The following is a 72,089-nucleotide window of genomic DNA, read 5'->3' as shown; positions in this document are numbered from 1 at the left end:
GCTTCGCCTAACCATTGCCCTCTCCATGCAACAATTAATGTGACCTAAGATCATAAAAGTAAGGTAATCTACATCTACTGTCCCATTTAACACAGATTTATCAATATATAGGTCCCAGTTAGTAAACTCCAAATTATCTTGCAGACCCTCCATAGCTTTCTCTGGCCAAACCTGAATACTTTTTTTAGTAGGTTTAATAAGCCTAACAATGGGTACACAAGTAGGAATCATAAATAGCGAAACATGATCTGATTTTCCTACATGGGCACTTACAACAGTCTCTAATCCTGATTTAAAGTTTGTATACACTTGGGCCAAAACATTTCTTCTTCGAGTTTTTATAAAATGTTGTTAGGACCAATTTTAAATACACCCTACTAAAATCACCAGTCACAACATATTGCCCCTTCCACATAGACAGATTGTAGCTTAACCAGGCCGTCATATAATAAATCCAGGGCACAACCCCCATTTGCCTGCAGGGGAATATAGACGCATTATTATCACTGCCGTAAATTCTCTAGACAGGTAAAAAGGTCTACACTTAATCAATAAATATTCCACCACCTCCGAGCAGAATAACTCAATAACAACGGTGTCAGAGCACCACATATTATTCATGTAAATACAAAGGCCACCGTAGGGGCATATTTATAATGGATGCAAGGTGTGCGGAGCACATGGGCCCCTGGATCTAGGGGGGCCCACACCGCACACCTTACACCAGTGGCGGAACTAGTGGTGGTGCAGCCGGTGCCTAGCACCGGGGCCCGCTGTGGTGCAGGGGCCCATAGCCGCCTGCATCCAACAGCGCCGCTGCACCTGCCACCAGTGTCCCCTGGGCCCCACAATATTTAAGTGTAGTGCGGACCGTAGTGAGAGCGGTCCGCACTACACAGTAAGAAACACACCGTCGCCAGCACCTGGGCCCACCACTCTCTAGTTCCACCACTGCCCTGCACCCATATTAGCTAAAACTTACCTCTCCAAGGTTCCACAATGGGTGTCTCAGGGCTGCTCAAAATGCTGGAAAATGGCAGCCATGGCTATGTTTCCGGTGTTTTGCGCATGCGCAGTGAGGAAATCGCTGGGAAAATGGTGGCCGCACCATTACCCTGGTGATCTGCGCATGCGCAGTAGACTCTGGGCACACTCTAGCAAGACTACTGCTGCTGCGGTGGCCTGGCAGCTTCAGCAGTCAGCTGCCAGCCACCGGGGAGAGAGGAGGGGGCCCAAGATGGGGAATGCACATTGGCCCCCTCCTCTCTTAAGACACCCCTGGGCCACGCCTCTAAGTTTGCCTGAGGCTGACGACCTATCTGCCCTACATAAAGTCATATCATCAAAGCCAACTGCAGTGTCTGGTACAACACTATGCAGCCAAGACTCTGTAAATACAAAAATAGAGCACTTTCTCAGGTAATATTTATTTGCTACCTCCACATGTATGGCATCCAGTGTTTTCAGAAGGGACTGCACATTAGCAATGAACAAGCTTGGCAGAGGGGGGTTCACAGGGCACAGTCTTAGTCTCACCCCCACACCAGCTGTCTTCTCCCTTGCAATACTGCCTTAGCATCCGCGGGTGACGCTTCCAATGGCAACTACTTGTCAGGCCATGCTCCCAGTGGCATTTCCACACCTGGCCATTGCTCTCTTCCCATAGCCATGGCCATGTCTGTAATTATGCCCATTCCCCTCCACACCACAGAAGGCAGCACATTACTTACCTTTGAGCACAAGTTCATTTATTTTAACTACTACACTATTAGCCGCATGTCTTTATTATCTTTCAGCACCCTGTTATTATCAGGAGTGGGGTTTTTTGTGACGCATCATCACTCTCTACAACCTCACATGACTTAATCTACATAAGGAACTTAAAATTTGAGCGCTAGTATTCACCTATCTATCTATCTATTTATATATATATATATATATATATATATATATATATATAGTCAAAGTTAAGTTAATCGTTCATCTACCTCTATAGCAAAAACTGAGAAATGTATAAAATAAAGTTGTTGCGCTTGCATATTTGTCTATTTCACTATAACATCTAAATACATCAAGCTAAAAATGCAGCTTTTATGGGACAGTCCCACCACCCTAATAGTGAATACGTTTGTCCTAGCTGCTGGGAGCTATGCCATGCTGCTGTGAGTGGGTGCTTCTCACATGCTAGACACCCCCCCAAAGAGGTGTAGCCATGCCCAACTTGCTGTGAACACACCCCCAACAGAGGAGGCTCCCGGGAAGTTGCTGTACCAGGGCCCAGGATTTCTCTTGGCAGCCCAGGAGCTGACAAGCAGAGACAGGAGGGAGTGGGGCTTAGTTGTGGGGTAGCAAGGCCATGGGAGGTGCTTGAGAATGGATGAACAGGAAAAGTGGGGGAGAGAAGCAGAGGGTTGGAAGGGAGAAAGGGGGAACATAGAGTGGAGGAGACTACAAGGGAAGGATAGGGGTGGAAAAAGTAAAGGATTATGTAGACACTGAATAAGGGGGGGTGGTTTAAGTACAGTGTTCATGGTGTGGATGAGGGAATAAGGGGGATGAAAACGGAATGGCGGTAGTGTGATATAGAGGCAGTATAGTTAAATGTTCAAAAATATAGGTAAAAGAACAGTTCTGCTAAATGTATGAGCACAGCTAAAACAATTGGACACAGTTCCTGATAACATCTTGTCATAGACATTAGATGTCAGTAGTAGGTATACTTTTATACCACCTGTCATGTGCCTATTTGCAGTAAGCAAATTCCTGATTAACAATCTCAATCTTACTTATCCTTTGGACTGCCAACCAAAAGTCATTCTACACTACGATTGAGGAAATATACCTGAGTCACTACTGCAAGAGACGCAGACACAGATGCAGCTGCGCTCCACTAAGAATCACGCCGTATTTCTGCAGTCTGGACAGAATAGAAGGTTCCCTGCTGGGGCTAATGTATCAGTTGAGGGTGTGTGTGAAATTAATAATCATTCCTATTCTAATGTAATTAACTGAATTTGGAGTCTGATGGCATAATAGCGGCATGTGGAGGTGCCTGATGGCATAATAGCGGCATGTGGAGGTGCCTGATGGCATAATAGCGGCATGTGGAGGAGTCTGATAGCATAATAGTGTCAGGTGGAGAAGTCTGATAGAATAATAGTGACACGTGGCTGTGTCTGATGGCATAATAGTGGCAAATGTGGGTGTCTGATGGCATAATAGTGGCATGTGGAGGAGTCTGATGGCATACAATAAACATGTGGAGGTGCCTGATGGCATAATAGTACCTTGTGAAGGTGCCTGATAGCAAAAGAGTGGCATGTGAAAGTGTCAGTGGCATGTGGAGGTGTCTCACAACATAAGAGTGGCATGTGAAGGTATCTGATGGCATAATAGTGGCATGTGGAGGAGTCTGATGGCATAATAGTGTCACAAACTGCACTATCTGATGCAGCCACTGGGTCACTTACCTGGTTACTCGCTCTATGATCCGACTCCGTGACAGACTCCATCCAGCTGCAGCTTCTTCTCACCTCCTGCAGTCTCACCAACTTCCATGTGCAGCATTACCTCCAGTGCTGGCTGCTGGGCGCAGCCATGACAGGCTTAATCAGGTGACTGTTCATCCACCAACAGGAGACCAGTTTGCTGTCATCTGACATCTACAGCCAATCCCTGCTCTCCCAGGGTTATATAAGGACTCTCTGAGCACTGAGCACTTGCCAGTGCAATGTTGTCCTCAGCCTAGCTGTTTGATTTCATCTGAGTTCCTGCGGTTATGCCTGCAATTGATCTTAAGTGCAGATTATCATCTCACTGCACCGCTGGCTCCAATATCCGGTTCCATCCCGGTGATCCTGCACCATTAGTTCCAGTACTGTTCAGTTTACTTCAGCCTTAGACTACATATCATTAGCCGTAACTATACAACACCATCCCATTTTCAGATCTGTGCTTCAGAACCCATTCCAACCAGTGACTCCAGTTCGGCTCCACAAACAAACACAAGCGTGACAAATAGTGGCATGTGGAGGAATCTTATGGCATTATAGTGGCTTGTGGTGGTGTCTGATGGCATAATAGTGGCATGCAGAGGACTCTGATGGCATAATAGCTGCATGTAAAAGTGTCTGATGGCATAATAGTGGCATGTGGATGTGTCTGATGGCATAATAGTGGCATGTGGATGTATCTGATGGCATAACAGTGGCATGTGGATGTGTCTTGTGGCATAATAGCGACATGTGGATGTGTCTTGTGGCATAAGAGTCTGATGGCATAATAGTGGCATGTGGGGGTGTGCTGTCCTTGCCGGGGTTCAGACTGCTGTTCTTTATGCCATTTATTTTATAACGGTTTCCTTGCTTACAACCTTGGGGATTTATTTATTTTGTGCCCTTTCCTGACTTTTGTCTCTGTTTCTTTCTATCTTGTGGTGTGTTAATCTATTATGCTCTGTCACAATTTATATTAAATATATCTTGTATTTAAATAATGTACTTGCTTAAAAAAAAGTATCTTTTGTAGACTCATCAACTCCATGTCTGATCCCTACATTTGATTAATCATAGTAAAGCACATTCAAGCTAAATATAGTGATCCTAAAATAACACCTATTCAAAAGGGGATTAATACATTGTCTCAGTAGTTAAATACTCTTTTCAGTAGTTCAATATATATCATCATCATAAAGTTACAAGCTGTATTGCATGTCTATACCCACATTATATTTTAATGCCAGTCTATGGGGTTTACTTATTAATCAGGACATCCCCTTTCTTCAGATGTTTTGCTGTCTACTGCTAGTTAACTACTCCTTCACATATTTGCACATATTATTGCCACACCTCTCTGTTCACTTGACACACTCACTTTAGCAGATGGTCATGCCCCTTCAACGGGCCCCCACTATTGCATTTTCCTGGTGGGCCCTTCATGCCTCAGTCCAACATCTCCTGCAAGAATAGCAAAATTGCTACCTCAGTCCAACCAAAATAAAGGAACACTCTGCTTAGCATCCATCCCCCTGCTTTAAAGGTGGGTACACACCTGACAGATATATCTGCAGATGATGGTCGTTCATACACACTGAATGACCATCATCTGCTTGTGCCCTCGGGTCCCGGCGGCTGGGGGGCATGTCGGGGGCGTGTCCCGCCCCCTCCTCGCGGCTGCCACTGTGTGTGTATGGGCGGTCTGCAGACATATCTGTCAATCGGCTGTGCAGCACAGCCAATGCGATATGTCGGTGAACGGCGACGTTCACCGACATATCGCGGGTACACACTGGCCGACGGGCAGCAGATACATTGGCAGATCAATTGATCAGCCAATATATCTGTCAGTGTGTACCCAGCATAAAAGCTTGTCTACCCTATTCACAGATGCTAAAGATAGCCAGAATAAACAGCAATAGGGAACACCTTAATGACCAAGTCATTAATACTTTTTTACTGTGCTGTGCTGATACTACGATGTAACCCTACAACAACATAAAAATAAGTTTCTTAATATCCCTAGTGAAAAATGATTGGTCACTATTAATATGAAGTAGACCACAGACAGTAACATACTCTGGGCAAGCAATTTCACTACCACCAGCCCAATAGTAAAAGCTGTCAGGTACAACCTGAATTATTTTAAAGTACAAAATGATTGATGATAATCTTCGTGAACAATGCCTTAGAGGTGACAGAGAAAAATAATTATTGAAGATAAAAGCTAGGTGGAGACTCCGCTTGGATACAGTGGCACCAAGGGGCCTTAATGATAAACTGACTTGGGACAGTTTTTTTTTTTTACCATGGATTGTTTAGATATTGTATATTTTCTATACATTCTTTTCATTGACTGTTTAATATTTTATTTATACTATATTGTATGTAGGACACATTCTCCTGATGTTCTATTTTTTTTTCCACTCCAAGGTGACTCAATTTTTCTTGATGTTTGTCATTTGTATGGCTATTTGATTACAGGGATATAACTTTTATTTGTTTGCCCTTATTCATTGATTTGATTTCTCTGGTACTTTTACAGCTCATCTTTGCCCATTCTTTTCATCTTTAGCACCATAACATTTAATTAATTTCTGTTATGCAACTTCCGAAACCCAGCAGTTTGATCCAGCGTACCATGGGTGATGGTCTACATACAGTATACTGGTATGTTTTTCTCCATGCTTGATTGTTATATATCCTTCTTTCTGACCTTGTATTGCCCTGAAGAAAGTGCACTAGACACACTGAAACATCATTCGACAATATATTTCTGGTTATTTTTTCAATATAGATTTGTTTTTTTCCAAAGATTTGGGATACTGTCTATTGTTTGTTTGTTGTATATACAGTATGTGCATTATATTTCCATGTACGACAAGACAATAGGGCACATTTATATATTTGAGTGCCAGGCTCTCTCTCTCTCTATATATATATTCACACATCATACATAACATTAAAACTACCTGCCTAATATTGTGTAGGTCCCCCTCCGTACACCAAAACAGGTCTGACCAGTTGAAGCATGAACTCCCCAAGACCTCTGAAGGTGTCCTGTGGTATCTGGCATCAAGATGTTAGCAGCAGATACTTTAAGTCCTGTAAGTGGTGAAGTGGGGCCTCCATGGCTCAGACTTAGCACATCCCACAGATGCTCATTTGGATTGAGATCTTTGGAATTTGTAGGCCAAGTCAACACCTTGAACTCTTTGTCATGTTCCTTAAACCATTCCTGAACACTGTTTGCAGTGTGGCAGAGCACATTATCCTGCTGAAAGAGGACACTGCCATCAGGGAATAACATTGTCATAAAAGGGTGTACTTGGTCTGCAACAATATTTAGAGTGGTGCGTGTAAAAGAAACATCCACATCAATAAAAGGACCCCAGATTTCCCTTCAAAACATGGCGCAGAGCATCACACTGCCTCTGCTGGCTTGTCTTCTTCCCATAGTGCATCATGGTACCATCTCTTCAGCAGTGGACACACAACTGACTGTCCACATGAAGTTAAAAAAAGTGACACATCAGACCATGCCATCTTCTTCCATTGCTCCATGGTCCAATTCTGATGTTCACGTGCCCATTGTAGGTACTTTCATCGGTGGACAGGGGTCAGCATGGGACCTGATGAATCTACGCAGCAAACTACGTTGCACTGTGTGCTCTGACATCTTTCTATCATAACCAGCCTTCACCTTTTTCAGCAATTTGTGCTACAGTAGCTCGCTTGTGGGATAGATGATCCAGATCTGACACATGCCCATTGAAGGCACTTTCGATGATGGTTAGGGGTCAGCATGGGCACTCTGATCAGTTTGCGGATATGCAGCCCCATATGCATCAAGCTACGATGCACGGCCCCGGGTACTGTAGCAGGCATAGCCTAATTGTGGAGGCGTGGACACGCCCCCTACAAAAATATGAAGGAAAAACAATATGCATGCCAATAGTGGTCATGTGACTAAAAGCGTTATGCAGGGGGGCACCGTGCACCATTGTCTACTTTAATGTTCAATTTCTGCACCTATTAAATCTCCACTTTTTCCACTCAATAATAAACTTTTATTGTTGCGCAGATACCTTTTCCTACACGCTACTTTTACTTGCATTTCTGCAAATCTCCTGCACTTTCTCTCACATTTATACTCTATTCCTACTTCCAGTTTTCCACCCCCCTATTTACCTCGGCTACACTATGACCATGTTTTTCTTCAACTCCCCCCCTTCACTCAGTGTCTACCTAATCCTCTGTTATGCCCCTTGCTTTGACCTTTATTATTCCCCCCTGGTCTCCTCTACCTCCTCCTACCTTTATCTCCCCTTTTCTGTCTGCCTTCCTCCCCCTCTTCTCCCATTACTCCATTTTCATTCTATTCTACCCCACAATGGTCCTATTACCCCACTGCTAATCTCTCCTCCCACCCTCCTCTCCCTGTCACTTCACCCCACGTCTATCCACATCTTATTAAACGCCCTCCCTGCCCACCTCCTACAGGTTCCCATCCTAGCACTGGAGCCTGTGCAGGCACTACACTGTAATTATCTCAGTCCCCCAAATTAATCTCACCTCCTCGCTACAGAAACTCTGATAATCTCATTCACATCTCTCCCACAAACGCTGTCCATCTATCCTGTGCCCTCTGGAATGCCAGATCAGTCTGTGAAAAACTGATCCCCACCCGTGACCTTTTCATCTTCTACTCCCTGAATCTCCTAGCCATTACTGAAACCTAGATTTCACCCACGACACCACTTCTACTGCAGCTCTTTTCTCTGGGGGCCTCACCATCTCCCACACCCCCTGGGCTGGGGGTCGCCATGGTGGTGGTGCTGGGGACCTTCTATCCCCTGGTTACTCCTGCTAACTCATACCATCAGAACCATACCTTACATTCTCTACATTTGAGGTCATGCTATACGTCTCTTCCAGCCAGTATACCTTTGAGTAGCTGTCATTTACCATTCCCCTGGCCCTCTCTCCAAATTCCTTGACAACTTCGGGCTCCCTCACTGTCTCTCTTCAGCTCTTCCCTCCATTATCCTAGGTGATTTTAATATTCCAAGTGGTATTCCCACAGAATCCTCTGCAGCTAAACTCCTTACCCTCACATCTTCATTTGGTCTCTCCCAAAGGACCTCCTCACCCTCCCATGTGAGTGGGCACTCATTTGATCTGGTCTTCACTCACCGTTGTGATATTTTTTATTACTCCAATTCCCCATTTCCCCTCCCTGACCATCACCATCTCTCTTTTAACTTATCCTTCTATCCCTGCCCACCTCTACCTCCTAAGGCCACCATCACTAAGTGTAACATTGAGGCTATCAACACTTTCTTTTTCCTCTCTGCTTGACTCACTTCTCTCCCCAATCCTCTCTCTCTCCTGCCCTTAACAAGCCACTTCACTATACAATGCCTCCCATACTGCAGCACTTGACTCTGTTGCTCCGGCGATCACTACTCACCCCCGCAGATCCACACCTATACCCTGGCATTCCAAATGATACCTGCAAAAGTGTTCACGAATTGTCGAGCAACAGTGGAGAAAATCATACTCTGAATTCCTCCATTTCAAATGTATGCTCTCATCCTACGATGCTGCCCTTTCCCTCTCTAAACAGTCAGATTTAAAAAAAACCTCATCTCCCAGAATTCAAAACCTCAGCGTCTTTTCACCACTTTCAACTCCCTCCTCTGCCCACCCCCACCTTGCCTTCCCTCCTCAGTCTCTGCCCTCGACTTTGCCACCTACTTTACGTCTAAAATTGACTCCATACATCAGGACATCATATCCCACCAGACCCCCAGCCCTCCTCCTCCTCCTCCTCCTCCTCCCCCTCCTTTCCCTGACCACCCCTCCCCATCCATCTTACCAACTCTGACATCCTTTTCCCCTGTATCTGGAGAGGAAGTCATGGTCCTCATCCGATCCTCCCCCCTTTCACCTCCCCCTTTGACCCTCTCCCTTCCTGCCTCCTCCAGTACCTTTATCCCTCTGTTTGTTCCCATCTTGCCCACCTACTCAATCTCTCCCTCTAATCTGGCACTGTCCCTTCTGCATTCAAACATGTCCTTATCTCCCGATATTCTTAAAAAAAATACATTTGATCCTAACAGTCTATCCAACTACTGACCCATCTCTCTCCTCCCTATTGTTTCCAAACTCCTTGAGCATATTGTTTACAACTGCCTTACCTCCTTTTTTTCCTCCCACTCCCTCCTTGAACCTTTTCAGTCTGGCTTCCGTTCTCTCCACTCCACTGACACTATCCTCATAAAAGTCAGCAATGACCTTCTTGCTGCCAAATCCAAGGGCCACTACTCTCTACTCATTCTCCTTGACCTCACTGCTGCTTTTGGCACTGTGGACCACAATCTGCTCCTGCAAATCCTTCACTCCCTTGGTCTACGTGACACTGCCCTCTCCTGGCTGTCCTCCTACCTCTAGGAGTATTCTGTCTCCTCTCATGATTCCTCTTCCCCCACTACTTCCACTTTCAGTAAATGTTTCCCAAGGTTCTGTTCTTGGACCTCTCCTATTCCCCCTCTATTTGTCCTCTCTAGGTGGACTCAATAGCTCCTTTGACCTCCAATATCATCTCTACTGTATGCTGACGATACTCAGATCTACCTTTCCTCACTCGTATCTCCTACTGTCTCTCTGGAATCTCTTCCTTTATGTCCCAGCGCATTCTTAAACTTAATATGTCTAAGACTGAGTTGATCATCTTCCCACCCTCCCACATAACCTCACTTGCCACAATTTCATTATCAATTGATGGCACAACTATCTCCTCTAGCCCCAAAGTGCGTTGTTTTAGAGTTATCCTGGACTCTTCCCTCTCCTTCAAACCACACATTCAGCATCTCTCACAGTCCTGCCATTTCCATCTCAAAGATCCAGTCTCAACCAGGATGTTACTAATACCCTTATCCACTTACTGATCATTTCCAATTGGACTACTGTAACCTACTCCTATTTGGCCTGACTTCCACCTCTCTCCAATTCAATCTGTTCGCAATGCTGCTGCTCTGCTCCTCTTCCTCTCCAAAAGTTCTATATCTGCCTCCCCTATCCTACAAGCCCTACACTGGCTCCCTTCCCCCTTCACAGCCCAATTTAAGGTTCTTACACTCACTTACAAAGCTCTCACCCATTCCACTTCAATTTACTTCACTGATCGCATCTCCCTTCACACTCCCGTCCGCCTTTTTTGCTCTACAAATGCATGTTGCCTCTACTGCCAACATATTACTTCCTCCCATTTCCGCCTCCAAGATTTTGCCCATGCTGCTCCCTACTTCTGGAACTCTCTCCCTCTTCCCAACAGACTCTCCATCGCTCTACAAATCTTCAAACGGGCTCTCAAGACCCACTGCTTCATCAAAGCCTTCCATCTCTCATCCTAACCCGCTGCCACTTGTTCCTTCCTTTCTGTCTACCCCATCTGTGTCACACTTGTTTGTCTTCCCCTCCCCTTTAGAATGTATGCTCTCACAAGCAGGGCCCTCTACCCTCTTGTTCTTCTCCTTACTTATACTGTCATTTACTCCTCACTTGGGCACCTAACACCTGGTTGCTTATTTGAGTATTATGATCACTAATGCAGCAATGTATATAAACCTTGTCCTTGTCAGTGACTTACAGTACATTGTACTGTACTGTAAGTCACTTGTTCACTTATATGTCTATGAACTTTGTAAGGAGCTGCGGAACACTTGTGGTGAAATATAAATAATCTAAAATAATAATAATTTTGGGTTGAGTATTCTGGGGCTGTGGAACCTGATTTGAGGCTATTTTTTAAATTAAGTGAAATGTGTGTCCTTTTTTAAGGTTGGAAGGCCACACATGTAGCCCTTATAGTTGCACCTACATTATTTATTATTATTAATAATAATAGATCTATTTAAAGTACTTCTGTACAGGCATGTTTCCCATAGCAGACCAAGTAGTGCCTCCTTAGAGACACTCTGTAAAGGCACACATCCACTAGACAATTAAATTGAGTGATTGAACATTATCGTTCATTAATCGTTTGCAAATCTTTTGCAAATTGTTTAGAAAAATGTCTAAAACGACCAGCGATGCGCGCTCCCGCTGGTCGTTTAGAAATCCATCATTGGGCAAACATGCTGCACAACCTGACGATAACGTCAGGTTCAGCATATTAGGAGGTGATTGATGTGCCTATACTGAACGACTGCACATTCAGTGTAGGCACAGCACAGACTGACAAACGACTGCACGATTACAATGTCGTAATCGTGCAGTCATTTTCATGTCTTTTAGTGGATGTGTGCCTTTAGATGTAATCTGTTCCCTCTATCTTATTTGCTCATGATCAAAGCACAAATCAGGTTCAGCAGCCCGTCAACAACATTAAAGGCAGTGAAAATTATTGGGATCCATAAATGGTATCTTAATTAGTATAAGGGATATAAAACTAATAATGGAATTGCTTGTTAATATTGAGGAGCAGTTCACCTCACAGAATCGCAAGGGAAATAATTAGCTCCACCTGTGGATCTTTTAAAATATGTCAGTGAGTAATGAGTACACCTGTGCTCCTGCTGGGTGACCTGGAAAACGTGAACTGTGTGGGGTCCTGAGGATCGAGTTAGAGAACCACTGGCCTAAGCTATTCTGCCCTTTTGAAATTGACCATTAATGCCCAATAAAAGTGACATCTATAGGCATGCGGGAGATGCAGACCTAATCACCAGTAATCCAGAAGTGGAAATAGGATTAAAAAAAATTGCAATAGTTTATTATTTTTAAAATACAGTCAACTAGACAAGATCTCATCTGATATTCTAAAACCACCTATGTTTGTATCTAACAGTCCCACATGCTGCATGACACTAACAATTTGTAACTTGAATTAATATATGAAAATGTTTGGTACATCATGCCATAGGAAAATATTAAAGGAGTTTTAAACTTTTGGATAATTTAAATTTATTAGTTTGCGTATCCCACTCTGTAATGTTTAGTAAATACATTCTTTATTGCTTATATACAAGAATGTATAACCAGACCAGCTGTAGATGACAATGTTTGAATGGGAGTTATTGTGTACTAAAAGCAGAGATGCCAGATATGGTTTTATTTGAAAATAATTCCAAAGTAAGGTAAATGATATAGACTTGACCTCATTTTCTGCTCCTGTCCCATTATAATTTTGTTTTGGCATATTAACAAGGCTAATTATAGTCCATAAGAAAGTAGCCTTATATTTGTGTGGTTTCCATCCAGAGTGCAAAAACATGCGGATAGGTGCTGACAAAAAGGACCCTAGTGTGTATGTGTGGGAGAGTATTTAGACCAACCTAGCAGTCATCTGCGGCCCTCAGCTCCTTCCTGCTTTGTGACAGTCAGCCTGTTTGTCATAGATTGTAACACTTCTTTAAAATGCCTGCTGATATGATATTACAGATAAGTCTCTTTTTTCTTAATTAAATGTATTGTTTTAAGTTATTACTGAGAGTAAAGATAATACTGTATGTAGTCCTTTTGATGGTTAGAGGGCCGCCCATGCAGCTCCTGAAGTGTATCACGTTACCTATGGCTGGTTTAAACTTTTAAGCTGCCCATCCACTAGGCGATTAAATTGAGCGATTGAATGATGATATCATTCAATCGTTCATTAATCGTTTGCAAATCATTCACTAAAATGTCTAAAACAGGGTTCTCTCATTTTTTGTTTAATTATATGTAATATATTGTTAATCACGTTATGTTCAGTTTGTGCTCTCTGATTGTTCAGAGTTGTAGATCATGTTGGCGCTATATAAATAAAGCATGTTAATAAAATAATAAAAGATTGTATTAACCTAGCTGCTGGTTTGGATCAAGACCTTTAGAAGCACTTAAAAGATTTTGGTGCCCCCATATATATTTTGCTCCCCAAAATAAACTCAAAGTAAAGTTAAGTTATCTCCCAACATTCTCGCAGGGCCTTTAAAACTTCCACATTTGGAGGAACCCCCTCCCCAATCTGGCAACACTGTACTGAGCGCTGCTGCACTCACTCTAAGTGGACGACAAAACAGAACAGCCGACATGACTAAAACAACAACGATCACATGAGCCTCGGTGGACCGTGTGGCAGTTTACCAGTTACCGGATTCTAATTTGGTTGTGTTCCCAAGATTAATGTATATCATTAACCTCTATTATTACTATTTATTATTTGTATTATTGTATATAGCCCCTTTTTGTGGTTCAAGTGCACCATTTGCAGTTTTGCACCAAAAATTTTAGTGGTGCCCTAAGCATGTGTTTATTTGGCTTAATGGTTAATCCAGCCCTGCCTTGCTGTACATTTTATAAAAAAGCAGACATTGTGCTTCTTTTATACTATGATGCCAACAACATCACATCTGTCTTATGAGAGATAAATATGCTATGCTTAAATTAAAAATGTAACAAGATGTCACACAAGTGAATTAAACTATATTCTTTTTGGATTATTTAAGTGAAAAAAGTAACATAGAGGCCAGTAATTGTAAACAGAGAACATGTGAGGCTAACCATAGAAGGGTAGTAAAGTATTTGGCCATGAACCTTAGAGCTACTTTAAAACTGGAAACTATAAGTAAACCATAAACAAAATATATGTAATAATAATAAAAACAGTACTACTTTCAGAAAAATCATGTTTTGCATTATCGATGTTACATAAAACATGTTTCACCTATTATCCTTTCCTAAACATTACTTTGCTGTTTTACAAATTACTGTTACCCCACAAGGTACTTTGCTATTTAATTTGATACTACATGTTAGTATTACTAAAATATATTTTCTACAGCTCTTCCAGATGATGATACAAATATTTTTGTGGAAGCAAAAACAAGAACATTTACACACTGGCCCATTAAAGTCAATTTAAAATGTGTGGTCATATTTTGTAGATTCTCTGCATAAAGCTTTGAAAGTACAATACATTCGTAGAGAGACTACAGTACAGGTCTGTATATGTTTTCACTATCTTTATACATGACATAAGGTGCTTATTGTTTTAAGTGACATACCGTAAGAGATATTGTAGCATTATTGTATGTCAGTAAGCAGGATTCTTGGTCTGAACAACACTGTCTAACCAATAAAACACATTTGTTCTGTTTGTTAAAACAATAAAAATTCTACAAAAATATAATGTTATATTTACATATACACTCTGAATTTCTAGTCATCAACAATATATATATATATATATAATATATACACTCACAACTATAATGTGTTTTGTGTGTTTCATAAGGAAGCCATTTGTGCCAAAGAAAGTTTGAAAAGCTGTGCATGATTAGACAGTTCCGTTACCCGGTCCACCATTTCCTGCAACGATGCAGAGCTTGGATAGTTCAAGGCGGCCATTTTAGTGGCCATTACAATATTTTTAAGTAGTTCACACAATTGGTTACTAGAATTCATCAGTCTGTGGCAGATTTCCTTTGTAGAAACTTGTCTTGACAGTGTATCTCCGATGAACACCAGTTTGTGGGCACTTAAAATGACAAATTTACTGTGAGCAACAAAAATCCTGGGAGGCTGGGCAGTGCTCATGCAGCTGAAGAAAGCGTCAATTGAGTTTAAAAGGGAGATGAAGAGTGTCTCACACTGGTCAGAGTAGAAAGAGAGTAGCTGCTTATCTTGTGGAGTCAGGGTACTGTTTTGGGCAGGAACACTATGAGGTGACTTCCACTTTGAGATATCATTTTCCATTGGTGTGGTAATCTCCTGCTCCAGCTGCTGGAACTGACTCAGCTGCAATATAGATAATGAAAAACATGATCTCTTTAGGCAACTCTAAAAATAGATGTAGATGAAAAAAGTATAATAAAAAAAAAAAAAAATACCTGGTGTTGTTCCAGTTGTGGCTTTCCATGCTTGATGATGTTTTCCTTTTCTAAAAGTTCTCTCTGGTGACGTTCAAATTCTTCTTTCCCCTGAAAATTCCACAGATTTAAACATCTCAGTGATTATGTAGTGGAAATACCAAATCATATTACAAACAATAGTGATGTCATCCTTGTATACAGAATCTGCAAAACTGGCCAAACATAAAGCAGAAACGGACAGGAGCGTCTCACTTCTTAACCTGCTTGTGTATAAATGTGCATAAATGGTCGATTCAGACACACAGCAATTTATAATGAATACAAGTATGTTAGTTTTTGCTATGTTACATACCATTATGTCTAAATAACTACCCATCTAGGAAATAGTCCTTTTCCCCTAGCTAGAGCACTAGTGGCTGCAGTTGTTCTTCCTGAGGCCACTCCATTCTCTCACAGCTCCAGACAAATACCGTCAGATACGCCAATCGCAAGCTGCAATCAAGAGATTGCGGCTTGTATGTGATCCTTCCATATGCATGCCTATCGGCAGCCATTAGTCACTGGTTCTAATAATTAATTTTCCATTTCATTATAAAAGAATCAGCAGTGCCTGGGGAAAAATGGCTGCATGTAGAAGACTCAAGGGCTCATGTTAGTGGTATGAGGGGCTACAAATGTTTCCTAGATGGTGGTGCAGCTCTAAAAACAGTACATAATCAAAAAGTAATAAGCATTCATTAATACAATGCATTCACACAGTTTAAGAGCCAGGTTAGTTTGTAAATGTATTGGTTACCTTTCATAACTCAACCTATGATTTCTGAATGTGAACACTTAATATTGCTGCTCTATGCAAATACAGTCTATATGTCACCCTGGTAGGACCAAGGGCCACTTCTGAGGTCTGTGCCCAGATTTAAATTATTTACTACACAAGACATTCCAATAGGTACAGGATGTAATATATTGTTACCTGTAAATGGACATAATCATAGTCATCCATCCAACTTCTCATTGAACCATTCCGACTCTTGTAATTAGGAATATGGTCTTTTACTATTTGTGACGATGGTTGAATTATATTTTGTGCTATAATCTGAGCACTGTTGATAGTATCTGAAAGTGTTTTATTATGGATGTTAGCAGTAGCTTGCTTAAATAAATGTCCTGCATTAACACTGACAGTGGTGGTTAGTTGTTTAGCATCATCTACGATTGTCCTTGCTACCATGACAAACCGTTCAAGGCTGTCACACTTGCTGGCAGCTTTATTGTAAGCAAGAACATTGAGTGACCAGTTGCAGTTGCTGAGGTCCTGACTGGTCTGGGCCAAGATCTGATGAGAATCATCCAGTCTATGCAACTCCCTTTTCATTTTATTATAAAGACCAGGCTCCGGCACACAAGAGGCATTGGTTGTTGCCCCTTTAGAAAACTGGAGAAACTCAAACAGAGATTGCTGTACTTTATCTACAGCAGAATGAATTTCATTAACATGTCTCTCCATGTATATATGTGAGCGCCATTCGACATTGACAAAAGTCAATAATTTGGAAACTGATACTTCCACCATATGCTGAAGTCTCAACAGTAATTCTAAGGCAGAGTCTGGGTCCATTTGGAGTTTTTTCTCCTGAGAGGGTGAGGATGCCACAGATGATTCCTTGGAAGTTGTGGATGATGTAGACATGTTGCTTCTAGTGCTTCCAGTGCTAGAAAATGACAATCTATTTACACCTTCAGTTACATCCTGCATTCCTTTACAGTCCTGTTGTACCTGTGGTGGGAAATCATAAATCCCTTCCTGGTCTTCTGATACAAAGCCCTCGGTCTCCCCAGAGACATGAACTCCTCGCGGAAAGTCATAATCATCCGATGATGGATGACTCTGCTGGTTACGAGGAAAATCATATAAGCTGAGTTTTCTTGATGTAATTTCAGAATGAGACTGGTTAACACCATTCATTTTCCTGCACTGTTCTTGACAAGCTTTTGAACTTGGTGGCAGAGTGTCATAAGTTGCCTCAGGACGCTGTTTTGTGGATTGCGGGAAGTCATATGCTTTATCCTTAGTAGATGGTAAGATGTTGTAGATCTAGAAATACAAGTGTGACACATGTATGTAATTTACTGAAGTGTTTGTATTATATTAGTATCCAATATCTCAAGCATAAATTGAGGACTTACATAATTTAAACTAGGTATAATATTATTAATATTACTCTTGCCTTATATTATGCAGAGCTGTCCAGTTATTATTTATTCACTCACATCAGTCACTGCCCAAGTAGAGCTTACAATCTATTTTTTTTTTTACCACAGCTGCAGAATTGCACGCATACACAATGTACATTTTTGAACTGTGGAAGGAAATCAGGAATCTAAGCAGGCTTGGACTGGGACACTGTGGTTTCGGTAGAATCAGTGGGCCCCAGTGATTTGTAGCCATGCCCTCTATCGTGGAAGGGCGCCGTTCGGTATGGCAGTTTGCAGTGAAGCTGCTTGCCAGGCAATCATAAAGGCTGTGACTGACCCAGCCGGCAGCTACACACAGAGGACAGGACCACAGTGCAGTCAGCAGTGCACTACTGAGTAGTAAATCCTAGTAGTCTCTGCAGAGGGGTCAGAGAAGCATGTGCTGAGCTCTGATCGGAGGGTGCACTGGGAACTACAGTGTTGTATGATGTGTGTGGGCACTACAGTATGATATAATGTGTGTGGGCACTACAGTATGATATAATGTGTGTGGGCACTACAGTATGATAATCAATTTTCCCAGTATAGTTGACCACACCCCCTCTAATGTCTGGTCACAACCCTTTGTGGGCCTTTATTACTTTGTTCCCCTGTGCCTTTCATGCTCCAGTCCGCCACTGAATCCAAGCATATAAGGGGAAAAGATACAAACATAATAGAACGCCTGTTGGATTTTAGCCCAAGGCCCCAGACTTATACTTTAAAAAAATAATAATATAATATACAAAAAGAAAAGAAAAGAAAACACATTTATTCAGGCAGTGATAATTACCCCTTGTGAAGGAGGAACATCATAAATTCCTTGTTCCCTGGATGGACTGAAATACATGCTGTTTTTTGCAACTGGTGGGACATCATACACCTAGAATGAACATGAGATAGAATAGGTTTTATTTTATCATTCTATATGTTGCATAGTATGCAAATGTAACAAAATATCACGTTGGTCAATTCATGCTTGTTTACTTCTGCTGGAGTCAGTAGAATTTATCATAAATACACTGGCCCCTAACTGCCTCTCTATTTTAGTGTCATTCTAGCAAGCAAAGGAGAATTGTCTTACAGTACATGTAAATCTCATAGATAGGCATACACGTTGTTCATTCTGGAGCCGAATCAGAGTTGGATGCAAATCAGCCACAATTTCATCCACACTGCATGTACACAACATCTATGCTACTGCCCGACCCCACCTATATGCTGGCGTAAATAGCCATCATCATCACCAGGCCACACTTGCACCAGTCCTATCCTTGGTGCAAGAGATGAATCTGAATTCAGAAGGATCTGTGTAAGCACAACATGTGCTGCAGTGTGGACCTCTGCATCAGCCTCCCTGTGAGCTCTACGCTGACACTTGCTCCAAGACACCGATGTCTTCTGTATCTATTACTAGAGTGGTCATAAGCAGGTTGTCGTGATTTATTGTGTACTTACCCCCTGAGGTCGAGCAGGAGGGATATCATAGACATTTGTCTGCCACTTGGGAGAAGATTCATAACTGTATCCTTGACCCATCCTAATTGGGGTTATGACCTACAAAAAATAAAATAAAACAGATATTTCACATGAAATGGAACAAATCTGTCTGTATAAGGGGCCTGATTCAGACCCGTTCGCAAGGATGCGTTTCGCAAGTAGCCTGCCAATGATTGCAATCTGCGCATGTGTATAAGTCGCAGTGCTCATGCGCGAACCAGTCCATGCGATCGTGAAGCACTCGCACCCTGTACACAGATGCACCGCTAGAATGAGTGACAGGTCGTGCAGTTTGTGGGTGGTGACAGGGAGTGGTCTATGGAAACGGGTGGGTGTTGGTGCGTCTGAACGCCGTTGCAGGGGGGTGCAGCATCAGCATACATGTCACATGGCTGAATTACACATTACTGCATTCGCAGTGCTTGCGGTAGGGTATGGTCAGCCACAAGTACTGCGTATGGGTCCGATGTTACAGATTGTTTCATACACTTCCTGGAGATGATGTATGTTACTAAGGGAAAGTGGGCATCTTGTGACAGGCTGGTGGGCGTCTAAATACATACCGCGATTGCGCGGCAAGACATAGTGGACGTACCAATGTCTTGCTAGCGATCGCAGAATTTGCATACTTTGGCAGCTGACGGCTGCGTACGAACGCATCCTAGCGAGTGGGTCTGAATCAGGCCCAAGGCTCAAACAAGGTGATCACCTTTTAAACATTTCAAATATACTTACTATACAATAAAGCAAGCACATTAAAATATATGATTATCACGTGTATGCCTCACTTTGTACCCTGTATACGAGATGTTCCCACACAGATATTGGGGGACATATGGAATATACTGACTAAGCCCTACAGATTTTATTGAATATTTTTGCCATAGCTGCTACTTTGTAGCTGACAAACATATACAGTATGTTATTTAATGGAGGATGTCATATGAGTTGTTGTGTGCTCTTATACTGTATAGGAAATAATTATACTCGTTTACGGCCAAGAGAAGTATATTTGATACCACTTTGCCCTGAAATGTATGTCTGTGAAGAAATAATCTTGGCATAGTAAGTAAAGCTTCTGTTAGCCAATGATAACACTAAAGTCATGGTCCCCCCACCTAACTGCAGAGGGTAAGAATTGGGATCCTTAACGGACCTGGGTTCTAGCCAACTATATCCTCATTATACTGTAATTTGATAGTGTGGATGGATTCACTAAAACCATTAGTCGAATAAATGAATATTGAGTCACACCAAGGTTATGGAACCGTACTTTTATAAAACAACAAAAACAACAACTAACAGACAATAACACTGCTGAAATCCCCATGTGTTTTAAATAAAATAACAGCAAGTTCATTATTTTTTCATTAAAAGATCATAAAATCAGTTCAGTGTTAACATAGCAAAATGACAGTTTAATTGCACGTGTTTTGGACAGCAGACTTAGGTTATACCCATTGTGAGTAAAATACTAATTATAACTTATTCCCCCAAGGGTTTTCCAATTAGATGTTCTTTCTGTAGTCCAGTAATTCACAGCAGCAGTGATAGTCTGTGCTGCGCCGATGTCACTAGTTCCTAGGGCTGCATTCGGATACAATTTAGTTCAGCCCATAAATCGCTGCCAGCAATGTGTGCAGGTACACGTCAGTATAAAGCAGCAACACTATGCATATTAGACAAGTAGACAATTCAGATGGCACTAAGCAACACATTTCTTCCATATTGTGCCAAACAACTGAGATCAGTGTTTTTGGTTTTTTTTTTTTCCAATAAACCGCAGCACAGAAACTCCCAAGCATTATAATTAAAAACTGGGTTTTACTTTTTAATGAATCTAGTGCAGTTATATTCACTAGTTGTATGTGGGATGACAATCATTTCTAAGGAATGGAGAATATTTTATTGGTAACTCCTCCTCATTCAGTATAGACAATCCAGGGAAATTCCAGCAAAAGCAGAAATGTCCATTCTCATCCTTGAATGCTGACCCTCACGGAATGTTCTTCCTCACGGAATGTTCTTCCTGACCTACATGCTAATGAACTTCAAGCTATTTTATTTATTTAGTTTTCTACTAAATTCCTTCAATCATTTGGAGGAACACAACAAATGAATTCCAATCTTATAATCCCTCATTTGTTTGTGCAATAAGCTGGAGAACACACTGATAACTGTTGGCTATAACCCAAACATTCAAGCAATGCTTTGCAAGCCTACATTATTCCTCTGTCAGCAAAGGTTAAATTACCTACTGGTTTGCATGGCCTATTTTGGTTTCAGTAAAGCATTATATGATAGACCAAATGTGACATATAATATGTATTCATGGGGGAGATTTATCACATCTTATGGTGCATACACACGGTCAGATTTGTCAAATCATCGATTTCGTTGAACGATAACAATGAACGATTGAGCAATTTCATCAACGATTTGAACGATTTTATGAACGATGAACGATTTCTGAGAGTATTAAAATGAATGAAATCACCCAAATCTTACTGCAAACATAGTCGATGTCAGATATCGTTATCTGACATGCGGGCATGCGGTATCGTTGGTCGATGCATGACCAACATGTGATTGAACGATTTTTACAATCGTTATCGTTCATATCTGACAATAAATCTGATAGTGTGTACGCAGCATTATAGAGATAAAGTAGAGAGAGAGATAAAGTACCAACCAATCAGCTACTAACTGCCATTTTGTCTAGCACAGCCTGTAAAATGACAGCTAGAAGCTGATTGGTTGGTACTTTCTCTCTCTCCAAGGGGGTATATTTACTAAAGTGAGAGTTTTTAGAAGTGGAGGTGTTGCCCATAGCAACCAATCAGATTATTGCTATTATCTTCTAGAAGGTGCTAGTTAAATGTTAAGTAAAATCTGATTGGTTGCTATGGGCAACATCTCAATTTCTAAAAACTCTCACTTTAGTAACCCCAAGATTTGATAAGTCTCCACCTATGGTTGTGATCACAGCTTGTAAGTAAAAAGCAGTTACTATTGAGGCAGCATTTCAACCAAGTGTGAAATGTCTTGTTTGGTACTAAATAATCTAAAACAGTAGCAAGTATGCCTTGTAGTACAGGTATAAAATGGAACCTTTTATCTACAGTGCTTGGGACATTGCTTTTTTTTATTTTTTTTATAACAGTTTTCCCTTTAATGTGCAGCATAATGCCTAAAACCTACCAACATAAAAATGATCTTAACCTTTACCAATGCAACCTAGGCATAACTGTGTATTGCAGTGGTCTCCACAGTGACAGTTATCAGAGGGGGATCTAGGCACTGCAACCAATGCCACTGCAAAGGGCGTAATGCCAAGTGGGTGGCATGGCTACCTGTTACTATCTTTGGACCATTCCCTTGAGCACTGTTTCCCAAAGAGGGTGCCGTGGTTCCCTGGGGTGCCGCAGGGCACTTGCAGGAGTGCCATGGGTTGGTGGTCCAGGATCATATCAAATTATTTATGGTCAATGTGACAGGTAAAACCAGTGCGGTTGGCTACCAATTCATAAAATATGTGGACAAACAGAAGTGCCACCTTGTTCTCCACCACATAACGACATAGCCGATGATGATGATGACGACCGTTGAGCACAATTTACAGTACTTCATTTCATATTTTTTTGTGAATTTCACAACAACAAACTTTTGGCACAGGGGAGCTGTAAAACAATTGCCGATACTCTAGGGAAAGTTTGGGAACCAATGCCCTAGAGCAGGGATGGGGAACCTCAGGCCCGGGGGCCGTATAATGCCCCCGGAATCATTTGGTCTGGCCCTCGGAGCTTTTTCTGCTAGCCTCATCTGGCTGTCAGTGTTCCTAGAATGGCACCCTGCAGCCAGAATCTATGCAGCAGTGCCGCATGGAGCGTCCTTAGGACGCTTCAGGCGGTCACACCGCTGCCCTTACAGCTCCCTGAAGCATCCTCAGGATGCTGTTGGCATTGCTGTAATCACCGGTGATTGTGGCCCCGTCCCCATGGGGCCCTGCACTGGGCCCGCGAATAATGTTATATATATATATATATATATATATATATAAATCTATATATCTCTATATCAAAATGGTCCTCGGCAGAAAAAAAGGTTCCCCGTCCCTGCCCTAGAGTGTGCGTGTGGGAGGGTGGTTGAGGGTAATTAAGGGTAGAACTGCTATAGAGAACAGAAGGGGCAACAGGGGTAGGATAGGTACAGTGCTGACTAGCTGCCCTTCTTGTCTCTGCTGTACTTATGTAAAAAAAAAAATGGGGGGGAATTCAATTCAATGCGATGCGATGTTGAATACCTGCAGGAGGGAACTCCCAAAGCTATTCAATTCAACGCAGTGTTTGGGTGGGCTAAGGATTTCTTCTCGCACCCCTCTGGGTATGCAAGGAGAAATCCGACAAAAGTGTTTTCCTGCTTAGCGCGACACTAACAGCTGCACGCCCGGCACTTTAGTCAGAGAATGCCGGTTCTCGTGTCTAAACACCCATGTTAAGTCGCGAGAACCGACATTCCCTGACATAACAGCGCGCTGAATTGAATAGCTCCGGGAGTACCCTCCCGGCGCTATTCAATTCGCATTGAATTGAATTCCCCCACTTTGGCCATCCCATGTTTTAAATACATTTCAAAATATAATTTTCTGATACCTGTAACTTTATAAAAAGCTGGCACACTATTTGATGAAAGCGCATGATTGCTTTATTTCATAAAATATCTTAATATTTATATTTACTTTTATTGTTTATACATTTCCTTTAAAGGTTGTTACAATTTAAATAACTAGCAATATGTTCCTCTCAGTTCCTTCTACAGTCCCCAGGTTCCAGTTCGACTATAAAACTTAGAATGAAGCACTATGTGCAGCATTTGTGCACTGGATAACTAGTCATTGTCCTCCCACTGTTTCTTTAGAACTCTCTGTGCAAAGCAGGATTTGTACAATGCATCAATAGTGAGGGCACAAAAGGAAAAGTACAAGGTCATAAGCAGTAAAAGAATACAGACATTCAGATCAAAACAACCTATTACAGTAACTGCCTACACTGAAGAAATGAACTGTACTGTGTAATTTCCTCTGTACCATTTACAGTGAGGTTACTTTACTTCCTGTTGCTCACATTTCAGTTCCTGGTTCTTCCATTAAGAGTCTGATTTTCTCAGGGAGAAAGCATGGGGAGAACAATGAGTGAATTTGTGTGAGAAAATAATAGTGAAACAAATCATTTCTTTCCGCTACTGGACATGCTCCAGACATCTGAAAGGCAAGGTGACAGCATGTAAACCGGACTGAGATCAGAGGAAAAAAGGTCTGACCTCTGGACCCGACACTGCTGTCCCTCCTCACAGACAGTGGCAGGTGATCAATGCTAGTTACTGTCTGACATGGCAAGAGCCTTTATCTATTGCTTTAGTTACTGTAAGAGGCCTTTGTTTTACCAACATATTTAGAAGTAAGCCTTTTTGAATATTCCAGAACACATGCACTAAATGCTGGAGTATATGTACTTCGATTCTCTTTTGCAGCTTTCTTACTTACACTTCTCATGGAAATATAGGGGTCAATGTAATTAGGTGCGAGTTGGCTGTGCGAGCCGCTTTCATGGCATACTTGCACTGTGAAGTGCAATTGCAATCCAATTCCAAACTCGCATTTTTATTTTCAGAGGAAGTCCGGGGTTTTTTTTGGTACAAAATTGTGACTTTTTTGGGCTCCAGGATGCACACCCTCCCCACGAGTAGTGCGATTTGGCATTTCTAATTTGACTAAGCGTATCTCGAGAGCTAGCATTCGTGCAAACTGTGCGAGTTTCATGACACAAACTCACATCTCATTGGACTGACCCCATAGCACGAACAGATATGAAGAGACCATGCAGCTAATTGTATATTTAAAGATCCATTACCACCTGGGGAAATATTTTACTGTGTATCCCCTCCCCCTAATCTAGTGGTTATACAAGAACAGTCCTTAAGGCACCCTAACAGTCCAGGTTTAAAGGATATCCATGGCAGAGCATAGATGGTTAAATTAAAATAACTGAGGTACTAATCAATTCACAAGTGCTTAATTATGGATATCCTTAAACCTGGACTGTTAGGGTACCCTGAGGACCGAGTTTGGGAATCATTGCACTAATTCAAACTCTGGTGACCACACTGGTACTTTTTCCTTTCCCTTAGGACCACATTAGGAAAAATGTTTCCTAAATACTAAAGCAGCATCAGTTACAGCAATCTAACTAATCACAGTAGGTTTCCCGAAATTCAGTAGGGGCATTATATTTAATTGGACTGACAGACAAGCCTTTTGGAGGTCCTACTTTACTTTGTGCCATTCTTACAAATAGCAGCTCTTGCAGGATTTCATACATGGGGCCTGATTCAGCTGTACACTGCTCAAGGCAGATACCCAATGTTCGGGAATCTGCGCAGGCACCTGATCCATACTTGAAATGTGTAGTATGGGTCCTGCTTGTTCGCACGCAGAGCGGCAGCACACTGTCAATGATTGACATTCTGCTGCCATTTGTGGGAGAGAGGGGGCGGTGACAGCCTACATTTCTTGAAACACTGAAACGAAGGCGCGACGCCGCCATTGGAGGGGGGGGAGAGGCCAGGTCTCTGTCGGCCGACGGAGATTTCCTAGCCTCTTTCTCTCATCTGTGGCAGCCGGCTTGCGGCTCGGATGAGTAAGTAATGCATGCAGGAGGCGTGATACCTCCTGCTGCAATACCATAATAGCGAGGACGGAATTGTAAAGCTGCTTGCCATTCTGTCCTAAGCTAAATCAGGCCCATAGACTACAGTAATAATCTATACATTTTGAACTACAACAATATACTTAGAAGTGTTTTAATAGTAACAAAAGTTTTACAATCTGCACCTATAACAGCCAGGGCTGCCCCAGGTAAAGACAAAGAGAACACATGGGCCTGGACAAACAGCAGGTGTTCTTTCTGTGCAAACACTCAAGACAGAACAGGACTTAGGACCCATCTATGTTAGGCACGCCATAAATGTAACCCTTTAAGTGCAGCACTCGTCTCAAAGCAGAATCAGTGTCCAGACATTGTCCACACATTAACCCCAAATTTAAAAATGTATATAAATACTAATATTTTTGACCTGTCATTTGCAGGGTAGCTAGCTATTATGGTCTCCATATAGCCTCAGCCCCCCTAATGCTGGGTACACATTACACGACATATATAAGCCGTTAAATTAAATGGCCTATATATCATGTGTGCATCAGCCAGTGTGTACCAACCATATGTCTGTGAATGACATATTGCGTCGGCTGTGCTACACAGCCGATGCTCAATAAATCTGCAGATATATTGGGCATCATGTTGTGTGTACGGGAGGTCAAACGGTCGCCCGTACACTTGCTGTACGGGCCGGCGGCGATTGACAGCTCAACTGGGCGGGCGCATGTAAATACCCGCCTGGTTGTGTTGTCAGTCACGACGGATCGGGCAGTCTGTATGCAGAGCATATGTTCTGAACAGACTGTAGATATATCTGGCGATCATTCGATTTGCAGATATATATCGGTGAGGTGTGTACCCACCTTAAGCCTCTGTAGCGCTATCCCTCAACGTTCACACAGCTTTATGCCATGTGTCTTTCCAGCTTTATGCCTCTCCCACTGAGTCCCTTTTATCTCTGTCCTCCCTCCGTGTCTCTGTGATATCACCCTGTCTCTCTAATCTTTGTAACCATATCCCTTTCTGATCACTGCTCCCCAACCCCCATTTGGGGCATGCAGGGGACAGCACCAACATCTCTCTCCCCCTTTCACCTTTGTCCCCCTATTCCCATTTGTCTCTCTCATCTCTGTCCCAGGGGGACCGTGAGTGGGAGGGGGTGCTACTAGTGTGGGCGGTGGTGGTGGGGAACCAGGTCGTCTGCGTGTGTAATATATATATATATATATATATAAAATATTAATACTAGCGGCTCGTCCCGGCTTCACACGGGAGAAATTTTGACTTGCAGACATTTGCCATTTTTTCTCCTGAAGTCAACACGAAAAGATTTAGTTTTGACGTGACACGCAAAAGGGCCGTGTAAAGTTGTCCATGAGAAAAAAAACAGTCTCCAGTCAGGTCATCTCTATCCACGTTACATGTCTGTACCTGTGCTTTATTGTCTTGCCATAGCAGACTCTTACCGTGAATTGGACTCGTTTAAAATTAAAGAATAGTTTTTCCACATAAATTAAAAAGGAATGGTAGTAAAAGGGTAAAACTGGAATTTTGTATCAGTAAACAGGGTTACATCATAATATGTAACAATCTCTACATGGTATACAATAAAGTCCATTATTGTGATAACTGTTTAGGCAGTGTAAGCCAAGAAAGTGCTTGGACGTAAGTTTTTCATGGACTTGCTGCACTAAAATCGTCACTGCTCATCTCCCTTTTGTCATACATTAATGCTTCATACACCTAAACATTCCTTGACCAATGTTCTATAGAATAGTGAAAACTGCTTCGAAATCCGTCCAGTGGTCCTCGAGACTAGCCCGGATTGGCAGACGTATGCCTACTTTATATTATGTATAGATAAAACATCTAACGAGAGTCATTATCGCAGTTTCAGAATGGCAATGGAAAGAAAAAAGCAAGAAGCACAATACTTTCTTCTTAGCTATAACTTGGAGCAGCAGTGCCACATAGAATTTTTTAATCTTTAAATTGCACATTAAGTAACTTTTAAGCATTTATCTGATGTCATTGTAATAGCTATGCTCCTACAAATCTTCATTATGTCCTATTAAATTCTCTCTATAGGAGAAAACAAGTATGGCTATCAGTCACAGGCTCACACAGCTCTCACCATGTCATGTAATAGCAGCTGTGGAAGAAAGGGGAGGATGTCACAATGCAGATAAAGCTCAGAGAGGCAATCCAAGGACTCTCTGCTCACTACATCATATGCACTTAACTAGTGGCGGATGCAGGGGGGAGGGGCAGTCAAGGCGATCATTCCCCTGTAACACTTCCCTGCTGGGCTGGGATAGGAGACTGCGGCTGCTTAGCACAGCAGTCTCTGATTTCTCCCTGCCATGATATGCTGCACATCCTCGCTCTGCTGCTAGAGCGGACAGCTGTAGGCAGGAGGGAAGTGTTACAGGGTCGATCACCCCCCCAACCCTGGATCTGCCATTGCACATGATTGTGGTTGCTATGGTAGTCAATGACACTCCATGAAATTATAAATCATAGATAGCAGCCTAAAACAACAAACCAAGATGAAATGGTAAATATTAAGATTCCCCTTATAGCCTTTCACAGTGATTCATGTTAAAAATACACACCTCATCTTATAATTTGATTTCTGCTAAAGTGGTGGTCAATGTAAGTGCGAGCAGTAACACAGACAGTATCAAGAGAGCACTTTACCACTTCACCCATCACAGACATTTCCAATAAAATGACTTAACATTCATATTACTCATTTAATTATTTAATTATTTTACATTGACAAACGATTATTAATTCCCTTGCACACTAATTGCATTTTAGATTTATTAACAGACATTTACAAATTTATAATAGACACCTTGTAAAAGCTGACAGCTATTTTTGCACCATTATTGAAGTAATGATATAGCTGTTGGACACACAATCCCATATTGTCAGGCACATTTAGATGTAAATATAGCTGTTTGAATTTGCCTATTGCTGGGAATAATGTTTTGTGTTATTACATGAACCATTACGATGTTTATATTGCTGTGGCTAAACTGGTAAAATGTACTTTAAACCCAAATGGTCATGAACATGTGGTGTTTACTTCTGTATTCTGCATGCACCTATGTTTTCTCTGTGGTTGGATATTACTCTTGTGTGGCCAAAAATGTGAATTATGTTAACTAACCCTGTTCCCTGAAACTCCAAAGGCTAAAAAAAGCACAGAGTCTCTGGCTGTAGTAATGACTGAATCTATTTACACACATAGCAACAAGCTGCTGAATAAAACTAGCCTTGGTGGGGCAATGTACAATTAAAATAGGGACAGCTCCTATAATTCATCATTAATTGTTAACCCACATTATATTAGCATGTATTTATTTAAATATATAATACATAGTAAAGATAAAACCAAAATTCAATAAATTTTCTAAGAAATACTGTAGTATGGAATTTGGTGGCAACTCTAATACATTGAGTAGGAATAGCTGTCTAATATGAGCAATTTGGTTCACCACATGCTATGGGGAGAGAGAGAGATGAGAGACCAAGTCGGGCGGCACTCCCATACAAAAATCAACTTCAGCCCGGTGCCCTCCGTAGGTACCCACTGCCGGGTCCAAACATACACTCCAATAACGGCGGCACTTGGTAATATTACGGGTGCGGGTTAGTAATTAACCTGCGCCCATGATATTGTATATTACAGAGTGCCGCCATCGTGTGTGTGTGTGTGTATATATATATATATATATATATATATATATATATGTGTGTATGTATACACACACACACACACACACACACACACAGGTTGAGTCTCCCATATCCAAATATTCCAAAGTTCGGAGTATTCCCAAACAAGGATTTTTTTTTTTTTAGCGTAACAGACAGTGACATATTTACTTTTCGATGGTTCAATGTACTTTGTTTAAGGCACAATGGTTCAAAACTTTGTTTAAGGCACAAAATTATTAAAGATAAAGTATAAAATTACCTTCAGGCTTTGTGTATAAGGTGTATATGAAACAAATGAATTTCATGTATGTACACAAACTTTGTTTGAGCCTCAAAATTATTGAACATATTGTATAAAATGACCTGCAGGCTGTGTGTATAAGGTGTATATAACACATAAATGCATTCAGTGTTTACATTTGGGTCCCATTCCCAAGATATCTCATTATGGTATGCAATTATTCCAAAATACGGAATATTCCAATATCCAAAATACCCCTGGTCCCAAGCATTTTGGATACGGGAGATTCAACCTGTACACATATACACACAAATAGGGCAGGGACTGGTGTAAATGATTAAGGGCCTGATTCAGACCCACTCGCAAGCGGCTGTCCGCTCGCAAGTGGGTCGATGTTGTGCACTGTGCGTGTGCACGACGGCGTGAGCTCCGTCGTGCGCATGCGCCAGACGCGACGAGCGAAGGACTTTCCTTCGCTCGTTGTGTCTGATCAAAGGGGGCGTGCTGTCGATGTTGATTGACAGCACGCCCCCTTTGGTGGGCGTGCCGGGGGCGTGCCTCCCTGGCGGGGGCGTTCCCAAGGGAACGCCTACCATCAGAAGCCGGCCCACTGACATCACTAGTGATGTCAGTGGGAGTGATTTTGGCTCTGATAGAGCCAAAATCACTCCGGGCCTTGCGGTTGTAAACCTCAACCGCAGGCTCCGGCTCGCAGTGGCGATCGTCGCGATGGTCAAGACCATCGCGGCCATCAAACTGCACGCTCGTATAGGCTGTGGGTGGTGACCCACAGCTATACGAGCGTCCAGGAGGACGCTCCATAATTATGGAGGGCGGCCCTCATTCAGAGCGTGCGGCTCTGAATGAGGGCCTAAGTGTTTCCAATTCTCCTGAAGCTTTACTTGGGAATTTGAAGCAATTACCGTTTTGCATGTGCAGTTCAGAAGAAAAAAAAATGACTGCACTGCAACAGGAATGGGTATGATATACCGCCGGCCGCACGGCCGGCGGTACGATTCCCGTCAGCAGCAGCCCGACAGGAGCAGAGTTCGAAGCAGCGGAAGCCCGACAGCACTGGAAATCCTGATTGTGGATAGGTAAGTATCTGCTAACCTAACCTAACCCCCCTAACCCTCCTTAGGGGTGCCTAACCCTAACTTCCCCCCCAAGTGCCTAACCCTAATCCCCCCTCTAAGTGCCTAACCCTAACCACCCCCTTCCCCGCTGCCTAAACCTAAGTCCCCCGAGGGGGGTGCCTAACCCTAAGTCCCCCCCGGGGGTGCCTAACCCTAACCCTCCCTCCCTCCCCCTAGCCTAACCCTAACCCTCCCGGGGGGGTTCCTAACCCTAAGTCCCGCCCGGGAGCCCTAAACCTAACCCTCCCCCCCTGCGGTTGTCCGCTCGCGGCGCCCGGCATCACTACGATCGTGATGCCAGGCGCCGGTCTCCCGGCGTCGGGGAAATGCGGGCGTCTACATTTCACCCATGCCGGGATAAGACAGTCGGGAAGCCGGCTGCCGGTATTTAGGCAGTCGGCTTCCCGATTGCTTCCCCTGTAACATTGGTTACACAATTACATCACAACAATGGACTCCTGCTAGGGCTCTACATGGAGAAGAAAACACAAAACAGCATAGTCATTGTCGCTATCACTCAGACCTTTGGATATTTTGTAACATGGCAATAAGTTAAACACGGTGTCATTTAGATAAAAATTACTGATATCCATTCAATGAAATCACTGCCATGTAGTAACGTCTTATGATATTAAAGTTTCGGTCATTTTTAGTAGTGCTCAAAAGTTCTTTAGCTGGGAATCCAAGCGTCAATTTGCCATTGTTCTGGTGCCAAAAAAAGTGGGTTAACAATAATATGTACTGACACCCTGACAATTAGGGATCCCAAGAACAATTTCTGATCTCCTCTACCACCCTTTTTGTACAGTTAATTTCTTCTTGTTTCTATTGCAGTTAATTGGTTTCCTCATCATCTCTGTTATGAAAGTTCTAATGTTTTTTTTAGGTTGTAATGTGCCAGGCTGTACAGGATTTATTCAAGGTCACAATGTGGCTTGTTGGTGGTTTTCATCAGTACTTTATTGCACTCCAATGTAACAGATGGACATGTATATGTTTGAATTTCTCTGAACTTTAAAGATTACAAAATAAGTTTCAAGGTCTCTAATGCAGAGCCTAATCTCCCCTTATATATACACAGGGATTTATCAGGTATTATCACCATGTAATTGCTTGGTTTCAGATAATGCAGTGAAATAAAGTTCAATTTATTTCTAAAATGTTCAAAGCAGATCTTTAAAAAAAAGTGTCAAATTGTCCCATTACTTTTTATACATTGAAAATGCACTAAAAAATAAAATGCAAAAGCATTTTAGGAATACAAATACATTATAGATTCAGTGGCGGAACTCCCGGAGACAATGGAGTAATTTGCCGCCGGGCTCCAGCCCTTAAGGGGGCACCTGGCTCCATTGTCCCCGGGCCATTCCGGGCACTGCTATGGAGATGGAGCTCAGCTGATCGGCGCTCCACCTCCGGTGGCATCAATACGGGGGGTGCGGTCGCACACCCTATTTGCCGGGTGCCCACTGAGTGTTAACAGCGGGTGCCTGGCTCCCTCTTTCCCCCCGGCGGCAGCCAGAGGAATGGAGCTCACTCCTGAGCTCCGCTTCCGGGTTCCGCAATGCACTATGGGAGTGACGTCACTCCCATAGTTCCGAGGAGCGGGCGCCGGGGACGGAAGGCAGCAGCACTGGAACGGTGTTTTAGGCAAGTATTTTTTTTGTATGTGTGCGCGCTTGTGGGGCGGGGGCTCACTACAGGGGGCATTATTGGTGACTCACTACAAGGGGCATTACTGGGGGCTCACTACAGGGGGCACTACTGGGGGCTTTCTACAGGGGCTTACTACTGGAAGCACTACAGGGGCCCTTACTACTGGGAGCACTACAGGGGCTCTTACTACTGGGGCACTGCAAAGGGGGACCACTACTGGATGTACTGCATAGGGGGACCATTACTGGGGGGCACTACATAGGCGGCACTGCATAGGGTAACCTCTACAGAGGGCTCTGCACAGGGGGACCATTACTGAGGGAACTGCATAGGGGGGCGGCACATTTTAATTTGAGGGGGGGGGGCACCAACATTTATCTTGCCTCCGGGCACCTGGGATGAAGTTACGCCACTGTATAGATTCCTTGTATTAAATCTACAAAGTATTCATTTTAAAGTCAGAAGGAATGATGTGCAGATAAATTGGCATTCTTGTCCAACTCACAATTTCAGCATGAGCTTTATTGATAATAATCTGTCATCAATTCAATATGAAGTTGCCTCATATTTCGTTACACTGATTCTTTGTACACTTGACACAGTTACAAAAGATAGGAGCATGAGGAAAGGATTTGTGTTTAGTTGAAAAGACCAGTAAACAAAGGCCCCATCTCCACAGCTCTCTCTGCGAGTAATGTACACTGGTTTAATAATAATTCTGCACCTGGCTTTGATCAAGAGTGGGAGGAGCTTTCTCAAGTGTTATGAAACAGAAATTCCACATATGAATCTTGGTTTTCCAAATATGCATTAGGGCGACTTACAAAAATGTAGGCTGGAGTACAAGTCCCACAAGAAATATTACAAAGGTCTGTGAGCAGCAGCATTAGGTCTAGAAAGGAAAATGTCTGACCTCTGTGCCAATATAAGCTGGCGTTCAAAGACTAAACTGCTAAAGCAGCCAAGCATTTCCTCTAATGTCCTGTGTGTGTCTACTCTGCAGTCATGAATTGTAAAAACATATTGACAATACGTCTGTAATGTCTGAGGCTGAAAAATATCTCAGTAACTTTATGTAATTTATATTCTTAAGGAAATTTGTTCTCTAATATGCAACAAAGAGAAAAGCTCTCTCAGAGGGAGACTCCCTATACTATGCTCTAATTAGGTTTTGTACTTTTTTTTCCCAAAATACCACAGAAACTGTAAATTAACTACAAAATGAGTTTCAAGTCAGATTAGGTCATTAATGTTAAACTTTAAGTTTAATACACTTTGTTTCCTTACTAAGAAACCTTTTCTTATTGTTTCTATAGAATAGGAGATTAATGTATCCACTGCTTAAATCATATAGCTGGCTTACTTATAGTAAATATGCAGTCAATATGATTGTAATGTAAATTTTGTTTTTGCGTTTCATATACCACACTTCCATAAGACGTTACAATCAAATTTGTGATTTGTTTTTTCTCTGTCTTCTATCTATTGCATCTGAGAGGTAAATGACATTAAGGGGTTTATTTAATGAGTTGTGAGTGTTTGGGATTTTTGCCCTGTGACTTAAGAGGGTGAATTAAATCCTGTGGCAAAAGAGCATGTATCATTAGAAGGTTGTGGGTGTCATGCAACAAACTGTATGTATGCATTAATATAAATAATTTAACACTCAACTGATTTACTAGCTGTATAGCTTAACCAAACCTAACTATTGTAAATTAGTTCGTAAAACAGGCTCCCCTTCAGAACCCAATTTAACTTCACACTTTAAAGCCCTCGCCCATTCATCTCCCATTTATATCTCTGACCTTATCTCCCTTCACACTCCTATCTGCCCACTTCGCTCACAAGTGTATGCTTTCTCTTCTGCAAACTGATTACTTCCTCCCAATTCTGCCTCCAAAATTTTGCATGTGCTGCTCCCTACCTCTGGAATTCTCTCCCTATCAGACTCTTGACCTCTCTACAAAGCTTCAAAGGGGCTCTCAAAACTCACTTCTTCATCAAAGCCATCCAGCTCTCATCCTAACCCACTGCTCCATGTCCCCGCCTCACTGTCTCCCCCATCCGTGTCATCCACGTATGTCTGCCCCTCCCCTTTAGAATGTAAGCTCTCACGAGCAGGGCCATCTTCCCTCATGTGCTTTACCTTCCATTACTTATATGATCATCTACTACTCCATACTCCCTACAATGGCACCTAACCCTTGATTTCTGCCACCGTGCAGCTTTTTTTATTATGACTGCTGATTCAGCAATGTTTATAAACCATGTACTTGTCCTGCATTGTATTGTACTGTAAGTCACTGTTCTCTTGTTCTGCTCATTTCTTTCTGTACTTTGTTCGATTTATAGCATATAAAAACCAAGGAAACATGTACAGTATGCTAAAATCGTGTACTAAGGCTCTTGGTTCAGGTCAAACTCAATTTTCAACCCTTCCTGATAACAAGGACAAGGTTTAAGTAACTTACTTTGCTACCTGGAGAACCCTCCATAGTTTCCAAAAATTGTGGAGTTTGCTTAATATCTTCCAAATCTTGACCCCGGTAGGCCGTAAAGATAGGTGGACTGTGGTGAGATGGTGGCACCTGGTAGACGGCATCCTGTAAAGAACTCTGTGGCACTTGATAGATCTGATGTTGGTAATGGGATTGAGGTGATGCTTCTTGTTTGGGAATGTCTTGTTTGGAAGTATCTGACACAGGGCCGATGAGAAGCTTCAGTCGGTTTCCTGGCGCAATGCCTTGCCGTCCATGTAATGAGCAAAGCCACCATCCTTCTAGACCACCAGTGTTCTGCTCAATAACTGTTAAGATATCACCTTTTCGGAATGATAATTCTTCTGCGCATTCTGGAACGTTATCGTATAAAGCTCTTGCCATGAGATTCTGCAAACAAAACAAGTAAAATTAAATTACAATGAGAATAATCCCAAAACTAAACATTAACTTAGTGCAACAATTACTGGAGAGCTAACAACTCTAAATTATCTACAAAAGAATGATTGTTGCTGGATTGTTTGTATATATGTCCAGTAAAAGAGGGCACACTTATCAAAAGACAATGGGCCTGATTCAGAGCCGTTCGCTATTTGCGGTCGTTCGTTTAAAAACAAGGGGTGGCTATTCAAATGATCCGTACGCACATTGCAGTCTGTTCACACCTCTAAGTCTGAACGAACGAGCAAAACATACGCTCGTTTATTTGTTAAAAACGCCCCCTGGCCGCACGCATCCTACGTCATGTCCGCTATTTATTAGATTAATCGAGTACATCGACCAGCGTATGAACTGCTCGCTATTCTTGTGGTTGGTGTTTGCTACCACAAATTTGCGTGCAGTTCTGGCTATAAAATAACCCAGTGACGTGGTCAATGACGCTGCTGTTTTAAATATACACACCCATAAAACGCCCGTTTTGACCTTTAAGCACGCCTGCGTTCGGATCTCCACTCCCCATTTTCAAGCACCTTCCCCTGTTACCACCCACATACGCCTCATTCTGTCACTCAAAATAGCAGGCACTCGCTATATAGCATACAAACGATTTTCGGCCACACTGACTGGTTCGCGCATGCGTACTAAAAAGCGTACGCATGCGCAGATGTGCAAACATCGCTCGGAACGAGCGTACTGCCGCTAACGAGCGGCTCTGAATGAGGGCCAATGTTAGAAAAACACGATTCTTTTTAATGTTTTAAAAGACAGGACATCTTCATCACCACCCAGTGAAGGATAAGTTTAACTCTTGGCACATGTTGATGTAATGCCAGTCAGATAACAACACTGCAGACAAGGAACATCCTCCAACAATGAAACATGGTATCACTACCACAAATTAGCACACCGGCTAAAGTATCAGCAGAAAATCCATCATACTGATTGCATCATTCTTATTATACTCATGTAGTCTGTTGACCACGGTCCCCTTAATCTTGGGCTGTTAAAGACCAGCAGCATAACCACTCCACGAGTCGCATCTGATGTAAACCATGGGGTTCCTGCTCACGGTTTTCCAAAGCTTGCACCCATTGAAGAAATACCACGGCTGCCTGGAGTTCCCAGAACTCGGTACCATTTTGGTTGGACTACCCAGATCCCGGGTTGGGCTATTCATATTTGTTTCCATGCATTGTGTCAAGTGGTTTTCATCTACGTGTTTTTAATCCTTACTATTCTGATAAAGTCGATACATACTACCCTATGAGTTTTTTCTGAACTTGTTTTTGGTGCTGGGCTGCATTCTGATATTGGAGGCTTTAAAGAAATTTTGGGGCTTGATTCATCATACCATCTACCAAAGTGGAATCGAGATAAGTCTAAGTATTCGTACTTAATGTACGCACAACAATTACCATAATAACCAAACAGGTTTTGAAAATACTACACTATCAGCGCCTTCTTGTCTTGGTGTGTGTGTATATATATATATATATATATATATATATATGCACACACACACACACATATATATACATACACACACACACACCTATTTTTGAAATATTTATTGGTCTCTTTTTCAACCATTAAGGGGGAAGGGAGGGTGAGGGGGTTTCAATTGGCAGTGATGGCCACAAAGTGTTGGCTGTCCAGCCATGTCTGTGGCACCATGCAACCTTCGCCGGATGTTTATAGGCTACGGATGCAGTGATGTGCGCATCCTCAGATTGACACTAACTGAATACAGTGCTAAGATTCTATCTCCAGATATATTTCTGTAATGATTCACAAAAGTTTACCCGAAATGATACTTCTGAGAAGTAATGAATGGATATGTTCTCTTTTTAACATCAAATTAGATTTTTTATTTATTAACAGATAGTAAACTGGCAGAAATGACCAAACTGCTAAAATGCTGTAAAATTTCCATGTGAAAAAGTCAGTGACTTCTTGTGACCATTGAAACTCCATTCAAATCAGCATAGAATACTTTTCACTATGAATGTTCCCACAAGCCTCCAGTTGCTGTTTAGCTAACACTGCTGCAAGCAAATTCACCTGATAGACAATTATTTGTTCTTGCATGTTCGAATTTATATAAGTGACACCTGGGAGGACACTGCAATTTAAGAACCGATTACAACAATTATATAATAAACTGGTTTGTTCAGTAGTCGTGTATATATAAAAATGTATAATAATATCCTACTAATACAGCATATTCTGTAACTTAAATACTTGTTTACATATAGCTTAAAACGCAACTATCATTGAATATCCTACTATTTAAATGGGGAGCCTATAGGAGAGTTTTAGGGGTATAGTTACTGAAGTTCGATTTTGTATTTCAGGGTCTATAGGTGCGTACACACGTAACAATTTTTTGAACGATTTAACTATAACGACGTCGTTATCGTTCAAAAAAAATAAAATAAAAAATTGCTCAGTTTCTGAGTTGTAACAATGAACGAAAATCGTTCAAGCACGCTCCCGTTTGTAGTTTGAAGTTTATTTCAGACTGTCCAACATAACGATTTTCATTAAGGGAAGGAACCTTTTTTCGTTCATCGTTGTAAAAATCGGTCACTTTTCAAGAAAAAATCTGACAGAAAATCTGACAGTTAAGGGGGGTATCCACTAGACGATTTAGCTGAACGATTGAACAAGAATGATCGTTCAATCGTTTGCAAAACTGTCAAAAACGACCAGCGATGCGCGTGCCCGCTGGTCGTTTAGACATCTATCATCTTTTCAACATGCTGGTCAACCTGACGATATCGTCAGGTTCAGCATGTTTCCAGATGATTGATGACCCTGCACTGAACGACTGCTCATTCAGTGCAGGCACATCACACGACGGACAAACGACTGAACAATTACAATGTCGTAATCGTGCAGTCGTTTTCAGATCTTTTAGTGGATACCAGCCTTTAATCTGACAGATAATCGTTGGTTGCAAAATCGTTACGTGTGCATGCACCTTTAGAGATGATTTTTTGACGTTGTTTAAAAGAAAGATGTCAAAAATCATGTTAGTAAATGTGTGATTCAGACCCTGAAACACAAAATCGTCCAAAATTCAACTCAACAATGACCAAAAATCAACTTTTAGTAAATATACCCCCTGCTGTGGAACTATGAATCCCAGCAAGACTTGCCAGCCACTGTTTGGTAGAACACACACTGTGGCTTGAAATTCCAGCACAGCTTGGAAAGCTATGAGTCGCTGTGGCCCAATTCATTGAATAAATCTAAGGAGATTTCTTTACAATAGAAGGATTCCAACTTTTCCTAAGTCAGGGTCAACCACATATGATAAATGTCCCTATTTTTGTATAGGGACCAGATGTACATTATATTTATTTTGCCTTGTTCATAAAATGCCATTCTGTGTATTTTTATAGGATTTATGAAGTAATATTTATTAAAAATCAGTATTTATAATAAAACAAAAGGACATTATTTCAGTATCACATGTGGTCTGTACCACACATACATGCACCTGCATAGCAAAGTGTCCCTGAAAATGATTTTATTAAGCTGGTAACTATGTACAAGTAACAGGGGCAGCATATTTAAGAAGTCATCCACTGCAAGGAATAACATGATCCTCAGGAATGTCACAGTAAGTCAGACTGCTGAATTACATTTCACTAACTTCTCCAAGTAAGGGCAAGCTCAAAAAGCAGAATATATGAAGTAATCCATCACCGTCTTATATTTTCATTTCATCTATATAATAAAGTAGATATAGTTGTACAGTCAGATCAGTTGACCGCAATGGGCTGCAGCCAGACAGTACAGAAGTTGTGACGCAGAGAGCTGCAATGTAGTATACAGCAAGTTTCTTAGTCCATTTGGTTATTAATACAATGAGTAATAAAGTGATGCCAATGTGGAATACTGGGTACACACTTAAAAAGACGAAACAGCTGACCAGCCGTCGTGCAGGCTGAGCTGGTAAGCTATACACACTTACCAATTGGCCGCTCAATATGTCTGGCCAGGCATCACAACTGGGAGGCATTTAAATTTGCCAACCCAGTTGAGATGTCAGCGGTCCCTGTAACCAGTGTATGGATGGTCGTCAGTACACACATGCAGATGCACTGATATATCTGCATGATTTATCCGCCAAGCCTGTGCTGCATGGATAACCTGATATGTCTGTGAACAACGTAGTTCACAGACATATCGGTTGTACACACCCGCCAATCCTCTAATGTTCCTTGTTCAAACAAATGATATATTGACAAGTGGGTACCCAGCATGAGAGGCGTTTTGACTGTAGGAAGAAAAAGAGTAAAAGCCTGGTACACAATATAGACTATACAATTTCTCGGACGATATGCCCGTTCCGACGGATCGGAACGACATATCGTCTAAATCGTGTAGTGTGTACCCACTATATCAGCTATTGCGCGCTCTCATGGAGCGGTCAGCCACATCGTCAGGTTGTCCTTACATGCCAGCTCAACCTGACTATGCAACTGACGACCCCATGCAGCGGGATGCAGCAGGGGGTCAACATATCGGACGGTCGGGCTTTGGATCGTCTGGTGTATACCGGCCGCCCGATATGTCGGCATCAGCGGTGGGGGTCGGCAGTTGCATCGCTGGGTACACAGATCGTATAGTGTGTATGTGTACCCAGTTTTACAAATCAGGTTCTGCAGATAAATGGTTTACAAGGTATAGTGTGTGACAAACTTCCAGTATCTTCATAAGAAGAATTTGGAATCAACCTGAACAAACAATACCAATAATCTCTTTAATGGATTTGAGTATAATGAGTTCATGCCTGTGAAATAAATTATTACTCCTCTTAAAAGTTCTAAGAAAATAACTTAAAATATTAAATCTTTCATAACTTTACATCATGTAGTGCAATATAAGGGAAGATATAATAGTGCAGTTAGAATTACACCTGAGATCACAAATACAACAGGGATTATTAGTATGATATATTATTAACATTAGGAGATCATGCCATAATGGAGCTCCCTTCATCGACGTGTAACATGTATGTTTGTTATGTGGTGCAAAATGATTTAATGTTTGCCATCTTTGCTGGAACAAGAGCAGAAGAACCACCCACTCATTAAAGTTTCAAACATTTGCACTAATCCACTTTTCACTGTGCGTATTACTAACTGCTCTACTATGGGGTAAGGGTAAGGGTAAGATGAGCCCAGCTGACCATGACCTTCTTAGGATTCTTCTGCCTTAGTTACAGTAACAATTGGAGAGATGTGCCTTGCATTTTAGATCATATAGATGAATGGGTGTCCCCAGGACAGGGGGGAAAGCAGAGTGCAAACACTCCTCTGTCAGCTTGTCCTATCCTAGAGGCTCTGTAAAAACAGTTGGGTTACAGAAGACAGACTGGAATAAAGCTTACTCAATATGGGTGTATTACAGGTTTTCACATTGAATGAATGTATATTATTCAATGACCAGACGGTATTGTAATAGAATACTCATATGAGGCATAAATGTACGGTACTTTAAGCTGGTCCATACAAAAAAGGCCGATTCTGAGTTTGGAGTAGGGGTGAGCGGGTTCGGATTTCTGAAATCCGAACCCCCCCGAGCCCCCCCGATCCGAGTCCGATCCGAATCAGGCTCGACTTTTCCCGCCTGACTCGGATCTGAAATCGAGGCAAAACGTCATCATCCCGCCTTCCGAGTCTCGCGGGTTTTGGATCCTATATAAAGGTACCCGCGTCGGCGCCATTTTCTCACTCGGCTGTGGACAGTGAAGAGGGAGGGTGGGAGTTAGGGCTGTGTAGTGTAGTGTAGTGTAGTGCTGCTGTTGTCCACTACTTCAAAGTCCATAGGGGCTGGCTGTGTTGTGCTGTGCTGCTGTTGTTAATAGGGGCTGTGTCCACTACTTCAAAGTCCATAGGGGCTGGCTGGACTGTGTTGTGCAGTCAGTTCTCCATAGGGGCTGTGTCCACTCCAAAGTCCTGTGCAGTGTCCCAGTCCTAAAGGGGTGCTGTAGTGTTGTCCAGGGGGTGCTCTGTCCATCAGGGGTGCTCCCCCCAAGTGCTAAAAAAATAATATATTTTCTGTGTTTGTGAATTGTGTGCGCAGTAGCCGCACGTGCATCAACAAAGTAGTGCCAAGCGTGCGCCTGTGTCATAAGTAAAGGGCCGGCTGGCTTGACCGTTAAGGGTGCTGTAACCCCCGAAAGTACACTCCAGTCCAAACCAAAAAAAAATTATTTTCTGTGTTTGTGAATTGTGTGCGCAGTAGCCGCACGTGCATCAACAAAGTAGTGCCAAGCGTGCGCCTGTGTCATAAGTAAAGGGCCGGCTGGCTTGACCGTTAAGGGTGCTGTAACCCCCGAAAGTACACTCCAGTCCAAACCAAAAAAAAATTATTTTCTGTGTTTGTGAATTGTGTGCGCAGTAGCCGCACGTGCATCAACAAAGTAGTGCCAAGCGTGCGCCTGTGTCATAAGTAAAGGGCCGGCTGGCTAGACCGTTAAAGGGTGCTGTAACCCCCGAAAGTACACTCCAGTCCAAAGCAAAAAAAAAATTATTTTCTGTGTTTGTGAATTGTGTGCGCAGTAGCCGCACGTGCATCAACAAAGTAGTGCCAAGCGTGCGCCTGTGTCATAAGTAAATGGCCGGCTGGCTTGACCGTTAAAGGGTTCTGTAACCCCCAAAGTACACTCCAAACCAAAAAAATATATATTTTCTGTGTTTGTGACTTGTGTGCACTGTGGCTGCACGTGCATCAACAAAGGAGCAGCGCCAAGCGTGCGCCTGTGTCCCATAAGTAAAGAGCCGGCTGGCTCATTTCTTAAAGGGTGGTGTAACCCACAAAGTGCACTACTCTCCAGCAAAAATAAAAAAATATTTTCTGTGTTTGTGTGCGCTTTAGCCGTCTAGATTCCACCTGCATCCTCAAAGCAGCAGCGACAAGCGTGCGTCTGTCTGTTAAAGGGTGGTGACACCCTCAAAGTGTGCTACACAAACAATTAAAATATTGTTCTTTTTTTTTCGGTCTTTGTGAAATGTGTGGGCTGCATCCTTAAAGCAGCAGCGACAAGCGTGCATCTGTCTGTTAAAGGGTGGTGACACCCTCAAAGTGTGCTACACAAACAATAAAAATATTCTTCTTTTTTCTGTCTATGTGAATTGTGTGGGCTGTAGCCGCACCTGCATCCTTAAAGCAGCAGCGACAAGCGTGCATCTGTCTGTTAAAGGGTGGTGACACCCTCAAAGTGTTCTACACAAACAATTAAAATATTGTTCTTTTTTTTTCGGTCTTTGTGAAATGTGTGGGCTGTAGCCGCACCTGCATCCTTAAAGCAGCAGCGACAAGCGTGCGTCTGTCTGTTAAAGGGTGGTGACACCCTCAAAGTGTGCTACACAAACAATAAAAATATTCTTCTTCTTTTTTCTGTCTTTGTGAATTGTGTGGGCTGTAGCCGCACTTGAATCCTCAAAGCAGCAGCGACAAGCGTGCGTCTGTCTGTTAAAGGATTACATCGGTGACAGCATCCAAGTAGGCATGTCAGACAGTCCGTACCTGTACTGGCAGGAAAAAGAAGCAATTTGGAGGTCCCTGTACAAACTGGCTCTATTTTACCTGAGTTGCCCCCCCTCCAGTGTGTACTCCGAAAGAGTGTTTAGTGCAGCCGGGAACCTTGTCAGCGAAAGGCGTAGGAGGTTGCTTCCACAAAATGTGGAGAAGATGATGTTCATAAAATGAATTATCAACTCTTCCAGGGAGACCAGCCTCCAGAACGTACAGAGGGACCTGTGGTTCCAGCAGGGACGAATTAATACTCTGTGAGGATGAGGATGTACATAACACTGAAGAGGGTGAGGAATCGGTGGATGAGGAGGATGAGGATGACATCTTGCCTCTGTAGAGCCAGTTTGTGCAGGGACAGATTAATTGCCAGCTTGTTTTGTGGGGGCCCAAACGAACCAATCATTTCAGCCACAGTTGTGTGGCAGACCCTGGCGCTGAAATGATTGGTTTGTTAAAGTGTGCATGTCCTGTTTATACAACATAAGGGTGGGTGGGAGGGCCCAAGGACAATTCCATCTTGCACCTCTTTTTTTTCTTTGCATTATGTACAGTTTGGGGCCTAGTTTTTCAATGCCATCCTGTCTGCCACTGCAGTTTCACGCCTAGATGGGTCACGTGTTTGTGCCGCCCACTCGTGTCGCTTAGCATAGTCATCCAGCTACCTCGGTGCAACCTTTTGGACATAAAAACACTATTGTGAGGTATTCAGAATAGACTGGAAATGAGTGGAAATTAAGGTTATTGAGGTTAATAATAGCATAGGAGCAGAAAAACCTACAAATTCTGTGATTTTAGCTGTTTTTATGCTTTTTTTAAAAAAAATACAGATCCAAAACACAAAACCCAGAACCCAAAACACGGAAGGGTGGTTTTGGCAAAACCAATCCAGATCCAAAACACGAAGAAAGATCCAGATCCAAAACCAAAACACGAAAAGTGGCCGATGCACACCCCTAGTTTGGAGTAAAGCAAAAAAAGAGCAAGTAACTTTCTACCTTGGTGAAACCATGCTGCACTGCAGGTGGGACAGATTAAACATGTGCAGAGAGATTGATTTACTGTATATATATATATGAAGTGTCCAAACTCAAATCTAAACTGCAATGTAAAAATAAATCTGTCCGGTATTTGTGGGCTACATGCAACAGCAGCCAGTATTTACCCAGCATGCAAAATAATGGGCTGGGAATCAATAGCCGGCGGCTGAATTGCCACCAGTTCAAATCCCGACGCCGGAAGCTCGAAGGTCCAGAATCCTGACGGGTGGTAAGTACCTTAACCATCCCAACCTTGGTGGTGCCTAATTCTAACCTCCCCTGGTGGTGCCTAACTCTAACCTCCCCCCCGGTGGTCCCTAACCCCCCCTTCCCGCATCCTAAACCTAACCCTCCTCTGGGGTTTCCTAACCCTAACGTACCCCCGGTGGAGCCAAAACCTAATCCCCCCCCTCCCCGTAGCCTAACTCTCCCCGGGGGGTGCCTATCCTTTATCTCCCGCTGAGGGTCCCTAAACCTAACCCCCCCAATCCGCATTCAAAGTGTAATGCTTACCCATATACTTACCTTCAGGATGGAGGCGGTTGGGATGCCGACGTCAGTAATCTAATGTCCTTGGGATAGCGGCGTCAGCATTATGCCGGGTGTTGGGATTCCGGTGTCGGTATATTGACGATCAGGATCCCATCCGCAGGCATTTTAAACGTATAACCAAAATAATAAATGTATTTGCACTCCTTGAATTGCACCATGATTTCTCCTGGTGCACAATTACTTGCTCCTTTTTGCGTAATATTCCAAACCTCAGAATCAGGCCCCTAGTGTATCTGCAACTTTCAAAAATATCAAGTTAATGATTTGTGAAATAAAGGAAGTTGAAGAGTTATATCTGAATCATGTAGTAAACTGATAAACATAAGTTTATGTTCACTGGTGATGCTGTAATGCTCATGTCCCGCCAGGTGAAGAAACACATTGTTTTGTTGTTCAGTTACTGTCCCTGAGCACGCGATGCACCATTATTATTATTATGTTGTTACTAGGAAAACATTCTCTTTTTCTTTTCACACAAAGGACAACATTTCCAGTATCCATGAGCAAGATAACAGCATACAAGGCTTATATGTAACTGCCTTTTGCTTAAAATTGGTCACACTCTGCATGATGAGTACAAGTTATGCCCGTATTTTCAGTTGCATGTACAACCGCTTGCGCTTTGAGAGGTAAGCACGCACAACTGGAGCACAATGAGGATCTGCAAGTTTACTAGGTGTATCTTTGCGAGTCTATAAGTCATGTGCAAGTTTACAAGTTAATGGTGATGACTGCTGTATCTTTGCTCCGGACACATCCATGCACTCTACTTTAGGTTGCACTTATCTTTACCTACATGCAACTTAAAATACAAAACTTGGAACAAGTGTGCAAGCCCAAGTTTCCTCATAATGTGTAACTCTAAATGATGTTGATTGATGTATTTAGAATAGATGCCCAAATGCTATATATATATATATATATATATATAACACCATAAATGAGAAGATACAAATGAAAAGTAAAATCTATGTAAATAAGGGACCATATTTTTAGGTACAATAAAATTTCAAGGCACTTATAAAATATATACATATTTTCACCAACTATCACTTCAAAGTAACTTGACTTATCAAAATATAGGTCAGTTAATAATAAATCAGTGACAGGAATACTGTTCATTAACCTAACTTCATTTCCAGAGTAATTAGTGCAGCAGAGTGTTGGGAATTGTATAGTGTTATAGTTTCCATTATCATTAAGAGAAAATTAATTTGTTCAATTTTATTATTCTGTTCCTATGATGGACAATCAGTCAATTAATAGATCAATCATCTCCAGCTGTAATGGCGCACATCCACTAGGCGATATTAATGTGTGATTGCACGATTACGACATTGTAATTGTGCAATCGTTCATTAATTGCGCACAAATCATGCACTATAATGTTGCGCGCTCCCGCTGGTCATTTCCGACATCAATCATCGCCTAAACATGCCGGTCAATCTGCTGATAACGACAGATTGGCCATGTTCGGGGATGAGGGAGGGTGCCTACACTGAATGACTAATCATTCAGTGTAGGCACTGCAGGGGATGGGGAACGATGGTACGATTACAATGTTGTAATCGTACTGTCTTTTCCTAGTCGCCTAGTGGATGTGCGGCTTTATACTTTTAAAAATAAACACTTTATACTAGTAGCAACGTCAACAGTGGATTCAAGCTGGCTAATATGAGTAATATAACAGTCATGGAATTTGATAGTAGCAGATCATCTTAATGTTGAAATGATCTGCCTGACAAGCAGAAAATAACCCTTTAAGCGCTCTTAATAATGGTTGTCAAAATAGCAGAAAGATGCAAAACTATGATTTTGGTGGTCTCTTCTAGTGTATATGACTACGTAATGTGGATTAAACTGTGGTTTGGCTTTTCATTAACATACTGGGGCTAATTCCGAGTTGAACGCAATGAACGTGCAATGCTAATGTTCACGTAGTTGAGCGATTTTTTGCACAAAGATTTCTGAAAACCCCCATGGCGCATGCGTTACGCAGATTGTATGCACACAGGTGCTGTTGCGATGGATTCATATTATATCAGGAATTGGAGGAGGCTAGTAATGCATGCAAATATGGGCCGTTCAGTGGGCGTGTATGGTAGTGTCGTGGGCCTGTCATTGAAAGCAGCTGCATTCCCACACCTGCAAGCATTGGCGGCCGTAGTCAGACAGAGAAACTGCACCTGCTATAGGGCTGGTGCAAGTTTCAATGGTACGACCAATTGTGGCTTATAAGGATGCACCAATTGGTATTATAGCATGCACAGATGCTAAAGGGGGGTCTCAGTCATTGCGCATTCGGCAAAATGCATGTCTACTGGGGAATGCATTTGATGCAAGGTTTGCATAAACTCACAGATGGGCAACCGCCAATAGATGCTGCCACGTGCACTTTTGCGTGCGAATCAGGCCCATTGTGATGATTGTGTAAAGGTGAATCAGAAACTGCTAAACGAGTTCTCCACCCATCCATCATAATGGCAATTCATACTTGCCAATGCTCCATGAATGTCAGGGAGACTCCCTAAATAGTAGCAATCTCCCTGAAGAGTCTAGTAATCTACCAATTTGCACCTTACCCACATTATGTAGATTTTAGTTACCTGGTAAAAAAGGAAATCAGAGATATATACATGCAAATGGGATCATCAGTTCCAGGGGCGTATTAAGAGAGGAGGGGCCCCGTGAGCAGCCTCCGTCCGTGGCCTCTTCCTCTCTAACTGGCGGCCGGCAGCACACTGAGTGCAGCAGTAGACTATGAGCACTGGTAGACTCCATCGCTGTGCTAGAGTCTACTGCACATGCGCAGGTAACCGGGGGAATGGCACGGCAGCAATGTTCCCGCTGGTTTCCCTACTCTGTGTGTGCAAATCCTGGGAAAATGGCCCCCACTCCATTTTGCGGATGATTTGGACAGCACTGCTACCGCCAATGCAGATTCTGGAGAGGTGAGTATTGAAGAAATGGATGAAGAGTGGGCAGTGTGGGCCCCCTGTGTGCACCACGCACCCTGCACCCATTGTAGATATGCCACTGATCAGTGCCATTTCCCTGCATTGGTAATAAGGCACAATGATCCCTATGGCTACATGCATTTTCAAATAAGGTTTCTCAGGGCCACTTACTGTATATGGAATCATGTGGGTAAAACGCAATGCATGAACAAGCCCTGAAGAGTATCAGTGTCTTTTTGTGAACAAGCAGATCATACTGAGCAACAATGCAAAAATGATCAGGCGTAGCAGTACACGCCCACTATACCGCCGCGCTCATAGCTGGTGCTTTCACAATCTCCCTGAAATACTTTTTCAAAAGTAGGCAAGTATGAGTCAATTGCTCTTACAGAAGGATGGGGTGCAAATGGGTGTTTAGTTAATTCATCAGGCAACTCTTGTGCCGCTTGATCTATTTGGCAAAAGATCCAGCACTAATGATGGCAGCTTGTAAAAATAGGTGAACCAGACATTTGACCAAACATAAATACGATGAGTTTTTAACAAATACAAATTCAATTATTGCCTACCCGGTTTCCTAGAATTGTATCTTACGTGAAATGCGATTGTATCTGCTGGTCCTATTTTGAGGACCCAGAGCTGCAACATAGTTAATCATTTCCTACATTGACTAAATGATGATAAAGTCTTTAGAATCCCCTTCTGAGTTCTATATTTGTAGTTCCCCTTTAAGTGTACTTTTAAAGGCCTTTGACGACTTTGTTTGCAGAATTGCAGTAAATTCCACCCACTTACTTTAACAGCCCTACGAGTACCATTAAATAGTACAATGTAAATGATAACCAACTAGTATGTGAGAATATACCAGTACTGCGGACTCTCTGTATCATCTAGTACAATACAGGTTAAAATAAAATGAATATAGATATACAGTATGTGTATTTGTGTGTGTTGTTTTTCCACAAGGAACGCTATAGCCTATATCTATGACAGCACAATCCAAAGAAAGCAAATGATGGTGAAATGAAATGAGCTCACTGTGACTAAGAGAAGCCCCACCAAAGTAAAAACACACACGTATACACACAGGCGTGTGTGAGATGGCAGGTTCATTTCTTCAGGAGATGGGAAGGTGTGTTTTTATGTACTTAGAAATCAGCGGTAACATGTAGGTGCCAGAGGCTACTGGAACTCAAGTTGGAACACTGTGTTAATTAATAAGATAAGTAGTTATTGTTAATAGGATGAAAAGACTTTCAAATCCTACTTTGTGTTAAGAATCCACATCTGTTTCACTTCATCTGAACATCAGTCACAGAACTCCTGTAATTACGAATTGTAATTGTATACATAAATGGTACACATCCTCTGTTCAAAAGTAAGGTCACTAAGGATACAGGGGGTACTTAAAGCAATTATTAGCACCAATGAACGCCACACCCTATACTGTATAGCAAAACATATGATCGCTCTGATTAACTAACCACTTTTATTTGTAGATTAAGAATATCAATCACCAAATATGGCTTACCGTTGCCACGGTAATAGACAGAATCACTATGCAATCCTATGCCATTTATTTTGCTAGAGCTGCCAACCTGTGATGTTGTTTATTGACCTTTTTCACTGTGCTGAATGCAGGTTTATAGGTTGGTGGTAATTATTCAGCCTTATATGGCCACCTTTGGGCATAGGATGAGAGTATATATCCATTCTCATCTGGGGGGGGGGAGGGGGGAGGTGTATCAAGCCTTGGGGGTCTATTTACTAAGCAGTATTAGGAGACAGAGTGAAAAGTGATAAGGTACCAGCCAATCAGCTCCCAACTGTCATTTTTCAAACACAGCCTGTGAGATGGCAGTTAGGAGCTGATTGACTGGCACCTTATCACTTTTCACTCTGTCTCCTAACACTGCTTAGTAAATAAACTCAGATCCTGTCAGCTGATTGGTTGGTACTTTCTATCCCCTAAGTTTTCACCACTGCCGTTCAAGGTGTTACCAAGTAAAAAAAAGATCTGTGTTGCTACTTAATAAATATGATGATGATATCAACTGAACTGCAATCATGAGCTAACTGTTTCATAATTTCACATGTGTGTCACTATAATGCAGGGTTGTTACGAGTGGCGTGCGAGCAGTGCCGACGCAAAGGATGCAGGGCCCTTGGGATGGCATCATCGCTGTATCTGGCTAGCATGGTGCCTGGCACCACACCCAGCAGCCAGTATCACTACTGCAGTGCCGGCTGGAGCATCGTTTGGACGTTCCGTGCACGCACCTTGCAGCCTATACAGCTGCCCTGACTGAGTGTCACTCCGGGTGGTGCCGTGCTTGTCCGGTGATGGCGGTCCCACTCGTCCATCCCGATCGGCGTGACTTATTGATGGGGGAGGCAGCACAGGGTGCAATGCCTCCCTATTACAGGGCTGCTAATACTGTATATACTATTATTTTCTTCATGTGAGTTGTAATTTTCTATAGTGGAACTGGCAGTAATATAATATAGTTATTTTATAATAAGGATTTACTTAGAAGGGATATATAGACAACTAGTAATATTGGCAATGGTAGAAATAAATAGTTTTTATTAGTGGCAGTCAGAACTGCATGGCTGAGAGGACAATGGGTAGAACAAACTGTGAGAAAATACACAAGTTGATATGCCAATGTGTTCCACGGGTATTTGCATGCTTAAGTAGCGAATGGCACTAATGACAAGTGGAGACAAATAAGGTTTTCTGCATCAGGCAGTATGTTGTAACATATACACCAGTTGTGATAGCATGCACTGTACTACATGGGTATATGAATACCAATATGGCTAATGCCAAGTAATGGAAACAATGGGTTTAGCATATATTGTATTACTGAATTAAATAAAAAATAGAATTAACCTACACAAATCTATTGGACAGTAACAGACTATGAGCCTGCTAAATTTCAGAATTGTTCAAATCTATTTCCAATCTCAGGTCGACATATATGGTTATTAAAATAATATAACTAATATAAATGTAATATAATCCAAGGCAGCTGACCAGATGGAAATACACTAAACTATTGAAGCTACTATCTGATTGGTTTATAGAATTAATGTATTGAACTTATGATAGGATGGTTGATAAAACACTGTTGATACTATGGCCTTTATATGATGGCTTCCATTTACATAGTTCTTATGTCACTTTGCGGCACAAACATTTAATCCAAACCAACTAAATTCCAAGAGAAGGCTTGCATCCTTCAGCAGCTATTGTCTGTGAGGAATGCATGGGCCTGCTTCCAGTCTTGTAGTGAATAGGACACTTTTCCTAAGAAACTCCTGATTTGATTACTGCATTCATGTGCATGACCAGTTCCTTCTCTTTACTTCGTCCACAAATCTTTCATTGGATCTTTTTTTTTTTTTTTTTTTAAATCTTGTGTTTATTAACTGCATCAACTTGAGGAGCTAGCAATACATTTCATTCCTGAGGCCTTTAATACAAAATAATAGGCTGACACAAAAAGGATCACTGCAATTCATTTACATCACCGAGTTTCCCTCCTGTCACATCTTCGTGCTTTCGACAAGCAGTTGCTTTGACTATTATAACAAAAACGTATACCTCCACACTGTAGAATTTATTATATTATTCTACACGTTTCCTCCCATTGCAATCACACGCCTAAATGTGTTAGGAAATGAATTGCTTTGTGTGTTTAATGGCTAATAATCCACTAATAACAGATGTACACAGTATTCATATCATTATAGTGTATTATAGTGCAGTGCATATATTTTGTACAATGAGATTTTTAAAGAAATTAGCCATCTGAAGAGGTTAGTAGCTCCAAGCAGCCATATGACGGAATGTTCCCTAATCTCACAGTCTACTAAAGTGATCTACCCACTGGGCAAGTCCTTATCCTCAACAATCAGGATTAATTCCAGTCTGTGTTACCTATTGTTAGACAAATGGCTAAAATCATATCTTCTGCATAAGCTTTTGGGACCCTGGTTGTCTGAATGGGGATTAGCTGCAAGGCATATACTGCTCTAGAAATAACATTCCCTGTAGGCAAAAGTCTAGCAATTGTGTCTGCAGTAATCCTTTTCATTATCACGCAATCTGAATTAGCAAAGATTGTGATGAAAACTTGTTGACTGATTTGAATTATAAATACATAAAAAAAATGATAAAAGATAAATAGATATAGTTGATAACCTCAATTTGAATTGGGCAGTATAGTGCAGATGTTCTTGATTTCCATGCATATCAGTGAATCTAAAATATTCAGATTATATTTGGAAGAATATAAACGAAAATGTAAACCATGATTAATAAGTAAATACATTGGGCTTAATGCAGAGCTGAACTTAAGTTGGCCGTAATTACTCCTGAATTGGGCGCACAGAACTAAAAGCAGATATTCGCCCATATGCAGAATTGTACGCACCTATGCGGTCAGGCTGCCCCTATCCGTCCCCTTGATTTGAAACTCCCCATTATTATCACAGCACAGTTACACCAGAGATATCCTTTGTACGTCTATAACAGGAGCAAAATGAATGCCACTCTGGGATTGAGAATTTGTTTCATTGTAAATATTTCTAAAGTCCCTTACACTATCCTTCTTTCCCTTATACTTCATATAACAGCAAATCATCAATAGATGTGAATTAAAAATCTATTTTGGTATTATACATGCCAGAAATGGAAAGATATGTCATGCTTTTCATTAGAAGTTAGTTTGGCAAAATAGTGTTCTTTAGAGTTTTCCAAAGCACTGTTTACAAATTTAGCAGACATTTAACAACCACAGGAATCAGGAATGTGAGGGGTAAGCAAATCCAGGCCTACAAAGCACGCCTTGTTCTTTTTTTCTCTGTACATAGCAAAATACATAGTCTTGTGTTGCCTAGGTAACCAGTGTCCACATATCGCTAGTCTACTGAATCTCTAAGCAAAAGTTTCTATGTGGTTACTTGATATAGGGACTGTGCAATAAAGTTTTTGGCCCAAATGGAATAGTCCGCGATTTGAGTGACCATTTTGCTAGATTTGAAGTGGAAGTTTGTTTTAAGGCAAAACTAGTTGCTGATTTAAATCTAGTGGCTATATGGCTGAAATCACTCCCAGGCTATTACATTTGTGTTTAAAGCTAATCGAGAAATACAAAGTACCTAATAGAAGGTAATTTCGGGTAAAAACAGCATTTTCTTCAAATACTAATTATAGACTATAGAAAGTCAGACTTTTATAACAGAAATACATTATTTACTACTCTAAAAGGGTTATATTTACTAAAGTACAGGTTTTTAGAAGTGGAGTTGTTGCCGAAAGCAACCAGATTCTACTTATTATCTATCTTGTACCTTAGTAAATATGCACCTTAAGGTGCACATCCACTAGCAGATATTGATGGACGACTGAACGATAATGACATAGTTATTAAGTCGTCCATAAATCGTGCATGAATCCGGCACTAAAATGTCGGAAACGACCAGCGATGCGCACTCCCGCTGGTCGTTTCCGACATCAATCATCGCCCGAACATGCCGGTCAATCTGCCGATAATGACAGATTGGCCATGTTCGGGGATGAGGGAGGGTGCCTACACTGAACGACTAATCGTTCAGTGCAGGCACTGAAGGGGATTGGGAACAACGGTATGATTATGATGTCGTAATCGCACTGTCTTCCCTGGGTCGTGTAGTGGATACGCACCTTTAGAAGTCTCAAATGCTTACTGAATGTAATCATCAATAGCAAATATGTAACATTGCCTGTCACCCTTTGCCAGGAAAGCAATTTGTTGTAGAGGGCGCGTAATATAAGGTATGTTTTACTGCTTCTGTTATACACAGTGCCACAGCCTTGATGACCAAAGTGGTGCTCTCAATTCTCAGATACAAATATGCACTTGTCTCTCTGCATATTTGAGAAGGAGAAGGAGTGTATTGAGGAAGATCTATATAAAAGCCTCAAATAGGAATGGAAATCAAGACAATGGGATTTGAGACTGAAAAGAGAGTTGGCAAAGAAACAGCTTAGTGCTTAGTATGGAGTGAGGAGTTCTCAGAGATTGCAAAACTCTATTCTGCACGCTGACCACACAATACTTTAATAACATATTTTATTACTTAAGGACAGAAGAATGTGGTATTTGACAGACAATTATATTGCAACATTTCTCCTGAATTAGTGGAATGCATTATTATCTTAAAGACTGTTTATTGTTTTCAAGCTGTATACAGTGCAACTGAAAATGGTTATATACACTGATAAAACTAAAATCTCTATCTTTCTTAAGGGGCCCATACATCTAGCCGCTACCCTGGCAAATCCCCATTCTGTTGACAACGGGGGTCGGAGTATGGGGATATTCAACATGTTGAAAAATCTTGATTTCCTGATCCAGACCTGAAAATGGTCGAAATCAACGAGTCAGGAATTTTTTACATGTTTAATGTCCTCGATCCGCTGAAGGGTCGCCAATCATCTATGGCTACCAATCCGCGAATCAGGCCTCATCGGCAAAACTGGTAATGGGGGCGGTAGATATATAGCCTCATTAGGCCATAGAATTATTACTATGACAGCAGTCTTCCTGGCAGTGATTAGAGTCTGTTTGAACAGAGGATTTACCAAATGGTGTTGGTGTATTAACAACTTTACATCCACTCCTTACAATTACATCTACTATTTACATGAAAGCTTTAGAAACCTAGTGGCATTAAGCTGGTCTACTAAGCTGGGCATATTAAGTTTCATTTTTTTACACTTATAGTGTGGTCTGAACACATTTTCACAGTGAGTTCTCTAAAACCTTTAACAGAGCTATTATACTGGAAAAACCCAAGATTGTGCTATGAGAAATAATTTTCCTATCACCTATCCCCGACTGTAATTCTACACCAGTCTATTTTTATACTAGCTACGTTTAAGATTTTCAGTTTGCGGTGATTTTGTGGCTTTCCCAGCAACATACGTATAATAGTCATAGACAGTAATTACTGAGAAGACATGAAATGACAGTGGAAAGTACATTTGTATTAAGATAATATACATATTTGATTATATATATTGGTATATTTTTTACACTTTTTGGTAGCAATATCACTAAATCATACATACATCTTATCTTAGCTAGATAAAGTTAATCTACTGCCTTAGATATAACAATAGCTAATGTCACAATTAATCACTTGAAATCACTCCAAATAAATAATTTGACATAATGGTGGTACTCCATGTCAGGGTGATTGGAGTAATGAGTTTGCAATTCCAAAACTGATCATTTTTAGAAAAAGGTGAAACGCGGAGAGCGGTGAACAAAAAAAACCTTTTATTCAAATCATATCACTCAGTATGCTTTTACAGTAAAAACTTCTTAAAAATACAATGTGGTATATTTTAGTTTTTAATGTTTGCCAGAAAAATAATTGGTTTTCCTTGCCACTCTTGTTCATATTAGTCTGTATATATAAACCACAGTCAAATGATTCTCCAGGCTGAATATAACACGTTCTAAAATTACCCAGTATAATGATGCTGTATGCCTACTATAACTGCTAAAGTTGCCTGACCTGGGATGGCGGTCTCTAAAATGTGTACTCTCCCTTAAGAGGTGAAGAGCAATACACCACTGTAAAGTGTGGGTTTTTAGAAGTGGAGATGTTGCCCATAGCAACCAATCATATTCTACTTAACATTTAGCTATCACTGTCTAGAAGATAACTAAAATCAGATTGGTTGCTATGGGCAACATCTCCACTTCTAAAAACCCGCACTTTAGTAAATATACCCATAAGAGTGTATTTTGTATATAATGTCCTTCACTGTACTGTAAGTTACTTGTTTTTTTTTGTTCACTTATTAGTTTTATGAACTATGTAAGGTGCTGCGGAACACTTGTGGTGCCATATAAAGGATAATAATAATAACAATAATAATAATAATAATAATAATAATTTTGGCCTCCAGGTTTTGGAAACACAATAAGTATGAGAGTCTGTGGGAAAGTGGAAGTTTACATCAGCCTGAGAAATATCAATGTGTTTTTTTTTTTTTTTACAAAGTACAAGCTATGCGTATGTATAACTATAGCAAGCTCTACTAGATGGATTTGACTTGCAGGCTGATTTCAGTTGCTTCAAGGTCTTTTGAATAAGCCCTTAAGAATAATAAGTAGTGTATTGTTTTGCTCTGTCTTGTTCAAGCTATCTTTAGTTCAACTGAGATAACATGTTATAGAGCCAATGGCAGACGGCCTGTTCTGGGTGGAATACAGTAGTCACAATGTCATGTAGATGAGGTATGGAGATGCATACATGCTTGAACAAGGAATTCCTCACTTTTTTCAGCTTGCTGCTACTTGTGAATGCTGACCTTTGAGTGTTCATAGGTTTGTGTTAGCAATAGCACTGCATATATCATGGTACCTTGAAAATCCCACTGACACATTCTGAACTAGCTACAATAGACTGTCTCAGTCAATTATATTTCACAATGTAAAAGCACTTCGCTATCTCTTATACATGCTTATTTGGCTACTACTAAATTAGATGACAACTGAGAAATAGTTTACTTTACACCAAACCATATTTGTGGCAAGATATAACCATACAATTGGGGGGTTGCCACAGTCCAATTACAATCACAGTGTAGCCCTGTCATCAGTGACCACTAAACTGAGACAAAATAAATTAAAAAATATTTCTGTTTTTAAACTTTTTCCCATTAACGTGATCAATGACATTGGCTACAGACTGCTAAATATCAGCCTCATTAAGAAAACTGGAAAAGTGTGAAAAGGTTAAAAACAATGTAACAAAAAGCAAGATCTTCCAATACTAGTTTACAATCCCACGTAGCATTATCAAGGGTAACTACAGTCACTATACTTACATTTTTATTATTTATATAATAATAATAATAATAATAATAATAATAATAATAATAATATTAGCAGCAACAGTAGTAATAGTGTAATACAGGTCATCATTCCCTGAATTCCTTCAGGCTATTGGAGCTTTGATGAGACCCCTGTTGAGTCAGTTTATGAGTGACAGGGAGCTGCAAGCAGCTTTCACAATGAGGGGTTAACCTTTGCCACGGAGCCTCATTACAAAGTCAGACTGCAATCCCTCATTCCCATGTTGTAGCTGGGAGGATTCCAGGCTCCTGCCATAATACATGCATGCAACCTTCCCATTGAGTTCCACTGTCACCACCAGGATTACAGTCTGCACAACACACAGCAATAGAGGAACCAGATACCGCACACAAAAAGCAGACATGCATGTAACTATACACAAACCAGTGTAAGCAAGCATATGGGACAAAACATAAGTTATCTAGGAGAAATCTGACTAAACTTCTGATACTTAATAAACTAAATATTTCACTCTAAGCAAAATAGTTACAACTGAATCTTATACTGTCAAAAACTTCCCCTAACCATGCATTAAAAAAAAATCTGTGTGTGTATATTTAAAGAGCTATTAGTAAAGCCTAATAATAAATGACAAGAAAACAAAACTAAGGCGGCAGCCTCCTCACCTTGTACTTCATCTTTACGAAATCCCCCTAGGCTGGGTAACTAGGTAGCTTGCATTGGAAGATCCGCTGCTGTGACTTGTGATCAGGAAGGGCAGTACAGTGCAGGGAGCACTCGCTCTAGTCTCGCCTCAGTCACCACTGAGCGCTGCTGCTATCTGAGAGCACTGACTACGGTGCAGACTGCAGAGTGTAAGCGTCATTTGCATACCGTCTCCTGATTGGCCGTTGGCCGGGAGGAAGGTCTTACTGGCAGCCGTCACCCTGCCATTTCACTCAATGTTGTGTAGTATACTATAAGCACAGGCTGAGAGCTCTATTTCGGGGCATAGAGAGTTCTATATACTGTACCAGAAATGTGCTCACAGGAGGATAAAGCTCACATAGTTATGCACTTACGGAACAGCTTCCTGTGACCTAGCAGAGTCTGTCACATACCACCTTTAGAAGCAGACACTTAACCATGATCTGAGTAAGACATAGCAATAGTAGGGGAGAAAGGAATTTCTGTCCATTGCCCCCTCTAACCATACATGCTGATCTCGGCTTCTTTTCCTCGGGCCTTTGTTTTTGTTCCATGGAACTTCAAAGCTTTGAAGCTGTCAGATTACACAGGCACCAATGTGTCAGCAAAGTGGGGACAGAAATTTGGTGTGTTGGACACAGTATTAGGTATTTATTGTACTCTTGGGCCTGATTGAGAGCCGCTCGTAAGCGGCCGCTCGTTTGCTCCGAGCGATGTTCGCACATCTGCGCATGCGTATGGGTCGTAATGCACGTGCGCCAACCAGTCAGTGCGATCGGAAATCGAGCGCTCGCCAAATAGCGAGTGCCTGCTAATTTGAGTGACAGGATGAGGCGTTTGTGGGTGGTAACAGGGGAAGGTGCTTGAAAACGGGGAGTGGAGATCCGAACGCAGGCGTGCCAAATGGTCAAAACGGGCGTTTTAAGGGTGTGCATAATTAACAAAGCAGCGTCATCGGCCATGTCACTTGGTTGTCTCTTAGCCTGAACTGCTCGCATGATTGCGGTAGGAAAATGCTACCACAAGCACTACGAGCAGTTCAGACGCCTTTCCAGTGGCAAACGCAGGATTTCTAGAGGGGGGTTTCCAAATGCTCGATTTTAGAGTGATGTGGCCAGTCCATGAAGAGGGTATAATTAGCAGTTAACCAGCTTTAATATGCGTCATACAAAGTGTATTGTGTGTCAGAATTCCAGCAGATACAGGACCAGCGATCACAGTAAGCCATTAGGTGCGGCAGTAGTTCCATCCTGACTGAGCTGAATGTATTTTAGATGTAGGCACCATTCCAAGAACATGCAGCACTAGTAAAATTCTATTATATTACTATTTCTATTGTGGTAATGGTGTGGGCTGCGGAGGGGGGTTTCCAGGCAGACGGAAACCCCCCCTGCATTTGCCTATGCTTTCGATGTACTCGATTAATCTAATAAATAGCGGAGATGACGTAGGATGCGAGTGGCCAGGGGGCGTCTTTACAAAATAGCGAGCGCATGTTTCGTTCGCTTGCTCAGACATAGAGGCGTCAACAGACCGCAAAGAGCAAGCGCTCAATTTAAATAGCCAGTCCCTTTTTCTGAACGAGCGAGCACAAATAGCGTCCGGCTCTGAATCAGGCCCTCTGCTCAGAGTGTGTCTCTCCTATCGTTATATAGAAATAATGCACTCAGAACAGCAAGGGACACACAGTACCTAATCATCTTGTTTTCAGGTGCTGCATTATTCTGAATGTGAGACACCTTTAACCCTTACAAAAATATGCCAACTCTACTTGTTGCAAACGGGATGTAGTTATGAGACCAGCTCATGGCCGCCGGTCTCAATATCGACGCTGGAATCCCGACAAGGGATTTAAGATAGGCGTTGAAATACCGACGCCTATCTTAATCCCAACGCCAGAAGGACGCCAGCCCGAACAAGGTAAGTCTGGGGTGCCCTTAGCGTTAGCCGCGTGGGGGGGGGAGAGTTAGGTCTAGGGAGCGTAGCGTTAGGCACTCCTAGGGGGGAGGGTTACGGTTAGGCACCCCCGGGGGGAGGTTACGGTCAGCCAGGGGGGGTTAGGTTTAGGGTGCGGTAAGGAGGGCTTAGGGTTAGGCACCCCCGAGGGGAGGTTAGGGTTAAGCACCACTAATGGAGGGTTAGAGGTGGGGAGAGGGGGGGATAGGGTACCGGCGTCGGATATGGGACTTCATACCCAGTCCGCTATGCTGTAATATATAACTTTGGATTTTTAGTTGCTCGCTATAACTAGAGGGTCTAATACTACTAGTAGAACAGGAGGTCAAAGCAGGATTAACAGGATATCTGGGGCAATCTCTCCGTGGCCCACAAACACTGGTGGCCCCCCACATATAGCTTCATCACCAATGTGGAGGCACTGTGGCACATGTAAACTGAGGTTTCTGCGTGAAATAATATGAACTGTGTTTAACGCATTTGTGGTGCTGGGAGTATTTACAAATTATACTTTTTAACAACACTGTCAGCATATCATATTGACAGTTTCATTGGTAGGGGCCCCCACAAGTTATTTGCCCTGGGACCTTCAGAAATCTTAATCCAGCCCTGCAGGTGGTTATATTAGAGCCAGCATGTAATTTCAGAAAAAAGACATATATTATATGGGATGCGGTCATAATCCCGCCCGCAGGGATTCCGGCGCTCAGAATGCCAGCGCCGGAATCGCGACACCTGTGAGAATTCCGGTGCCGGCTTCCAAACCACCGGAATCCCGAAGGTAGGTAACAGGGTTAGGGGGAGGGTTATGCACTAGGGAGAGGGTTAGGCCCTAAGGGGGGGATGGTTAAGTTTAGGGTGCGGGGAGGGGAAGGTTAGGTTTAGGTACTAGGGGGGGAGGTTAGGTTCATGCATCGGGGATAGAGATTTAGGGTAGGGAAAAGGGGAGGGTTAGAATCATACTTGCCTACCCACACAGGACCTGCGGGAGGCTTTTAGGGTAAGCCCTGCACCCCTGGAAGTGTAGGCACTTCTCCCGCATTCCGCCCACTTCCTAGTGAAGTGGGAAGAATGGGGAGAATATTCCCGGGGGTTCGGCGGGTCCGTGCGTAGGGGACGAGGACTTATGACGCAATTCTATGAAAATCGCATCATTTGGTAGCGCCCCTAATTAAACATACAAATCAGCATGAGGGGAGGGGCTTAATGACGCAACCCATCCGCCCCCAACACCGCCTACCTGCTTCTCCCCGGGCTTCTCCCGGGAAGGGAATCTCAGAAGTCGGTAAGTATGGTTAGAATACTGACCGCCAAGTGACCGCCTGTATCCCGAGGACCGGCATCCAGTACCAAACCCATATTATACAGTGTGGTTCTAGGACAGAGAACAGAATTTGTACTGTCATTTTATCCTTGCAGCATTATGTTATATTTATATTTTATATATCTACGACTGCAACCTTGTACGTAATTCACATAGTCTATATATGCTAAGTAACCTAAACACCTATTGACCCTAGTAAAGGCTGATACATTGGCAAGCAAGAATGCGTTATGCTAATTGTGTATTGCAAAATGCTGTCCCTGAGGCTACTAGGAGTAGGCCAAAAAGAGATTACTAAACAATACAATAGCACATCCTCCACAAACCCAAATATGCACAGTAGGAATTACACAGAACTCATTTTCTTCCCTGCCCACTATAACAAGCACTTCTGTCTTTAAATGCCGAGATTTCTGCATGATAATTCTACATCCCCAGAAGCCCCCAGTATTTGGAGCAGCTAGTCATATCGCTTAAATTAGCAATACACTAGATTTAGGTCTCTGTTTTGCAATGTAAATGTCTGGAGTCTATGCAACTCCACCCGTCTAAATACGGTTTAATAAAGAAAAATGTGCCTGTAGGGTAGATGCAATATGTGCTGTCATTCACTGTTTTGTAGACTCTAATTAATAAAGGGAAGGCTGGAGTGACTCAGCCATGTGGTTTACAGACTAAATTGGTTCAGGTGAATCCATCGTCCTGTCATTGAGATTGATGTGGTATATCCTCTGTTAGTTGTTTCTGCTTTAAATATTATAGTTATTTTGTTATTATGGACATATTAATTACAAATTTCAGTGACCAAATTCTGATGCATAAGGTTTTTTTTATAAGAAAACAAAAATAAAAATTTTCGTGGATGATTTTTTGATACACATTTTCATAAAACACAACATGCTTCATTTAGTTTACCGTTACATACACCGTACATAGGCCCTGATTCAGAGCCAGACGCTCTGACCGAGCGCTCGCTCTGAATCAGGGCCGTCCTTCTGAATTTTTAGAGTGGCCTACTGGCCGCTCGTATAGCTGTGGGTGACCACCCACAGCTATAGCGAGCAGCCAGGAAGATGGACGCGATGGTCAAGACCATCGCGACCATCGGGCTTGCGACGAGACCCTTGTGGTAGGGTCTTGTTGCCGCAAGCCCTGGAGTGCTTTTGGCTCTATCAGAGCCGAAAACACTCCCACTGACATTACTTGTGATGTCAGTGGGGCTGGCCCCAGACGGTAGGCGTTCCCATGGGAACGCCTCCGTCTGGCCAGCCACGCCCCTGGCACGCCCACCAAAGGAGGCGTGCTGTCACTCACCATCGACAGCATGCCCCCTTTGTAGCGAGACCCATAGCGACGGCTTGCCCATCGCTATCTGGGTCTCACGCATGCGCACAACGGAGCCGGGTCCGTCGTGCGCATGCGCACTGGGCCAACATTAACCCGCTTGCGAGTGCTCAGCGCTCGCGAGCGGGTCTGAATTAGGCCCATAATACCAACATTAATAAACTGATGGAAGCTATTAGTGTGATTTTCTACTTTAAATATGAACTTTGCTCAATCCTTTATCTCCCAACAATAGTACTTTGGTGGAGGTCCCTCCCCTGACACACCCACAATTCCATGTATCTAGGAGTGTCCTGGTACAGTAGTTACATATAGCCGGGACATTGTAGAAGGCCCATGCTACCATTCTCATTGTAGAAGGATATCCGATACAGAGGTTTTTATTCAGAGTTGTATGGAAGTCTGCTTATGATGTGTTTTGCGGGTGTGAAGACAGAATTGTGGCTATTCAGAGTTGAGCTTAATGGCCCCCATACATCAGGGACAGATTGTTGCAATTTCCTGATCCCCAGACGCTGGGCCATCGGTGAAAATGTTGGATTTCCCTGATTTGCCAATCCCAACCAAAATATGATCGTGATCAGCAAATCAGTGATTTTTTAACATGAAGAATTTCACTAATTCCTTGACAGATCGGTGAACATCTATGGCCACCGATCAGCATTTCCAACTGGCGAATTGGGGAATCATGGATACGGACTGATGTATGGGGCCCTTATGCAGAGATGTAGCTTGTTTCAGACGATTATCTTGCATCAAGGTTAATGCTGGCATAAATGCGTGCTAATGATGATGTCTAGTTTCACTTATGGATGTATGGGGGGGCTCTTTGACATGACCAACACTGTATACAGACGGAGATCCGCATTTTACCCCAAGCATGCAATTGGGCAGCAGATGAGGCCAAATTATGTGCAACTCTAAACCCTCATAGGCTCTTGGTTCTCAATTAGAAGCACTGCAAGAGATCTCTCTGGTAATGGAAGTGTAGAAGGTGAGTAACAAAGAGCCAAATAGTATGTAAGTGCTGAAACCATGCTAAACAGTGAATAGTAGGCAGGAATATCCACCAACTTACTATTATTGGAAAAGTAGGAAGTTAATATTAATATTTAAAGTGGAAAATGTAATATACACAGCAAATAACACCACTGCTTAACAAACGAAAGGGATCACCCTGGGAACCTGGATACTGGATCGCTCTGCTCTTACAGCGCTGACAAACAGAGCTCTTAAGGTGCGTACACACATAACGATTTTTTTAAGGTGAACGATGAACGATAATCGTTCATGCGCGTTCACGTTTGTAGTTTGTAGTTCATCGTCCATTCTGACTGTCCAACAAACGATTTTTCATTCAGAAAATCGTTCATGTTGTACAGAATGAACGATAAACGATGAACGATTTCCATTCACTGTATGCATGGTTAAAAAATTGTTCATCGTTCATGAAAATCGTTCAGTAATTTAGTAACCAACGATTTTTAGTGAACGATTTTCGTTCACTTTTTCAAGGGAAAATCTGAACGAAAATCGTTCACTAAAATCGTTGGTTACTAACATCGTTATGTGTGTACGCACCTCAAGTCTTCATACCTCTTCAATAGAGATATAGAATAAGGGCACCTTTCTGAGCCAATGGAAAAATTAACCACAAGAAAGATAATTTGAAAGAAAAGATTAACACAGGAAATTATATTAAAAAAATGCTACTGTCCTGCCAAATAAGGCACATTTAGGAGGTACGAAATTAGAAGAGTAACATGATGATTCCTTGGGTCCCTTGAAAATGCTAGCTGTGTTTTGTCTACATCGTATTACAGACTTGCCATTGGCCTATATCAGGGGTGGCCAACCCGCGGCTCTTGAGCCGTATGTGGCTCTTTTGGTTTTAAGATGCGGCTTCCCCCACTGGAACTGGGAACGCTGGCCTCTGAAGCGATCCGATTGCTTCAGGGGCCATCGTTCACAGTGATGCATTGCGTGGGTGACGTCATGAAGTAACCCGCAATGTGAGGAGCCTGCCCTGCGCGCTTGCCGGATCTAGTTAGATCCAGTCAGAGGCAGCGGCATCGGGAGCCAGAGTGGTCAGGTAAGTACTGGGATGGGGGCACTGCTTAAGGGGCACTACTTTAGGGTGCACAAATACAGGGGGCACTGCTTAAGGGGCACAAATACAGGGGGCACTGCATAAAGGGGCACAAACACAGGGGGTACTGCATAAAGTGGCATTCAAAAATTCTTGAAAACAAGGATTGTCAAAAGTCCCACTAATAAAAAATGACAGCAAAGTAAAAAGGTCATGCTCCTGCAAATCTCATACCAAAGGTGTGCGCACAAAAATGGGCGTGGCCTTGTGACAGCTTCCTGTCGACTCTTTAGCTTGGCTGCATGTATTTTTTTGTCTCCTTGCCTCTGACTGGTTGGCCACCCCTGGCCTATATACTTGAATCTAGCTGTGTTATATTGTTCTATGTAATGGGGGTTTAGATGCAGTTTGTGTGCAATGTTCTATACCTAATAGCACTTTAGTGGTATTTGCCTCCCAAAAGCGTAGGGAAGGCAAACATCTGGGTGGAATCTTCAGGCACATTGCTGAAAGGTCATGGCGCTTTATGGTGCGGCTCTTGTTAAATGACCACCTATGAGGCAACCTGATACAGTTGTCTCATATAACAAGTTTTATGGGGCAGCACAGTTAAGGGAATTCATTTAAAATTCAAATCATAACTTGTTGATATCTCTAAAAATTCTTACAAATTACAATATTTGTCTTTTAAAGGCCTATTTATCTAGCTTATTGGCCATTTAAATAATGTAGAATCAGCAGTTTCCTAACTATAGCTTCTTCGGTGAAAATAATGTGAAAATCCTGGAGTGTGTGGGCCAAGCTGCAATAAGCCAGCGGTGAGGGCAGTATTGATGGGGGAAAAGCTTAGCAGGGACAGACTTTTATTGGATGTGCTGTCCCGGCAGGACTTCAGTGACAAATAGCCATGTTAATTAATCTGTTGTTGCTGCAAATAACAATGATATCAGATGTTTAATCACATGGCAAATGTGAACATAAATAGCATCGCTGCTCATTTCCGACAATTTCATGCCTGATTTGTGCATGAATAATGAGCGATTGAATGATAACGATATCGTTATCGTTCAATCGCTCATTTTAATCGGCAAGTGGATACCCGCTTTAAGAGATCGACAGTATGTGCATTCATGTAAGAGATCTACAGTATGCGCATTCACAGATATGTAAGAGATCTACAGTATGTGCATTCATAGTGCTGTAAGAGATCTACAGTATGTGCATTCATAGTGCTGTAAGAGATCTACAGTATGTGCATTCATAGTGCTGTAAGAGATCTACAGTATGTGCATTCATAGTGCTGTAAGAGATCTACAGTATGTGCATTCACAGATCTGAAAGCAGGGACAGTGCTAGGGTGTTCAGTGCCCCCCTGCAAACTGTAAATTTGCACCCTCCTACAATTATGACCTCTTGACATGACGCTTTACAATGTTCCATATTTACCCCTCATTCACAATACGTCACACATTAGTACCCCTTATTCACGTTACGTCACACATTAGTACCCCTTATTCACGTTACGCCACACAGAAGAGCCCCTTATACACATTATGCCACATAGTAGTCCCACTTATTTATTTGTTACTAAGGAGTGGACTGGGCCTAATGCCCAGCCACTGACCAGGGGCTCAGGCTATTGCCTCCCTACTTTTGAGTACAGAGAGTGACATGGTCTTAATGCCCAGACACTCACCAGTGGCTCAGGCTATTGCCTGTCTACTTTGGGCACAAAGAGTGACCTGGGCCTCATGCCCAGAGTCACTTGTACTTGTGGCACGGGCCCTCTGCCCGCCTAACATACCCCTCAAGACTGAGGCCTGATTGCAGCCACCGGTCTATGCACGACACCTGGTGGTCGGATGGGTGGGATAAATTACTGGTGGCCAAAGCCGCTTACTGGCAAGTTGAGGGAGGCTGCAGTGGGGAGCTTTGTTGCTTCCCACCACCTGCAGCACTCTCCGGTACTCATCTTTTGCCACTGTCCTGTCCTGACCTGTGGCACCACTTATCTTTTTTTGGGGCTGCTCCATCTTCTGGCCTCTTCTGCGCTCATCTCGGGCGCTGCGAGTGGGCATCATTGGCTGCAGGTACATGAGCTGCGATTGGCTCGCTGCTGGCGGCAAATTCAAACTGCTGTCACAGCTGTTTGACCGGCACTGGGACACATCCCTTTTATCATGCTGCTGCACTTCCAGCACTGGGATCCGACACTTGATCCTAGAGCAATGCCTGCCAGGCCCACCCATGACAATGCTGCGCTGTCTCAGCCTGCCTGTCATACTGTTTGACAGGTGCACTGACAGTGGATAGTTGGCCAGCGCATACCTCCCAACATGACCCTCTCCAGGAGGGACACAATGCTCTGGTCCTGGACTTCCCTGGTAAGAGGCGGGGCTGCAGCGCAGTTCAAAATTCAAATAGGGGAGACACACCAACTGTCATTTCACACACTGCCACACATCACTGGTGTGACTCCCCTATTTGAATATTGGACTGTGCTGCAGCCCCACCCCTGGAGCCGCCACCAATCATAACTTACCAGGGAAGTCCAGGACCAGAGCATTGTGTCCCTCCTGGAGAGGGTCATGTTGGGAGGTATGCCAGCGCCACGGACCCAGTGGTAAAGGAAAGCAGCGGAAATGGCACCTCTCTGCAATGCTTACCCCACTGACCGCATCGCGCTGGCCCTGTCTGTAAGATATCTACAGTATGTACATTTACAGAGATGTAAGATATCTACACTCATTGAAATTGCTGTAAGAGATTTATGGTCATAGATCTGTAAGAGACGTATGCTCATTCACAGAATGGTAAGAGAGATATATGCGCATTCGCAGAGCTGTAAGAGATCTAGGGGTAAATTTACTAAAGTGGGAGTATTTAGAAGTGGATATGTTGCTCATAGCAACCAATCAGATTCTAGCTATTATCTTCTAGAAGGTGCTATTTAAATGTTAAGTAGAATCTGATTGGTTGCTATGGGCAACATCTCCACTTCTACAAACTCTCACTTTAGTAAATATACCCCCTATGCTCAGTAACTTTGCTGTAAAAGTTCTATGGTTATTCATAGAGCTGTAAGAGATGGGATGCAGTCACCATGCCAACAATCACAATGTCGACACAAAAATGTTGAAAGTTATGATGTCGACATGTTAGTCATCTGAAATGTTGACATTCTGCACAATGCCATCATTAGGGTTAGGCTGCGGGTCTGGAGAGTTGGTTTAGACACTAGGGGGAGGATTAGGGATAGGAGTAGCATTCTCACCATCATTGGATGACTCCAATGGAACTCTGCGTCAACTGATCACTGGACCACATGATACTGTCGGAGCAGAAGTGAAGCCGATACACCGCCTGGACTGTTTTGTTGACATTCTAATCATGTAGGCATTTCATCAGTTTTGTAGGGATTTCATCAGTTTCACATAATGAATATCTACATGCTGCATGTCCAGATTACAGCCATGTTGTCATTATGAATGTTTACTTGATGAATGTCGCCAAAATAAATCAGAGATGTAAGAGATCTACTGCATGCACATTTATAGAGCTGTAAAGATCTACTGTATGCTCATTCACATTGTTGTGTGTTTTATTTTTTAGTTTTTTGTGTATTTTTTTGTGTGGGGGCCATTGCTATTGTGTGTTTTTTTTCCTGTGGGGACTCTGGTATTGTGTTTTTGTTTTTTTGTGATATTGTGATATTATTTCTGTTCAAATTAGAAACAAAATACAAACAAATAAATATATGTTGATATTTGTTTTTATATATTATATTTGAAAAAAACAACTTATGGTGTGCCTTGGCAGTTTTAAAATTTTGTTTAGTGTGCCGCGAGTTGAAAAAGGTTGAAAATCACTTTTAGATATATCTGCATCAGATGTGCTGCAGGGCTGACCTGATATGTTAGACATATGGGGTGTGCATACCTACCGATGCACTTGCGAAACATGATTCGGCGTCCGAATGAGCGATATATGGTGTACCCAAGATTACAGTTCAACGCTCATTCGTTGAGCTATAAAAGATCTACACTAATTTAAATTGCTGTAAGAGATCTATGCTCATTCACAGAGCTGTAAAGATCTACTGTACACTCATTTACATTGCTGCAAGAGATCTATGTTCATTCAAAGAGCTGTAAAGATCTACTATATGCATACTTGCCTACTCTCTCAGGACTGTCAGTAGCCACAGTGGTGTAACTAAGGCGGCGGGTGCAGAAACGAGGATTCATGTAAGTGGGTTTTTTTTTATTTTTCATGCGTGTCTTTTTCTGGCACTGCTGGGGGGCAGGGCCATCTCTTCCATTGGGCTTGTTGGGCAGTTGCCCAAGGGCCCGAAGCTTGTAGGGGCCCACCAACCTTCCACCCTGCAGCCGCGGCCAGTTGGTAAATTTGTGATATTTTTATAAGCCGGCTGCCGATGCACTGTATTCTGATCTAACCTCCCCCACCCCATCTACCCCCTGGTGATGAGTACTCACCTCAGTCCCAGTTTCACTTCATCCGCTGGCTTCAGACCAGTCAGACAGAGTCTCTCTGCATGTGTGGCAGGTCTGATGGGCATGCAGGAGGGTTTAATTTTATTGACCATTTACATTTTTTTCCCGTGAATGGGTGGGTAGGGACCCCAGTGCATTGCTTTGCCCAGGGCCCAAACTGCTGTTAAGACAACCCTGCTGGGGGGTGACTACTACTGGGGGCACTATATAAGGGGCACAACTGGGTGCTCTGCATAGGGGGGACCACTATGGGGGACACTGCATTGGGGGGACTACTACTGGGGGCACTATATAAGGGGCACTACTGGGGGCAATGCATAGGGGTGACCACTACTGGGGGCACTGCATAGGGGGGACTACAAATGGGGGCATTATATAAGGGGCACCACTACTGGGGGCACTATATAACGGGCACTACTGGGGGCACTATATAAGGGGAACTACTGGGCAGAGGCAGATTTAGGCCTCATGGGGCCCTAAGCAAGACACAGATTTGGGACCCCCCTTCTTCAAACAATCCATAACACTATATTTTCATTTCCGATTTATTCCTTTTACATTATTTGTCATCTTTCCTCCTTATACTCAGATTTTTTTTAAATGTTCCCAATTCACCAAGCCCTAGTTTAGCAAATGTAGAGGATTAGATAGTGATCACTGCAGGATTTTTTTAGGGCAGGAGGTGCTGAACACAGGGGAGGACACATCTGTGCACACCAAAACAGAACCATAACTACACATTTTGGTGCCCTGTGTACATAAAGAGCATTGGTGCCCCCATCTACAATTGAAGAAGGGAGAGCGTGTGCCAAAGCCATGCGCCGAACCCCCCCAAAACACAGGTGTGATCTTGCTGGGAAGGGGCGTGACCACACAATAGCACCGCCAATTAAAAAAAAGCCATACAGTGCCCCTCACATTACACCACGCAGTAGTGCTCCATAGTCACATTACACTGCTCAGTAGTGTACCTTAGTCACATTACACCACACAGTGGTGTCCCTTATTCACGTTACGTCATACAGTAGTGCCCCTTATTCACGTTACATCACATAGTAGTGCCCATTCATGTTATGCCCCAACGGCGGAAACATGTCTCCTTTTTGGGAAATGGAGGTTGTTGCAGCCCTCTCCCCGCCCACAGACACAATCGGACTGTCAATCACTGACAGTCAGCTGACGCTCTGCATACGATCATGCAGGACCTGTGCACTGCTGAATAAGGGCCTCTGACAAAGTATGAAAGCTACAAAGTGTTTCCAAGTGGCATTTTTAAGAAGCTTTTCACTTTTAAATCATAATTTATAATGAAAGTACAACAACACAGCTTTTGCTGCTAGAGTTACCAATGACAAAGGCAGACAAATTCCAATACAAATTGTCTTTGCAATGATATCCTGATTACACAATCTCCCAGTCAAGGGCATCTTAAGAGAGGAGGGGGCCCGTGTGCATTCCTCTTCTGGGGCCCGCACCTCTCTCCCCGGCAGCTGGCAGACGACTGACGCGGCTGTCTGGTCACCGCAGCATCAGTAGACTCTGGGCACTAGAGTGTGACCAGAGTCTACTGCGCATGTACGGATTGCCGGGGAAATGCCTCCATTTTCCAAGCGATTTTCTCACTGCGCATGTGCAAAACGACGGAAATATGGCCTCCGTGGCCATTTTCAGGCGTTTTGAGCAGCGCTGAGACCCCTGACACGGGACCTGCTCCCGGTAATTGCATGCTGAAAAATAAAGATTATTACCCAGCAAGTAGGATGGGTCACATCTTACATAGTTCTTGGTAAAACCCGCTCTCCGCTCAAACTACACTACCACTAACCCTGCTCCCGCTCTCTGCACAAACACACTACCACTAAAGGGGCTCCCGCTCTATGCTTACACTGCACTACCACTAACCCTACTCCCGCTCCCACCACACACTAAACTACCCTTACCCTGCTCCGGCTCCAGTCCCCAACTACACTACCCCTAACCTTACTCCCGCTCCCTCTACACACTACCACTAACTCTGCTCTGGCTCTCTCCACAGACACTACCGCTAACCATGCTCCCTTTTCCCGCTCACAGTACACTACCCCTAATCCTGCTCCCGCTCTCTGCACACACTATACTACCCCTAACCCTGCACCTGCTTCCCGCTCACACGACACTACCCCTAACCCTGCTCCCACTCTCTGCACACACTATACTACCCCTAACCCTGCTTCTGCTTCCCGCTCACACAACACTACCCCTGACCCTGCTCCCGCTCTCTGCACACACTATACTACCCCTAACTCTGCTCCTGCTTCCCGCTCCCACGACACTACCCCTAATCCTGCTCCTGCTCTCTGCACACACTATACTACCACTAACCCTGCTCCTGCTTCCCGCACACAACGACACTACCCCTAACCCTGCTCCCGCTCTCTGCACACACTATACTACCCCTAACCCTGCTCCTGCTTCCCGCACACAACGACACTACCCCTAACCCTGCTCCCACTCTCTGCACACACTATACTACCCCTAATCCTGCTCCTGCTTCCCGCACACAACGACACTATCCCTAACCCTGCTCCCGCTCTCTGCACACACTATACTACCCCTAACTCTGCTCCTGCTTCCCGCTCCCATGACACTACCCCTAATCCTGCTCCCGCTCTCTGCACACACTATACTACCACTAACCCTGCTCCTGCTTCTTGCTCACACGACACTACCCCTAATCCTGCTCCTGCTCTCTGCACACACTATACTACCCCTAACCCTGCTCCTGCTTCCCGCTCACACTATACTACCCATAACTCTGCTCCTGCTTCCAGCTCCCACGACACTACCCCTAATCCTGCTCCCGCTCTCTGCACACACTATACTACCCATAACTCTGCTCCTGCTTCCAGCTCCCACGACACTACCCCTAATCCTGCTCCCGCTCTCTGCACACACTATACTACCCATAACTCTGCTCCTGCTTCCAGCTCCCACGACACTACCCCTAATCCTGCACACACTATACTACCACTAACCCTGCTCCTGCTTCCTGCTCACACTACACTACCCCTGACCCTGCTCCCGCTCTCTGCACACACTATACTACCCCTAACTCTGCTCCTGCTTCCCGCTGACACGACACTACCCCTAACCCTGCTCCCCCTCCCCGCACACACTACACCTAACCCTACTCCCCCTCCCTCCACACACTACCCCAACCATGTTCCCGCTCCCCGATCACACAATACACCTACGCCTGCTATTTTATTTTAATACATGCCACTCCTCGTGACCGACCCCCCGTTTAATCAGTGGAAGTACAGTATGTGGAGGTTGAGGTGGAAGAAGTAACATAGGAAGTGTGTGAGGTCCTGAAATTAGGTCACATCAACAACCTGTTGGGAGCTGGGTTAGAAAGCACATCAAATGGATATATGTGCCAGAGGATAGTGTCAGTTAGTGTAGGCTAGGCAGTGAGGGACAGATCATTGGAGGTTACAGGCAGGGAAAGAAATTAAAGGAAGGCAAGCGCTGTCCCCCCCCTCGTGGCTGACCCACCCCCTCGTGGCAGCCCCCCCTTTCCCCCCACCGGCCGCGAGGGAGGGTGGCGATGACACAGGACTTACCTTCTATTTTCGCAATGTAACCTTTCTGGACACACGCACCTTGCCTTCTAGCTTGCATCTTGGCTCCTCCTCTCCTCTGTGCGTAAG

General features: G+C 42.8%; 1 protein-coding gene across 1 annotated transcript; it reads right to left on the bottom strand.

The window, feature by feature from the left end:
- Positions 1–12,966: 12,966 nt before the first annotated feature.
- Positions 12,967–57,294, bottom strand: NEDD9 (neural precursor cell expressed, developmentally down-regulated 9). Its single transcript, XM_088471650.1, has 7 exons — positions 57,149–57,294; positions 35,031–35,447; positions 19,043–19,141; positions 18,378–18,467; positions 16,323–17,444; positions 15,368–15,457; positions 12,967–15,275 (listed from the first exon to the last, which is right to left on the bottom strand). Exons 1-7 carry the CDS (start codon positions 57,158–57,160, stop codon positions 14,766–14,768), a joined length of 2,340 nt encoding a protein of 779 aa, XP_088327776.1. The 5' UTR covers positions 57,161–57,294; the 3' UTR covers positions 12,967–14,765.
- Positions 57,295–72,089: the final 14,795 nt, after the last annotated feature.

This window comes from Taudactylus pleione, unplaced genomic scaffold (assembly GCF_031769625.1).
Source record: "Taudactylus pleione unplaced genomic scaffold, aTauple2 ptg000116l, whole genome shotgun sequence".
NCBI lineage: Eukaryota > Metazoa > Chordata > Amphibia > Anura > Myobatrachidae > Taudactylus > Taudactylus pleione.
This window is presented reverse-complemented; position numbering and strand designations above follow the sequence as displayed.

What these genes read in the sequence shown, in the direction of transcription:
- NEDD9 (XM_088471650.1), bottom strand. An exon ending in AGGGTTCTCCAGGTAGCAAA is followed by an intron (nt 19,142 to 35,030) that starts GTAAGTTACTTA and finishes TATTTTTTGTAG; the next exon opens with GTCATAACCCCAATTAGGAT. An exon ending in ATGTTCCTCCTTCACAAGGG is followed by an intron (nt 17,445 to 18,377) that starts GTAATTATCACT and finishes TTGTATTTCTAG; the next exon opens with ATCTACAACATCTTACCATC.